This window comes from Schistocerca nitens, chromosome 9 (genome assembly GCF_023898315.1).
Source record: "Schistocerca nitens isolate TAMUIC-IGC-003100 chromosome 9, iqSchNite1.1, whole genome shotgun sequence".
Taxonomy (NCBI): Eukaryota; Metazoa; Arthropoda; class Insecta; order Orthoptera; family Acrididae; genus Schistocerca; species Schistocerca nitens.
Window position 1 is genome coordinate 91,149,806 of NC_064622.1, and position 72,089 is coordinate 91,221,894.

Here is a 72,089-nt window from a genome sequence, read left to right on the forward strand (position 1 = left end):
CGTCTAATACAGATCTAAAAAAAATTCATTGATTTCAAAATAAAATGGGCTCTTGAAGATTCTACCATTTACGAGCCGTAGAAACTTAACATAGCCATTAGTTCTTTGGGGCCCGTATCTGACAGAAGGGAGTGTAGCAGATCCACAGTAGGGAGACAATGGTCTGGTTATATGTAATTTGTGCTTACTCAAAATGTTCCCAAGTCACTGTTAAATGACCGGCAAATAATCTCAAAGCCATGCTTATAGGAGAATGAAATCAATGGCCGAACGCGAACTGCGTTCTGCACATTGCGCCCCTTTACAATGATTTGCTGAGCTCACAATTCTTTAACGGGGAAAAAATTGTAAATCATGTACCACTTAATTACTGCGGAGGCATACTTTCTTTTAAATGAAACATAAACATAACCTGTTTTTTTACACATGTAATTACGGATAAAAACCAGTTGTACTACATAGAGACTTACATAATATACATATGCTCAGTTCGATAGAGACAAGAGAAGATAGTTCAGTTTGCTGAGAGAAACTTTGCTTCTCGCTTACATTTTGCTATAAAACATTTGAAAATACAATTCGTCCGTTTTGTTTCAGCCACAGGCTGATTTTTCTGGTGCCGTTGATCTGAAATCACCGTTCATACACGTTTTATTAGACTTTTCATATGCCGTATGAAACGTTAGCTTAAGGAAAGAGCACAGATTCGCGCAATAGTATTTTTTTATATTCAAAACAGCAAATAATTTGTCTGTTTACGGGAACAAGATGTTTCCATAGAATATGTGAGCGCTGGAAAACTTGTGTAATTACATTGCTGTAGCTGGCACAGTGGTCCTTTTATACGATACTGATTGACTACTGATAGAGAACCCTTGTGTCACATTATTTTTCAATTAATGCACGTATTTAACATAAAATAACTTCATTAAGTTACATTAAGAAACCCATAATCACAAATAAAAGGCTTGCCGAACCATGGACAAGGTTCAAGTAAAAGCTGTACTAATGAACTAAATGAAGAAAAAACTTTGAAATCTATGTTTGATTAGAAGTAGAAGAAAGTAATTAAAGAAGAGTCACATAACTGATTTAACTGCATCGGTCTAGAGATGCAGGGACTAAAATAATTTTGCAAGACTTTGCAGCTACGTGCAGTGCGACTACACAATGCTCAGCCTTCAGTTACCATCGTTGGGACAGGCCCTCCTGGTGCAGCCTCCGGACTTCCCGTCTGCGAGGCAGCGGCAAGTGTTACACCCTTCCTTGTATGTAGTCCCGGGGGTGCACGACACTTCTGGAACACAAGGAACAGACAAGGAACAGTCCTATTTACTGCTACGTCGTATGCACGCATTCTGACACTAAAAAAAAGGAATAAGTTTCGCATAACCTGTAACACACAGTTCAAAATTTCAGCTGAAAAAGTTGCATGAAGCTTTTTTTTCTTAAATACTATGGGACTTAACATCTGAGGTCATCAGTCCCCTAGACTTAGAACTACTTAAACCTAACTAACCTAAGGACATCACACACATCCATGCCCGAGACAGGATTCGAACCTGCGACCGTAGCAGCAGCGCGGTTCCAAATTGAAGCGCCTAGAACCGCTCGGTCACATCGCCCGGTAGTTGCATGAAGAGTACAGTGAGGCTTCTACATCTATATCTACGTGCTTACTCTGTTATTCACAATAAAGTGTCTGGCAGAGGGTTCAATGAACCACCATCAAGCTGTCTCTCTACCGTTCCACTGTGGAACGGCGCGCGGGAAAAACGAGCACTTAAATTTTTCTGTGCGATCCCTCATTTCTCTTACTTTATCCTGATGTCATTTCTCCCTATGTAGGTGGGCGCCAACAGAATGTTTTCGCAAAAATCTGAGGAGAAAACGGGTGTGAAATTTCATGAGAAGATCCCGTCGTAACGAAAAACGCCTTTGTTTTAATAATTGCGACTCCAATTCAAGTATCATGTCTGTTGCACTATCTACGCTATTTCGCTGTAATACAAAGCGAGCTGCCCTTCTTTGTACTTTTTCGATGTCATCCCTAAGTACCACCTCATGCGGATCCCACACAGCACAGCACTACTCCAGAATAGGGCGGACAAGTGTGGTGTAAGCAGTCTCTTTAGTACACCTGTTGCACCTTCTAAGTGTTCTGCCAATGAATCACAGTCTTTAGTTGTCTCTACCCACAACATTATCTAAGTGATCGTTGCAGTTTAGGTTATTTGAAATTGTAATCCCTAAGTATTTAGTTGAATTTACAGCCTTAAGATTCGTGTGATTTATCGCGTAATCGAAATTTTGCGGATTTCTTTTAGTACTCATGTGAATAACTTCACACTTTTCTTTATTCAGAGCCAATTGCCACTTTTAGCACCATGCAGATATCTTATCTAAATCATTTTGCAATTCGTTTTGGTCAGCTGATGACTTTACAAGACGGTAAATGAGAGCATCATCTGCAAACAATCTAAGACGGCTACTCAGATTTTCTCCTTTGTCGTTAATATAGACCAGGAACAATAGAGGGCCTATAACACTTCTTTGGGGAACGGCGGATATTACTTCTGTTTTACTCGATGACTTTCCGTCTATTACTACGAACTGTGACCTTTCTTGTATATCACTTAATTTTTCTGGGTCAAATCCTAGTGAATTGGAATCAGAATTAGTAAAATATCCTGTTGCGAATGTGTGGATAGCACTGCACTTCCAGCATTCGCCACGTGTATTAACACTAATGGAGTCTTTCTTATTTGTCGGTGAGAGTTACATACGTTGTTCCAGTAATCTTATACTTGATCCTTGAACAATGGTAAACAAATACGTATCAGCAGTCATGAATAATTATTTGTCTTCGCCTCCTTATGACCTTCGAACTGGCTGCAAGCATTTATACAGCGTCCAACAGTTGGTCTCATAAATATCATTGCCAGAGATGAGGAAAGTGAAACGTCTCAGACAAAATCCTACATCTGATTTAAAGTGAGCCCAGAAGCTTTGCATTCGTAGTTCTTATCTTAACCAACGACCTGAAGCCAACAATTCCGAATACAGAGTTAAGTAGTAATTCAGGGACCACATATTGCAATGGCTGATGTGTGTGGAACCAGATCAGACGGCAGCATTTAAATTTCACACGACTCTTCAATAAACGGTTACTCGGAAGAATGGAGCAACAGTAGATAATTTTGCTGGAAAAGGGACGTACAGATATCTGTTAGTTACATTTTAAATTTCTTGACGTTTTCAGTAAGCGTATAATTTACTTAAAAAACCTCTGTAAATTGCCACTACGCGAGTTCATTAAATTCCACAATATTAAATCTGCAGGATGATCTCCCCATTGGCAAAAGATTCCGGAACAGTTCCCAATTCGGATTTTCGGGAATTGACTGCCAAGGGGGAGGTGACTCTGAGAAAAAGACTGAATAACCAACGAATCGACAACTTTTTACGAGTCTGCGCATGGAATGTCAGAATCTGAACGTGGTAGATTAGCTAGAAAATCTGGAAAGGGAAACGCTAAGGCTCAGTCTAGAAATTGCGCGGATCAGTGAAGTGAAATGGAAAAGAGACAAGGATGGAGCAACAGTAGACAATTTTGCTGGAAAAGGGACGTACAGATATCTGGTCAGATACGTGCAGGGACATACCAACAGAAGCAGTAAATATTGTAAGGGGATTAGAATTCGTTATGAACAGGAGGGTACGGCAGAGAGTGTGTTGATGTGAACAATTCAGTCACGGCGTTGTTCTCTTCAGAATGGACTGGAAACCAACACCAACAACACTAGTTCAGGTGTACATGCCGACGTCGTAAGATGAAAATGAAAAGGTAGGGAAAGTATATGAGGACGATGAGTGGGTAATTCAGTAGGTAAATGGAGATTTAAATCTAATAGTCATGGGGTACAGGAATGTATTTTTCGGAGAAGGAGTAGAAGAAAGGGTTACAGGAGAATATGAGAGAGAAGAAAGACTGACTGAGTTTTGTAATAAATATCAGTTAGTAATAGTGAATACTCTGTTGAAGAATCACAAGAAGGGGAAGTATACATGAAAAATGTTGGGAGGTACGGGAATATTTAAATCAGATTACATTATAGTCAGGCAGAGACTCCGAAATCAGATACTGGATTGTAAGGCGTAACCAGGAGCAGATATAGACTCAGATCTCAATTTAGTAGAGATGAGGTGAAGTTTAAGAGACCAATCATAAAGAACCACCGCGCAAAGAAGTGGTACACAGCAGTACTAACGAGTGATGAGGCACGCTTGAAGTTCTCTAAGGCTATAGGTACTAAGATAAGGAACTGCTCAGTGCGCAGTTCAGCTGAAAGGAAATGGACATCTCTAATACGGGAAATCACACAAAATAGAAAGGTAAACATAGGTACAAAGAAGGTAACTGCGAAGAAACCATGGGTAACGGAAGAAATACTTCAGTTGCTGGATGAAAGAACGAAGTACAAAACTGTTCATGAATATATGAATATTCACGAATAAAGAAATACAAGTCGCATAGGAATGAAATACATAGGTAGTGCAGAGGAGCCACGGCGAAATGGCTGCACGAAAAAAATGCGAAGAATATCGAAAAAGAACTGTTGTTTGGAGGTCTTACTCAGCGCATAGGAAATACAATAACCTTCGGTGAAAATAATAGCAAGTGTAGTAATATTAAGAGTGCAACTGAAATTCCACTGTTAAATGCCGAGGAAAGAGCGGATAGGTGAAAAGAGTACATTGAAAGCACCTGTCAGGGAGAAGGCTTGATTGGTGTGATTGAAAAAGACACAGAAGTCGACGGGGATCGATGGCGAAGAGATAGGGGATCAGGTAGTAGGATTAGAATTTAAAAGAGCTTTGAAAGAGTTAACACCAAATAAGGCAGCAGGGATAGATAATATGCATCAGAACTACTAAAATCATTGGAGGATGTGGCAACAGGTTGATGTGTAGACTTTATGAGTCTGGCGATGTACCATTTGACTTTCGGGAAAACGTCAACGCAATTCCAAAGACTACAAGAGGTGACAAGTGCGAGAATTATCTCACGATCGGCTTACAGCTCATTCACCAAAGTTACTTACACGAATAATATACAGAAAAATGAAAAAGAAATTTGAGGGTGTGTTAGATGACGATCATTTCCCCTTTGGGAAACGTAAAGACATCAGAGAGGCAGTTCTAACGTTGCGGTTGATAATGGAAGCAAGACTAAAGAAAAAATCAAGACACATTTATAAGATTTGTCGACTTGGAAAAGCGTTCGACAGTGGCAAATGGTACGAGATGTTCGAAATTCTTAGGAAAATAGGGGTAAGCTATAAGGAGAGACGCGTAATATACACAATATACAAGAGCCAAGAGGGTATAATAAGGGTGGAAGATCAAGAACGAAGTTCTCGAATTGAAAATGGTGTAAGACAATGATTTAATCTTTCACCCTTACATTTCAGTCCATACATGGAAAAAGCAATGACGGCAATAAAAGAAAGGTTCAAGAGTGGAATTGAAATTCAAGATGAAAGGATATCAGTGATGCGGTTCGCGTATGACATTGCTATCCTCAGTGATAGCGGAGAAGAATTACAGGGTCTGTTGAATGGAATGAAAAGTCTAATGAGAACAGAATTTAGACTGAAAATAAATCGATGAATAACGAAAGTAATTAAAAGTAGTAGATATGAAAACAGCGAGAAACTTTTCATTACTGGTGATGAAGAAGTACATGAAGTTGAGGAATTCTGCTACCGAGACTGCAAATCCACACATGATGGACATAGCAAGGAGGACATAAAAAGCAAATTAGCACTAGAAAAAAGGGCCTTCCCGGCCAGGAAAAGTCTATGAAACATTTGCCCTAATTTGAGGAAGAAATATCTCGCGCATATGGACTGTTGGAGAACCGGAATTGAAGAGAATCTAAGCATTTGAGATGTGGTGCTACAAACGAATGTTCAGTTAGGTAGGGTGATAAGGTAAAGTATCAGGAAGGAAATATACGTAAAACACTGACAAGAAGAAGGGCTGGATGATAGAACATCCGTTAGAATATAAGGGAATGACTTCTATGTTTTTAGAGGGAGCTGTAGAGCGTGAAAAGTGTAGAGGAAGACAAACATTGGAATACATCCAGCAGGTAATTAAGGACGCAGGTTCCAAGTGCTACCCTGAGACGAAGATCTTGGCGAAGGAGACGAATCCGTCGCGGGCCGCATCAGATCAGTCAAAAGACTGATGAGTCAAAGAAATAGCTGCACTGTGGATTATGGGCAGAGTTTTAGATTGTCTATGACCGAATTCCTGGCCGATATTCTTAGACTCTGAACAAAAATCATCAGTGTTGTTGCGTGTGACTTCCCGATGTACCCTTATACTGCCAACAACTTTGTAAAAGAGGTTGTAGGAGTGAATAGTGATTCAGGGTCTCATGCATTTCGGTTGGGAAGCTGCCTCTGAAGGCGGAAGAAATGGCAGCTGCAAGAAAATACACAAAACAATGGAAACCACTGAATTAAAGACACCTATTAAGATTCCAGGTTAGATCCTTGCTCGTATGTGCAGTAGACGAATGCCGAAGGAGAGGCGATCATAAGAAAATATTTTCATAACAATGAAACGGTATCTACGAGCCGCAGTGTGGAATCTGAGAAGCCTGAATATGGTAAGAAATCTAGAAAACTGAAAATGGGAAGCGCAAAGGCTGTATTTAGATGGGATAGGGGTCAGTAAAGTGAAGTGGGATAATGGAAAGACCAGTTGTTTAACATTAACAGCAGTAGAAAACAGGAACCTATACTGTGTGTAGGATTTTTAATAAATAGGGAAGTAGGAACATTAATCAGGTACTGTGAGTATTTCATCGATTTGATTATCATCAGAATAGAAACAAAACGAACTTCATCACGTTACAGAAAACATTCGTAGCAACATCACAAACAGAAGACAACGAGACGGAAAGAATGTGTAACGAAATAATATTAGTAATTCAATACGTAACATGAGATGAAAATCTAATAATCGTGGGGGACTGAAATTTTATGGTAAGAAGAAGGTCTAAATGGCAGAGTTATGGAAGAATACAGGTTTACCAGTAGAAATGAGACAAAAGATATAACGGAAAAAGGCCTAGATGTAAAAGTAGATACCAGCTTTCCCTTATGATGAGAGAGAGATTCCTAAATCAGATACCTGATTACAGGTCTTTCCCATATAATGTTGTAATTTAGTAGACATAAAGAGTTAGCTTTAGTTTAAGAGCATCGTCAGAAGATTTAACGTACAAGGTAGAGAACTAATGAAGCTTTCAGCAGTGATGGTGGAAGTTTCCAATTTTTGGAAGCTATCGATTAAAATAATGTATATAACTGTAGGCGGTTTCGTTATAGAGGAATGGAAGTCCTCAAAAATGACTTTCACAGAGGCCGCACGGAGCTGGACAGTTACAAGAAAGGAGGCTATGGAGACGTTAACAGAAGAATTGATCGACAAAACAAGGACATATATAAAAATACTAGCTGATACCCGCGGCTACACTCGCTTATCAGTAGTTTCGTTACGACGTGTGATGGTGACTAGATGGTTACACACTGGTGTAGATGTGTATATGTCTGTGTATAAATCTATGTAGTACCACTACATGTAAAGGCACGACACCTCTCTGTCTTCCAACATTTAAATGACGCCATTGTCGTCAGTCTTCAGACGTCTCAGAAGCTAGAAGAGACGCGTGACGCTGAGCGTCTAAAATGTGACGTGATTGTGACTGTTTTAACACCTCCATAGCTGCATCAAAGTTCCGGCGGATCTGACATTGCTCCGAGTTTTCGAGCAACCATCGCGCATCGAGCTCTCTTAGAACTATGCCCTAAATCAGACTTACGTTTACGTGGCATATCGCAAAATAAATAATATTGAAAGATATACATATTAGGAAAAATGGTATATATCGTGAGATATGTCAGTTTTTTTTGGTGTATTTTACAGTTTCTTTGGAATGTTTCCCACTTGGCGGATCTTTGAGTGTAAATGTCCAAAGAGATCACATTTTATGCGAAATGTTTGCTACTACGTGCATCCTTGCATGCCTGAACAAGTGAGTGACGTTTTCTTTGGCTCCCAGAGATTGTGTTATTATTCACTAGAGCTTGGGCGAGCGAGAGAGTCCGCAGTACCTGTCACTTGTCAGCCAGAGAGACAGAGAGAGAGAGAGAGTTGTTATTTGAGATGATCTAACTGCGAATTGAGAATAGAAGATAATTTGATACGATTGTATAGTAAGACGTCTCATTTGAAAGAAAAGGTAACTTGCATTGAGTTTATTTTGTTGCAGGCGCTAGTTTAGTAATTACCGTAGTGTAAAGATTTCATTGTGTTTAACGATATGTGTGTAGTGGTGTCCAGAGAGGATTATTAGTTACGTTTTAAGTATTCTAATTAATTCCCCCCCCCCCCCAAATATTAATAAAAAAGATATTTCGTTACGAATGCAAGACAGTAAATCTTACGCAATGTAAGTTTTGTGTAACCGTATTATCGGTGGTATTTGACAACACTGAGTTAAGGTTATAGTTCATGTTAGTTCAAGTCATTGGTTGTGTTACTGAAAGGTTTCCATCTAATTGCAAGACCTCTTAACCACTTACAAAACATTTCACCGAACTTTATCCCCACAGATTAAGAAAAATATGTTTGGTAAAAAAATACACCGTCATGCCTTGCAGTATTGCGTCAACAGTATTTAGTATTTTTGAATGAGAACCAAAAAACGTAACTTTTCTATTGCGATCTGGTAAATGAGATAAAAAGGCACACTGCCGTGCACTGATTCATTTCATCTCATCGTTTTCCGGCACGCAGAGAGAATAGACGTAATCGTTACCAGGACACGAAACAAATGTAGGGCCTAAATGAACCTTTGAGAGAGAATTAAGATCATTTTTCATTATCAAAATTACGTGTAGATTCAACAGATGAGTTTTTTAACACTGTATATTTTCGTTACGCAACAGTTAGCCAATATTTGTGATTGTTTCATGACAAAGCCGTTCTGAGTATTATTGATAACCATTTTTTATACTCAGTTACATTTACAGAAAATCAGATGCGTTTCGGATTAGTCAAAATCGCATACCTAAAAAGTAATTTGCATAGACATGTTCGTGTATAAAAGTACCACCACATTTCGAAAGCTTCTATTATCTTCTTTTCTAAACTATTCATCGTCCATTTTTCATTTTCATACATGGTTACACTCCATTCAAATACTTTCGTAAAAGACTTCCTGACACTTAAATCTATGCTCGAAGTCAGCAAATTTCTCTTTTTCAGAAACGCTGTCCTTACCATAGCGAGTCTATATTTTATATGTCCTCTCTACTTCGACCATCATCAGTTACATTGCTCCGCAAATAGAAAAACTCATCTACTACTTTAAGCATCTTATTTTCTAATCTAATTCCCTCAGAATCATCTGATTTAATTCGACTACATACCATTATCCTCGTTTTGCTTTTGTTGATGTTCATCTTTAATCCTCCTTTCAAGACACTCTCCATTCCTTTCAACTGATCTTCCAGGTCCTTTGCTATCTCTGACAGAATTACAATGTCGTCGGGAAACCTCAACGTTTCCATTACTTCCCCATCGATTTTAATTCCAATTCCAAATATTTCTTTCGTTTCCTCTATCTACAACCCTGGCTCACTCCCTTTCAACCACTGCTGCGTTTCATGCCCCTCGACTCTCATAACTGCCATCTGGTTTCTGTACAAATTGTAAAGATCCTTTCGCTCCCTGTATTTTACCCCTGCCACCTTCAGAATTTGAAGGAAAGTTTTCCAGTGAACATTATCAAAAGCTTTCTCTAAGCCTATAGATGATAGAAACTTAAGTTTATCTTTCCTTAATCTATCTTCTCAGATAAGTCGTAAGGTCAGTATTAATTTCACGTGTTCCAACATTTCTACGGAATCCAAACTGATCTTCCCCAAAGTCGGCTTTTACCAGTTTTACCATTCGTCTGTAAAGAATTCGTATTAGTATTTTGCAACCCTGACTTATTAAACTGATAGTTCGGTAATTTTTACACCTGTCAGCAACTGATTTCTTTGGGATTTTAATTACTATATTCTTCTTGAAGTCCGAGGGTATTTCGCCTCACCAGATGGTAGAGTTTTGGCATGGCTGGCACTCCGAAGACTATCAGCAGCTCTAATGTATTGTTGTCTTCTCCCGAGGTGTTGTTTTGACGTCTTTCAGTCCTCTGTCAAATTCTTAATGCAGCATCATATCTCCCATTTCATCTTCATGTAAGTCCTCTTTCATTTCCTTAATAGTGGCCTCAATTACATCACCTTTGTGTAGATCCTCTATACACTCCTTCCACCTTTCTGCTTCCCCTTCTTTGCCTAGGACTGGTTTTCCATGTGAGCTATTGGTATTCAAGCATGTGTTTTCTTTCCTCCGAAGATCTCTTTAATTTTCCTGTAGGCAATATCACCTTAAACCTAGTGATATATGCCTCGATATCCTTACATTTGTCCTGTAGCCATCCCTGCTTAACCATTTTGCACTTCCCGTCGATCTCATTTTGAAACGTTTGTGCTCCTTTTCGCCGGCTTTATTTTCTACAGTTTTATATTTTCTCCTTTCATCAATTAAATCCAATATCCCCTCTGTTACCAAAGGATATCTAATAGCCCTCGTCTTTCTACCTACTTGATACTCTGCTGCCTTCACTATTTCATCTCTCAAAACTATCCACTATCCTTCTACTGTATTTCTTTCCCCTTTACTTATAAATAGTTCCCTAATACTCTCTCTAAAACTCTCTACAACCTCTGGTTCTTTCAGATTATCCGTGTTTTATCTCCTTAAATTCCTACCTTTTGCTGTCTTTTCAATTTTAATCTACATTTCACAACCAATAAGTTGTGGTAGGAGTCCACATCTGCCCCTGGAAATGTCTTACAATTTAAAACCTGGTTCCTAAATCTCTGTCTTACCGTTATATAACCAGTCCGAAACATTCCAGTGTCTCCAGACCTCTTCCACGCATACAGTTGCCTTTCATGAATCTTAAACCAAGTGTCAGCTACGATTAAGTTATGGTCTGTGTAAAAATCTACCAGGAGGCTTCCTCTTTCATTCCTTACCCCCAGTCTATATTCATCTACTACTTTTTCTTCTCTTCCTTTTCCTACTATCGAATTTCAGTCCCCAATGAGTGTTAAATTTTCGTCTCCCTTAACTATCTCAATAATTTCATTTATTGCATCAGACATTTCTTCAATCTCTTCATCATCTGCGGGGCTAGTTCGCATAAAAACTGGTACTCGTGCGGTAGGTGTAGGCTTCGTGCCTATCTTGGCTACAATAATGTGTTCACTATGCAGTTCGTAGTAGCTTATTTGCGTTACTATTTTTTTATTCATTATTAAACCTACTCTTGCATTACCCTTATCTGATTTTACATTTATAACCCTGTATTAGCCTGAGCAGAATTCTGATTCCCCCTGCAAGCCGGCGTGGGTGGCCGAGCGGTTCTAGGGGCTACAGTCTGGAACCGCGCGACCGCTACGGTCGCAGGTTCGAATCCTGCCTCGGGCGTGGTTGTGTGTGATGTCCTTAGGATAGTTAGGTTTAAGTAGTTCTAAGTTCTAGGGGACTGATGACCTCAGAAATTAAGTCCCATAGTGCTCAGCTCCATTTGAACCATTTACAGCTCCTGCCACTGAACTTCAGTAATTCCCACTATATCTAGCTTTAACCAATCCATTTCCCTTTTCAAATTTTCTAACCCACCTGCCCTGACATTCCACGCTCCGATCCGTAGAATGCCAGTTTTCTTTCTCCTGATAACGTCCTCCTCCTCATTAGTCCCTGCCCAGAGATCCAAATGGGGGACTACTTTACCTCCGGAATATTTTAACCAAGAGGGTGCCATCATTTAACTATACACCCACGGGAAAAATTACGGCTTTAGTATCCGTTGTATTCAGCCGTTCGCATTTCCAGCAAGGCTGTCTTGGTGAATGTTACAAGGCCAGATCACTCAATCGCCCAGACTGTTGCCCCTGCAACTACTGAAAAGGCTGCTGCTCCTCTTCAGGAACCACACGTTTGTCTGGCCTCTCAACAATTACCCCTCCGCTGTGGTTGCACCTACGGTACGGCTATCTGTAACACTGAGACACACAAGCCTCCCCACCAACAGATACCCACTCACCCACCCACACACACAAGGAAAAAAATTTAGATAAACAGAATATGTGTGTAACATGGTTCATTGTGTAATGGCTGTTAGTGATTTGTGAAAGCTTCACAGTGCCAAAATGGACTGTATTTCCAACGAGTATCCAGCGTAACTTTGGTGTATTATCAGCTATGGCGTTTCTCAGTTTCTTTCCGCTAGTATTCAGCTTAGTGATAGAATGGATTAAAGGAAACACAACACCATGTCCTACCAATCAAAGTCATTAATGTGAAAAACAGACGTCTCCACTCACAGTGGAATCATAGGAAACATATTTATTACGTAAATAGACCACAACAAATAATGACGACCGCTATAATGATAGTTCCTCTGAAAATCGCTTGTAGTAGCTGATACAATGATAGACAGAGCTCATACGGTTTTTCATTCCATGGTAACTGAATATTTCTCCACACTCTTAGTGTACATGTGCTTTTCGTCATTTCTGCTGCAAAGTTCTGGTAGAAGTTCGATGCTTCCTAAGCTCTACCGGCAACTACACTGTGTCTTACCAGCACGGCGCTCATCTTTGGCCGCCTTTGATCACGATAATTTGTACCAGCCAAAGTACGAGGCCAGATGTTCCAGACATAACCAGAAAGTTTTAAAAATGTTTTCCTGCCTTACGTGCATGAACTCTCTTGAAGTGGCCCGAGGTTACAGGCTGCGGTGGGACGCAGAGAGAGTACAGATTGATGGTACCTCACATAATCAACATCATAAGTGAAATTTTTTTATAGAAAATTTTGCGACTATTGTCGTAGCATCACGGTGAGGCAGCCACCCCCACACTCAGCACGTGTTGAGGACGGTACGTGGTACTCGTTCACTTATCGGCTAGCAGGGTGTGATGTCTGCTCCCACGATTGCTGGCGCCAGGGGATCGCTCCACGGTATGTCTCAATTACACGCTGCACAGCTGCTGATGATGGGCGCCAGAGGAGCGGAAGACTTCCCGAATGCTTTGCAGGGGAAGACAGTCGCCGGTGGTGGATCTCGCTCCTGTGGGTGAGAGTATGTGTCAGTACGGCAAAGGATGGTGGATAGCCGTACAACCTGGTCTCGATTTTCTGCCCTCCAGAGCAGGAATCTTGCTGCAACTGGAGTGAGCTGTAGCCAGCCCACCAATGCAGTGATACCAAGTCCATAAAGGAAGACTTGGTGCTTGAAGATGGTGTGTCGGTAGGGGCCCAAACCCACAACTGCAAGCCGTACCTTACTACAGCGCCTGACGTAACTCTCTTGTCACAGTAGGCACTGTCGGAATGCTGATACCTCTGCTAAAGTTGGTGACTATTTATACAAGTTAGGAGCTCGCTTACTGTGCCGATACACTGCTTCTAGCCACATGGCTCGGTGATGTAGAAACTGTTTGGCCCGTGCTGCAAGAGCCTCGTCTTACCGGTCCATTAGCAGGATTTCCGTGATTGGTCTCCCCCAACTCGCAATGCATAAACAGCCGTGATGCTGCAGACGACATGCCGATACTTTTCCGCGCATTGCTTCAGGATTGCTGCTTAAGGACTCTTCAACTGCTGCAGCTGAGGTGCTAGTTTCTGCAGTAATGCCCAGAAAATGGTCGGAGTTCTACAATACTTCCCTCTTTGCGAAACCCGACTCCCAGGATCGGCCTGCAAGAAAACTCATCATACATGAATAACAATGTGCAGTATCTACAATTGATCTTAAGTTCTACATTCGAGTTACAGTAACAATATCCCTGGTAGCTAGCAGCGCTGTTGCCAGCTTTCAAGGGCAAAGCGCAAACGGCTACAGGCGAACACAATAGCAGGCTATAGAAGGCTATAGAGCTGTGGAACAGGGACACGTTGCCACAGAGACATTTACAAAATCGAATTACGTGACTGACTGAGGTAGGCGCGAGAAGCTGCTGGATCAGGTCACTGCAACTGTCAGGGATCAACTAGCAACTCGACTGTAGGCGGCGTGAGACAAGGCCAGACACAGCGAATTTACTCTGTAGCTGATAGTCCTCTGTCTCCAGGTTCACATTTGCTCCACGATTCTCCACGTCTTCTCATACAACTAGTACATTACAGTCAGATGGTTCCTCGTAAAGTCTTACAACACAATTTACAACTACTCTTGTCACCTACACGTGATACTTTGAAATCTCACCATGTGTCACTAAACACCTCACTATAAATCTCATGGGCCCATGCACTGCTCCCTAGTTTCACTACATCATAAATACTAGGAAATGATAATCGACACCCTAGCTGCAAACAGGCGTTTATATACATCATTGGGGACATGCTGAAAATGTGTGCCTCGATCTGGACTCGAACCTGGGATCTCCTGCTTACGTGGCAGACGCTCTATCCATCTGAGACATCGAGGGCACAGAGGATAGAGTTCCTGCAGGGACTTATCCCTTGCACACTCCCCGTGAGATCCACATTGTTGGGAATGTGGGCTCACGGGGAGCGTGCAAGGGATAAGTCCCTGCAGGCGCACTATCCTCTGTGCCCTCGGTGTCTCAGATGGATAGAGCGTCTGCCACGTAAGCAGGAGATCCCAGGTTCGAGTCCAGATCGAGGCACACATTTTTAACATGTCCCCAATTATGTATATCAACGCCTGTTTGCAGCTACGGCGTCGATTTAATTATCATTTCATTCTAGAGAAGTTTCACGGTCATCAATGGTATCTGTTTTTTCGGGAACAGATACTACTTTCAAATACTAGGAAACATGTTTCTTAGCACACAACAAGTATCTCTCTCCATTTCCAATATTTTTGCACCTCAGTCACAACTGGTGATCCAGCCTACTGGGATCATCTGCACTACCGGATTACACTTGGACGGGCACCTCTTTGGCTGAGAGAAGGCTGTACAGAAGAGAGTCAGAGCTAGGATGGTGCTTGATGTGACACCCGGTGTCACGACCGTCCACCCTGATACTGTTACAGACGCTGTAGAATTCGGCTGTGCCGAAATGCGCCCTCAATAGGTTGCTATGAGCTTCTTCAGGGACAAGATTAAATCTGGCTTCAATTTGTTATTCAGATAGATCTGATTTAGAACTGGGGAACTCCTAGCGGTTTTTCTGGTCAGTACAACTGTAGCTGCGTTATATTTAACCTGGTACTCCTGTTAGACTGGCTGGCAGGTAGAATGTAGGCACGTTATGTCACAAAATTGTACATTAATTAATAACCCACTGCCATACAGTTCCAGCCTTTTACCGCTGTGAGTCTACTGCTTATAGCAATTCACTACGACCACTACAGGACTGTACACTGAGTACATTCAGTGTAGCGCTGCTTGTTGGATGTTCAGACTCCAGGATGTCATGCAAACAAACATGGCTGTTTGTTTTGCATAGGAACAACCGAATTTCGCATGTGCCCATGCCAGTCAGGTTTACCCAGATCGGGTACAGTCCATTCCTTTCCCTCTGATAGTGCTAGAGTTCATCTGCCGTCATTACCACGTGCTTATCCCCACCCTCTGATAGCAGCTGTATATTCCCTGTTCTCACCTGTGCAGTTTTTTCTAAAATTCCCTATCTTAATGAGTAAGGGTGAATGGTGAAGCAGCTTATCCGTGTGGGACAATTTGCAATCGGAAATTGAAGAAGCACATATGGTTGTGCTTGGTCTGCCTTAACTCTACTGTTGATAGGTGGAAGTGTATCTGTAAATTGTATTTGCTCGACTGCGCAATGATTCACAGCTCCGTTCTAAAAGTTTTCGGGCTTGCAGCCGGTCGCCGTAAATTTCATTGCACGATATTTTGGCTGGATAACTGTCAGCCATCTTCAGGTGAGCCGAACGAGGACTGACTAAGACTTTTTTTTTAACTTTACTTTATTTCAGTTCCCCATCGGGGTGGGCTGGCAGCAGAATATGCGCTGCTCTTCAGCCAAAAGACATAGAACAAACAATAGAAGACAGTTAAAAATAACACAGGAGAAAGCATGGTGAAAATAGATATAAAAAGGGGGGGGGGTCATCATGGAAGACAATAGACAAAAAAGGGGCGACTGTAAAATGGAGATAAAAAAACCGTAGAAAAGTAGCACACAAAAAACCACTCACTGGGACAAATAAAGAACACACGGCACAGTATGACCAGAGCATAAAAGTATCGACGGATGGTGTAGCACATAATAAACAACGACAGTATCACTAGGTACAAGGCCAGCACAGAATTAAAATCACACCTCTTGATGCACAGGAGAAGCAGCACTAAACACAGCACTGAAGTGGCACACTGACGATGATCAAAATGGAGGAATTTCCAGGTGCAAGGAGACAGGGATGAACAGAAGAGGGGAGGGAGGGGAGGATAGGGAGGGGAGATGGTGGGGGGCGCGCCGAAGAGGGTCAGGTAGGGAGGGATGTGGGAGGGAAGGAGGCTAGGATGGGGTGCAGGGTCTCGGGGGGGGGGGATGGAGGAAATTCCGCTTTGGGAGAAGGAGGGGAGAGGAAAAAGGGGGCTCTGGGGGGGGGGAACAAAGACGTTATCTGCTCCGTCTTATATAGTGCACTGATAGTACTGCCGCACATGCGTTGCAGTCGCAGAGACAGAACAGCCACACTGCCCAGCAACAGCGCCCTCCTTGATGGAACTGCAATACTCAGCTGGCGTCGGTACTGTCGCTGGCTGCAGCTATCGAAGTCTTCTGACGTCTTTGTCTCCAGCAAATTCCGAAGATGACGGGATTCCGTGCGTTATTCAATTGGTCACCACTGTCACGGTTCATTAGTTTTCCCGCAATGCGTATTTCAACGCATTCTTTGACAATGGAGTGCCAAAATGTTGTTGCTGTGGCCAAAATCGAAGTTTCGTCATACTCCATTGAATGTTCGTTAGAAATACAATGTTCTGCAAGTCCAGACTTACTGGGTTGCAGTAGGCAAGTGCAACGCTGATGTTCTGTACAACGCTCTTCCACTGTACGTGTTGTCTGTCCTATATAGGTCAAACCACACTGAGACGGTATTTTGTAAATTCCCGCCTTCCGCAGTAACAGATCATCTTTCGCCGATCCCAGAAAATCCGAAATCTTAGAAGACGGACGAAAAACCACTTTGACATGAAAATTATTAAGAATCCTCGCTGTCTTGAAGGAGATATTTCCAACGAAGGGAAGAAAAGCTAGGGACTTGGCTGGAGGGTTCTCTCTTTATCCACTTCCCGGTTCCTGGCTCTAGTTGAGAAGGCCCTGTTAATTTGCCGGGTCGAGTATCCATTGTCTATGAACACCGTTCTCAAATGTGCAAGTTCCTTAGGCAAATTCTCTGCACCCGACACCATATGTGCCCTGTGTACTAGGGTTTTAAGTACACTCATGGTGTGGCATGGGTGATGGCAACTTGAAGAATGCAAGTACAAGTCAGTGTGAGTGGGATTACGATAGATAGAATGTCCCACCGAGCCGTCGCTCTTCCGTTTAACCAAAACATCCGGGAATGGAAGGCAGCCATCTTACTCTAGTTCCATAGTAAGTCGAATATTTTCATGGATGGAGTTAAGATGATGAAAAAACTCCATTAGCTTTACTTCTCCGTGGGTCTACACTATGAAAGTATCATCGATGTATCTCCAAAAAGCAGTTGGTTTACAAACCGCTGATTCAAGTGCTCTCTCCTCAAAATCCTTCATAAAAAGGTTAGCCATCAGAGGAGACAGAGGGCTTCCCAGGGCGTCAGACTGTTCAAAATATTTCTGGTTAAACATAAACTAAGTTGGGGAAAGAACATGTCCAAACAAAGCAGTGATGTCCGATTCAAACTGTTGACCAATTAGAATCAAGGAATCCGCAAGAAGTACTTCTGTGAAAAGGGAAACTGCATCAGAACTCACTAGAAGATCCGAACTACTTAAATGGAGAGCCCACAGTCTGTTGATAAAATCAGCAGAGTTTATCAACAGACGTATCAGGGGTCCCGTATCACTCCAACTGCATACGCCCCACACCATTACGGAGCCTCCACCGACTTGTACAGTCCCCTGCTGACATGTAAGGTCCACGGATTCTTGAGTTTGTCTCCATATCCGTACACGTACATTCACTAGATTCGGTTTGAAACGAGATTCGTACAACGAGGCAAGATGTTTCCAGTCATCAACAATCCAATTTCGGTGTTGACGAGCCCAGGAGAGGCGTAAAACTTTGTGTCATGCACTCATCAAGTGTACACGAGTGGACCTTCGGCTCCGAAAGCCCATATTGATGATGTTTGGTTCACACGCTTAGACTTGTTGATGGCCCACCATTAAAATCTGCAGCAATTTGCGGAAGGGTTGCACTTCTGTCACGTTGAACAATTTTCTTCAGTCGTCGTTGGTACCGTTCTTGAAGGATCTTTTTTCCGGCAGCTACGATGTCAGAGATTTGATGTTCTACCGGATTCCTGAGAATCACGGTATCCTCGTAAAATGGTCGTAAGGGGAAAAAATCCCACTTGATCACTATCTCGGAGATGCTGTGTCCCACCGCTCGTGTGCCGACTGCAGCACCACGTTCAAACTAACTTAAATCTTTAAAACCTGCCGCTGTAGCAGCAGTAACCGATCAAACAACTGCACCAGCCGTATTCTGCCAGTTTACATATCTCTGTATTTCAATACGCATGCCTATACCAGTTTCTTTGGCGGTTCAGTGTATATGTTTGGTAATATTGTCAAGACATCAGTTACTGGTCTTATATAGTAAAGCATGGCTTTCGTGGTAGCTTTGAACTTGAGCCTTGTGCTAGTATCGTTTCCTGTGTTTTAGATCAAGCTTTTCGTGGTCTAGCTGAGCGGCCTATGGCGTTCGGTCGCGTGGCCAAATTAACTAAGCGACGAACGCTGTTTGTGACCAGACAAGCTCAACAACTGAGTAATCCATTTTGACCGTTTGTAAATTCCCTAACTAAGATATAGCCAGTAAGTATTTGGTATTGCAGTAAACCTGAAGGAGTATTTAAATGTTTTTGGCTAACTTGTTAAAAAATTAAAATCAGATATTTAAATTTAAATTTTCATGCCGTTGAAGTTCCAGTCCTGTCAACTTTTGACGGGTTTTGGTAACCAAATTGAAATTGAAATTGCTGCCATTGGTGAAAGGTTATTTGTTTTGCTGACCTTTGGCTGTGAGGCTAGTGAGGCCGGAACGTTTTAAAGGCATTCCTTTGTAAAACAGCTGTTAGAAATCAGAGCGTGTTTATGCTGTTACTCGTGATGGATTGCTTCACCTTTTTTTATAAACAACTAAGTATTAATTCTGTGTGTCCTCATATTAGACTCAGTGCTTCCACCTCAGCAGCCTTGTACCCTGCAATCCTTCTTTCAGACGTCTCAGTTAGCATTGTACACTGAAGCGCCAAAGAAACTGGTTCAGGTATCCGTATTCAAATAAGGAGATACTTGAACAGGCAGAATACGGCGCTGCGGTCGGTAACGGCTATATAAGACAAGTGTCTGCCGCAGTTGTTAGACCGATTACTGCTTCTACAGTGGCAGGTTATCAATATTTTAAGTGAGTTTGAAAGTGGTGTTATAGTTGGCGCACGAAAGATCAGACAAAGCATCTTCGAGGTAGCGATGAAGTAGGGATTTTCCAGTACGACCATTGCACGATTGTACCGTGAATATCATGAATCCGGCAAAACATCAAATCTCCGACATCGCTGCGGCCGGAAAAAGATCCTGCAAGAACGGACCCAACGACGACTGATGAGAATCGTTCTTTGTGACAGAAGTGCAACCCTTCTGCAAATTGCTTCAGATTCCAATACTGGCTCATCAAAAAGTGTCAACGTGCGAACCATTCAACGAAACATCATCGATATGGGCTTTCGGAGCCGAAGGCCCACTGGCGTACCCTTGATGACTGTACGACACAAAGCTTTACGCCTCGCCTGGGCTCGTCAACTCCGACATTGTACTGTTGATGACTGCAAACATGTTGCCTGGTAGGACGAGTCTCGTTTCAAACTGTATCTAGCGGATGGAGCGTATGGAGACAACGTCATGAATCTATGGATCCTGCATGTCAGCAAGGGACTGTGCATGCTGTTGGAGGCTCTTAAAGGTGTTGGGCGAGTACAGTTGGAGTGATATGGGACCCTTGATACGTCTAGCTACGGCTCTGACAGGTGACACGTAAGCATCCTGTCTGATCACCTGCATCCATTCATGTCCGTTTTTCATTCCGACGGATTTGGGAAATTCCAGCGGGACAATTTGACATCCCACAAGTCCAGAATTGGTACAGAGTGGTTCCAGGAACACTCTTCTGAATTTCAACACTTCTGCTGGCCACCAAACTCACCAGACATGAACATTATAGAGCGTGTCTGGGATGTCTTGCAACGTGCTGTTCAGAAGAGATCTCCACCCCCTCGTACTCTTACGAATTTATGGACAGCCCTGCTGGATTCATTGTGTCAGTTCCCTCCAGCACTACTTCAGACGTTATTGGAGTCCATGCCACATCATGTGGCGGCACTTCTGCGTGCTTCCAAAGGCCCTGTACGATATTAGGCAGATGTACCATTTTCTTTGGCTCTTCAGTGTAAATCGTCTCGAGTTTATTGAATACTTTCTGGTGATGGGCTAGCAACAGACAAGGTGACGGTGAGCGTTGTGTTGCTTGAATCTCCTTGTGCAATCTTTGGTTACTGCCTTTTTCATTGACATTGACGGATCATGGGAGGTGGAATCTGAGCAGGAGGCTGTGGCCTCTACTACGCGAGACGTTTACTCATTTGTAGAATTTGGAAGGCAGTATGTACACTATGATATGAAAACAAGAAAAGAAAGACGAATTTGTAAGGAACGGATAAAAATAGAATGTCTACGATTATATTCTGGAAAAGACTTTCATCATCAGACAAAATAGGAAACATGCTGGTGAAGGCAGTCTTGCGTTAGACTCATCAGACTCCCAAGAGACTTTCACAGTGTACACATAGTGTACAGTGAAAGAGACTCACCCCTTGTGGAGCGCGACAGACAGCCCTTGGCGGTGCAGAGAGCCCCCGTCCCGTCGCTGTTGCAGTAGCATGTGTTGCAGTCCTTCTTGAACGTCGTGTTGGGAGTGCACTGTCCCTCAGACCGCCTCACTCTGGTGGCTGTGTCACTGGTTGTCGAAGCTGGACAAAGATGCATTGTTAGGAGAAGAAAAAGTTCTTAGCCAAGATAGCAGTAAAACAATAAAGCTACATTGGTTCCTCGTTATTGGTTGCATTTGCACTGCATTTACTGTGTAGACGCTCGTTGGATGGATGGAATACAGAACTCGCCAGAGTGAAAACGAAGGAAGAAATAGAAAACTAGGATAATGTATGTGGTAACACTCTGAAAGTCAGGGCTCAATGTGCGATTCCAAGAATGGCACACAGTTTTAGCAGATGGTTCTGTGCATAATATTCATTCAGAAAAGCGGGTTATGCAAAACTGCCTATGTTCAAGGTGCGATCTAAACAAAGGAAGAGTACAGTTAGTGCTCCTTCAATGATGTGGTTTGTACTGTCGGACCAATATTCGGACTGAGAGAAAATGAGGAAAATCAACCGCGTTACTTTCAAAACAAAGGATAGTATTACTTGCCTTCATCAGTATACGGATGTCATTGAAAATTTAAGTGAGAAGAATTGTTTACCTTCCGAATATGATTCTACCGTGCTAACCACCGTGTCACCTAACGTAGATTCAGCAGTTCTGACACAATATGGTGACTGTTTAAGAATCATGAGTTACAACATGCCTTCTTATCGTATTCTAAAATTAGTGACCAAAAATTTTTATTGTTACCAGTCTTCAAAGTGGATCAGAGTTGTTTTCCATCGGCATATGCTATCTCATTAGCCTATTAATACCATAACGTCTTTCATATATTTTAACCTTTACTTTTCTAGTAATATTTCCTCCCTACTGTTAGATTCTGCACCAAAATTAACTTTTTCGAAGTGCTGGACACATCAGTCACAACCTTTCTGTTAATGTTCTCCATATGCTACTGATGTCATCTGTTGCTTTAACTGTCTCTTTATTTCGCATATTCACTGTCAAATTTATGTTCATATTATTTTATACCATCATGATTCAAATGCTACTAGTTGCACCATCTCTGGTTTCCTCACAGTCTACATTTCACATCCAACGACGATATGCTGGACATGAACAGTTTCATAAACACCACTCATCTTTATTGCAAACGTTTTAAAGTAGTGTCCCTTTATGATGCATAACATATTATTTATAACTCCAATAGGTTTTTGTTTCAGTTATTTCCTACAGAACCATATATAGCCTTTCTTCTTAAACACAATTTTATTCTTCGATGTTACACCAGATCTGGTCTTAAACGTGTAAATAGTCTCCTTATACACATCATGTACTCATGGTTTTTACTTTATTTATGCTTCGCCTCCATTTTATTTATAACATGTTCTAAGTATATCTCACTTTCCGCAGAAAGGCCGACTATGAATCATAGCGCCTGTTCTCTTCGCGCTTTTCGTGTGATACTTTCTTTCCACCACTTCTTCACTTCTTTGGCAAGAAAGCATATCATGAAAGTCTTTTAATCATCGTGCTTAGAGACTCTCACATATTTTAAAAGAGCCACCTCGACTCAGACCCAAATTTTGACGTATAAATTTTTACATCGGGTTAGTTTCCAGCTTTTCTCATCCGCTAGTGATCTCTGTGTTAAATGTCAAATCCTGAAAGTAGTTTGACAAAATTACTTGCAGCTTTGGTGAAACGGTGGTTCTCTTCCAAACCGAACATCAGCATTGAAAGTCAGACTTGACTCACATGTTTTGGACATGGTGATGCCTAGCTCTATCTTCCGTATTTGTAAGTGAAAATTGATTTATATAGTTATGGTAAATCAGTCTTTTGCCTATGTCCTTCACCATCTTTTTTCCCAATATTTAGTTTTCTCTTTCTTCACTTTTCCCTTCGAAGACCTTTATGTATCCCATTGTATCATGACACTACTTTTCTATTCACATTACTAAGTGGAATTTCAGAAGCGATTAAATGGTCGTTTTACTTTTCCTGGAACCAAACTGATTCAGCCAGCATCACTTCAAGTTTTATTTGCATTTTAGTGTATACACCATTAACTCAACAAACTGTTAACACACAGGGTGGTCAGAAACAGCTTGGATCTTGCATGGTAGGTTGTGCTGAGTAATGATTGTTAACAAAAACTTCGATACGTTGCATCGTTTCCGAGTCGATTAGCACTAAAGTTAGCCAGTCAGTCTGTAGCGCGTGCAAATACAAGCTGCCCGCCAGAGTCTCAGTCGTTCTGAGAGCGTAGATGGTAATGCACGTGACTGCTCAGCCTTTGTTTCGGATTTGGCCATTATTGCCACCCAACGTCAAATGTTTTTTATCGCTCTCTTGTTCATCTGTACGAAACCAAGTAAAGAGCACCTTCGACGACACCATCTCTGCCAGGCCGCTTGAATCTGCGCAGGCAATAGCCTCATTTGCTAAATTCAATTCTAATTAACTCGTAATCGACGAAAAGTATCGAATGTTTCTTCTTAACACTTATTACTCAGCACAATCTGCCCTGCAACAAGCTCAAAAGCTTTTCAAACTGTTTCAGAGTGTGGCTGACTGTAATGTAAAAGTTTTGCCATTGTCGTTGGAAGTATAACAGTGAAAAGTGCAGCGTGGTGTTGGCTACGTATTTATGATGACTTCTCGTACATCGTTTTGGAAACACTTATCACAACCATCAAATTAACTTGGGGTTCATTAGCGTTTTTCGTTGTCTCGATATAAGACGAGGGTGCAGGTTTTATTTTACATGGAGTTTGAGTAATGTGTAACAATGACAATACAAGTATATTCACGTTGTTTCTTTATCAAACCAAGCGAGTACTTCAAGTAGATTTCTTATCCTGCCAGTTAAATATGGTGAGAACTTGATCAGATGCTTAAACGACTTTATTCGTTACTTGATCGTTAAGCTATTTGTTACTGTGCGTCCGACGAGGTGTCAACTACGTATTCGTATTCCTCGAATTTTGGCAGTCACTATCTGCAACTAGTGAAAGTGCAGTGGCTACTCGCGAATTTACATTCTGGGTGTTCACAAATCTTTAGATTCAGATAAATATGAGAGTGTGAAATTAATAGCATCTGCTGTATAACAATTGAGCTTTTCAACAAGTTGATACAACGACAGCCACTGCCAATAACCATAAAAACATTAATAATAATAATAATAATAATAAAATGCATAACTTACCTGACAAAATAAAGATGGTTTTGTGTAATTTTGTTGTTTTGTACGTAAGTAAAGTGTAGGGCAACAACGAAATAATGTCTAAGCTTTCGCAACTGTCCGCTTCGCATTTTTGTGTAAGTGGGAGTTTTCGTGCTTTTCCATTTCTTCAGACAAAAGTACAAGATCCCTAACAGATGTCTTAGTTGGCGAATTTACTTCCGGGCTGAAATTCAGATATTCTTACGCTGCATCCACACAAAAACTTATGCTAGCTGTGTACATCCTTGTTAAATATTTCGTTGTAGTCACAGTTATTTGATTTCTCGATCAAAGGATGGGTTCTCGGAAGCCCTAGTACATTTAGGGCTAGCTTTTCCTGGTAATTTACGTTCCTCAGAAAGAGATTTTCACTTTGCAGTAGAGTATGCGCTGATATGAAACTTCCTGGCAGATTAAAGCTGTGTGTTGGATCGAATCTCGAATTCGAGACCTTTGCCTTTCGCGGGAAAGTGCTCTACCGACTAATCTACCCAAGCACGACTCATGACCCGTCCTTACAGTTTTACTTTTGTGTTAGGATATAAAACATATTCAACATAGTTCATGTTTACACTGCACATGAAAGCCGATTCCTGCACGGTAAACAACAAATTCCAAACACAAAGTGCCGTTTCTGGAAATTAATAAACTCCAGTAGTAATGTCTACCAACATGGTCAATTGACGAGAATACAAATGAGCTGCCGAAATCCAGTTGAAGTCCGCACTAAGTTTCGAGCTTCTGTAAAAGGTAGCCAATCTTGGGGATTTTGCGTCTGATTAAATTTGGCATGTTTTTTTCGTTGTTTCTGCAATAGTGTTCTGACCAGTTTTGTGTACTAAGGAGGATCAGCTCCGCCGTTTGTTAATTTATTTGGTATAAATATCTCAGTTGCTGCCGATACTATTTCTTTGAATTCAAGCCACATGTGGTGTACACCTATAATAATACAGTTTTCGTTTATTTTTGGAGGATTTGTGGGTTATAATATTGAATCTCGCTACGACACCTCTGAGGTCAGTAATCCCTGTATCTGTTTTGATGCTCGTTATTAACTCAAGATTGCCGGCCGAAGTGGCCGCGTGGTTCTGGCGCTGCAGTCTGGAACCGCGAGACCGCTACGGTCGCAGGTTCGAATCCTGCCTCGGGCATGGATGTGTGTGATGTCCTTAGGTTAGTTAGGTTTAACTAGTTCTAAGTTCTAGGGGCTAATGACCTCAGCAGTTGAGTCCCATAGTGCTCAGAACCATTAACTCAAGATTATTTGTTGCTAAAACGTCAAGTGTGTTTTCAGAACCGTGCACTATTCGCGTGGGCTCATGAACTCTACCGCTCGAAATAATTTTCAGAGAATGCGTTTAGCACAATTTCGGATGATTTTTTCTGCGTACCTCCGGAATTAAAGATGTATTTTCGAAAACATATCGAGGGTAAATTAAAGTCGCCACCAAATGTAATCGTATGAGTCGGGTACGTGTTTGGAATCAAACTCAAGTTTTCTTTGAACCTTTCAGCCATTGTATCATCGGAATTGGGATCGGTCAAAGAATCCAATTATTATTTTATTCCGGTTGCCAAGAATCAAACATGCGACCGACAACCGTGTTTAGTCTATGCTTTCGGAACACCGTTAGGTTCTTCGCAAAACTTTGGCTGAATTTACATCTAGCTTTAGCCAGTTTTCAGTGCCTTTAGCGACCTGAGCATCAGTGGTTTCTATTAGCGCTAGGAGCTCTATTACTTTCCAAACACAGCTACGACGATTTACAACTCGTATACCGATGGTTCCCGTATCTAAGTTCTTCTGAATTCGGCGTGCATCCTTTGTGTCATTTTGTGTTTTCCCGAGATCCTCTAACAAAAAAAAAAAAAAAAAAGACCACGCAGTTAATGGACTCCTGATCTATTCAGAGGAACCATTATATTGCGCAACCACCAATATCGCAAGTCGAGGAATCTGTAGCCTACATGGTCGCAGAACCGTCTGAGCCTGATTCTGACCCTTCACTAGGCTCTGTACCAGAGGTCCGCAATCGGTCCTGTCGACTATGCTGCAAATCTTCAGCTTTGCTTCTAAGTCCGCCAAGCGGTTCTAGGCGCTTTAGTCCGGAACCACGCGGCTGCTATTGTCGCAGGTTCGAATCCTGCCTCGGGCATGGATGTGTGTTATGTCCTTAGGTTAGTCAGGTTTAAGTAGTTCTAAATCAAGGGGACTGATGACCTCAGATGTTAAGTCGCATAGTGCTTAGAGAGACTTGAACCATTTGAACTACCTGCAGTTGGCTGGACTCTGTGCTCTTGATGGCATCCGGAAGGAACCGTTCCACGTCTGGATTGTCTCCACCCGGTATGCACACGCAGTGGACATCGGCTTTCTTCCCGTTCTTGACAGCCATGTCCCTGTTGTTTTTGTGGTCTTCAGTCCTGAGACTGGTTTGATGCAGCTCTCCATCTCCCAGTACCTACTGCAACCTACATCCTTCTGAATCTGCTTAGTGTATTGATCTCTTGGTCTCCCTCAACGATTTTTACCCTCCACGCTGCCCTCCAATGCTAAATTTGTGATCCCTTGATGCCTCAAAACATGTCCTACCAACCGATCCCTTCTTCTAGTCAAGTTGTGCCACAAACTTCTCCCCAATCCTATTCAATACCTCCTCATTAGTTACGTGATCTACCCACCTTATCTTCAGCATTCTTCTGTAGCACCACATTTCGAAAGCTTCTATTCTCTTCCTGTCCAAACTGGTTATCGTCCATGTTTCACTTCCATACATGGCTACACTCCATACAAATACTTTCAGAAACGACTTCCTGACACTTAAATCTATACTCGAAGGGGCCCCATAATGCACCTAACGTTGGAGCTCCCAACTCCCAATAATTGATTGGCTCTGAGCACTATGGGACTTAAATTCTCAGGTCATCAGTCCCATAGGACTTAGAACTACTTAAACCTAACTAACCGAAAGACATCACACACATCCATGCCCGAGGCAGGATTCGAACCTGCGACCGTAGCGGCCACGCGGTTCCAGACTGTAGCGCCTCGAACCTCTCGTCCACTCTGGCCGGCACTCTCAATAATCCCACCCTTTGTGATTGCCCGGATCTTGCAGGTTGAGAGGTTTTCTCTGAATCAGGACAGGCGACGGCATCTGGCTGAGCGACAGAGACAGCCACAGACAGCACCTATTTTTCAAATGGTTCAAATGGCTCTGAGCACTATGGGACGTAACATCTATGGCCATAAGTCCTCTAGAACTTAGAACTACGTAAATCTAACTAACCTAAGGACATCACATAACACCCAGTCATGACGAGGCTGAATAAATCTCTGACCCCGCCGGGAATCGATCCCGGGAACCCGGACCTATTTTTCAGACTAACTGGGGAGGCCATACGTGCGGCCCCCTGGGTTAAAGTAACTAAAGTGGCTAAAAGTAAGATTACTGTTTTCAGTGCTAAGGAATAGGATGGGAGTATAGAGCTCTCGTGGGGTTTTGCTCAATAATCTTTGAGTGTACATCCACAGTTCATGTAGATTTTTTTGCTTTTAATTTTATTTATTTATTTTCTTTTTGAGGTTCTTTTGAACTTTATGAAATGAAACATAAAACTTCCGATCATCTGTTGTGCTCTTGTCCACAGTGATAATTTGGTAGCACAGAGGTTTCCGAGCTTGGGGACCTTTGTTCGATACCTTCCCCTTTACATATGTTTAAGCCGGACATAACTTCAACATTGCGTTTGCTTTTTGAAATATTAAATCAGTAACATTTTTTCAAGGAAAAAGGATAATATTAAAAATCCATTTTCAGTGTGTTAAACACTGTCTGACACCTTCACGAGTTTCTTGAGGGTTCTTGTCCAAGCATCTTTGAGAAACAGTTATGAAGTAAATGCAGCTGTTCTGCGCCTGTCTGTTATTCAAATAACGACAGCTGACAACTACCGCCAGTGAGAATTGCGCGCACAGTTCGCGTCAACGATATCATCTCCTGTGATGGTTTGTTAGTGCTCACCAGTCACCATGTGTGTCATATCTACATTTAGGCTCACGTTAGCTTTCTCTTTCCAGGCAAGGATGGTGTGAGACAGCCTCTTTTAATAACTTAATCATGTCAGCTGTCCAAGAAATCTGGAAGTACTGACCTGTCTGCCACGATAGACACGCCATGCGGGTACAGCCCCAAATGCCAGCGGCACTGCAAAAACACGAGTTGCAGTCCTCTTTCTTCGTCTCTCCTGGTGTGCACTCTGGAAAGGAATCAAATCAATTTGTTTACTTTGACCAGAAAAACATGTCCTAATGCTAAACACTGCAAAAACCAGTAAATCGCCTGTGATCAAATGCAGCATTGAAAAACCAACAATGGGCGCCAAAAATACGGTACCTTTAAAAATTAATAATAACATGCAAATAGTGTGGAAATGAATTAAATTCAAATCAATAAAGCATGGGTATTTTACATTTGCTAAAATAATTCAAAAATCACCAGTTCAAAGAATCGATTTGACTAAGCACAGGCACACTCAGTAATAGGGTATGAATAACGAGGTTTACCACTGAGTCTCACCACATAGTGGAACTGAAGACACTTGCACATGTGGGCAGCTGGTATTATGTTAAAACCACACGTCGACCTCTCAGCGAGTCTCTTGTGTTGTTTCATGGCAACTGATTGACAGCCAGCAGCTTCCGTCTTCATGTGTAGTGGATCTGGGGCATTTAGTTTCTCATTACACGGTTTCTGCCCAATGGCTCTCCAGGTAAATATGTCACCCACTGGCTAATTAATGCAGGGCTATTGTCCTTGATGTAACAGCCACAGGTTGATTTGCAACGTTCACGTGGCGTACGTTGTTTGCAGTAATGAAATGCAGCAGCTGTGCCTTGTTACATTTGTAAGCTGACGTCAGAGTACGAGGTGAACATAACCGAATGCTTAAACATTCCAGCATGAGACCAGAAGAAAGACCACCCAACGGGTTTGGGAAATGAGAACCTTATAAATTGATGACAGACATCAGAATGAGCGCAGGGATCCAGCACAAAGTCTGATAACTTAGCATAAAATAGACTGACGTGCCTCCAGAAGGCGGAGTCACAACCCCCACTAAAAATGGAAATGAGAATCATCGAACAGTCTTCGAAAATAATTACCAATGTGACTCTCAAATTACCTCCTAACGAAGTTGAATAGGTCTCAGAAAGCTCTTCCAATAACTTCTGAATCAGAATCCCACAGCGTAGATTCCAAATGATCTCTGAAGGAACCAACATGACTCCCGAATGATGGAATCCCCAGATCGTGTTCTCCCAATGCTCTCATCGCACTAAGTTCCGCTGACTGCCCCTGATCGGCAGTTTTGTTTGCTTTCACCCACTGCGTGGCTCAGAGACCTGAATTTTTTGTAGTAATGTCTTCGTCATTGATGGACCCAATAATCAAGCAACTCTATGGTGGTGGTGTTGGATTCTCGTTTAGGTAACCCTGGGCAGTTCAAGTCACATACAGCTTGGAGACAGTAAATGTATTTATTTATAACAGTTTACTGAAAGTAGTTTCGTATTTATAACAGTTTACTGAAACTAGTCTCGTGCTCACGTCCAGTAGGCGGTGAGTGTGTGTCCAACCAATGGTCCTCATTGAACACTGCTTCACCTTGAAGAGACACCCCCCCCCCCCCCCGCCCCTCAGTGCAAACCAGTTGGGTGGCGACCATAAACGTTCAGAAAACCTGGGCGACAGTGGTAGCGTTATGACAGCAGCTGACAGTGTATGCTGGTGATGCTATGCCACTAGAAAGACACTTGGTGAGATGTGTCCTTTAGCACTTACAACAGCTCCAGACATCGACTCCCTGCATCACCCATGGAAACATTATTGGTCTGAAGATGGGCCATCTATGAATGAAAATGGTTACCATACGAAGGTCACTTGCGACCTGGACTGATTGCTTCTTTTTCTTATGTCACAATGTAATCAGAGAATAAAGAGGCACATTTTTGTTCTACAGAGGTGAGGAAAACAGTTGGCATAATTTTGGCGCATCAAGATCAGCAGACAGCAATATTATTATTTGTGTGTAAAAGTAACGTTTGATTCTGTGTAGTATAGGAATTAATTTGGGATAACTTTAATTTATTTAATGTATTATTTTGGAAGGGTTTTACTATGTTATTATATGCAAGTCCTTGCTGGGATGTAAGTCGTTTGTAAAGTTCATAAAAGAAAATTAAGAAGTTTCTTGAAGTGTCCATTTTCCCAGCAGCTGTATTACATTGTAGTAGTTTACAAGAAAAAGACCTTTTTCATGCCGCACATTAAGTTTTTATTTTGCTTGTGCATCCTGATGCGTTTCCACTTTTACAGAGTATTCTCAGCGATTCTCGTGAAACATTACACAATTTTTCTCATTTTCACATATAGGTTACAGCTTTCAAACAGTTCATGGAAGTTTTTGTTATAAAAGGGAATAGTACTTACAGATAAGCAATTAATTCATTATTTTTACATCAAGAACCTCGCTCTCGCGACGAAAACTGGCTGAAAAAAAAACCTTGCGGGCATTAGCAATACTTACGAAAACAAATGACAGTTTAAACACGGAAAATGGCAATTAGAGTGCTATATTACGAAAATAGATTGTCCTCAAGAAAAACTGCAAGTTTTTAATTAGTTTTGCACATGAGAAAAAGACACTGATTTAAAAACAGTGAGTTAGAGTCTGATCTCTAAGTACCTTCCCATTTTAATATAAAAATGTGCATGAACTGTTTCAAATCTACGAGGCCTGTTCAGAAAGTAAGCTCCGATTGATTGCCAAATTGAAACCACAGTGAACATCAGAAATGTTTTACTTGTAACAATTAGCTACACCTTTCAGCTACTTCTCTACGTAGTCGCCGTTCTGACTTAGACTTTTGTCATAGCGTTGTACCAACTTTTCAATAGCCTCATCATAGAAGGCAGCCGCCAGTGCTTTCCGCCAATTCTCCACACTGGCCTACACCTCGTTGTCTGTGTTAAAATGTTGTCTTCAAAGACAGCGGTTCGTGTGACCAGAGATGAAACTCAGGGGGAGACAATTGCGGACTGTATTGTGGGTAATCTCACATTTCCATTTGAAAACGATGCAGGAGCATCTTCATTGCCCCTGCAGAATGCGGCTGAGAATTGTCTTGAAGAAGAAACAGCACGACAGTTATGTAATGTTAGCTGCATAGCTTCAGGCGAAATTTCTCACCAGGCCCTCGTACTTGGCGGCAGACACTATTTTCTAGACATCTTTACGCACTCACTGCGAGCTCAGAAATGAGAAGAGCGACGTGATGCTAACTGGGGTTATACTAGAGACACTACCCAACACATCTGTGCAAAGCTTTATCGGATTTTCATAGTCGTTTCCATTTCGCGACCGATCGGAGCTTACTTTCTGAACGCCCCTCGTATAACCTGTATGTGGAAACGAAAGAAAATCTATATCTCAGGAAACTTAATGTAAATGCCTTGTAAAAGCGACGAAACGCGTCCGGCTTCATACGAGAAATAAGAAATTGGTGTGCAGCATGCAAAACGTGTTTTTCTAATAAATGGAAATTATATTTTGGGGGTGAAAATTAATTGCATTGGTTGGAGTGCCTTAAGAATTGTGTGGTGTAGCCTATCTATTGATGTAAGGAAGTTTACTGAAGAGATTTCTGCAGATAGTTACTTGAAGTTTTGGGTTCGCATGGATTTAATAGTAATTGTTGGAATATTGCTTGCTTACTGTGCTTAACGGATCTTAACACTACAGCCACGTTGTCTTCATTCTGTCTCGACAAACGAGGTATTGGGTGAGAGCTTAGGTCTTTGGCTACCATCCATGAAAACCACAGATGTGTACATGTTTCATTTATTGAATTATTTCGTCTTTTATACCTTTTTAATTTTGTAAATGTGTCAGCTCATCGTATTCTCCGTAGTAACATAGGAAATGACTATAGCTAGACATTTCCCACGCCTCTTCCTGCTGAACCATGTATCATATATCAAGATTATTGCTTGATTTCTTGTTTATTTAATTAAGTATTAATTCGGCATATACTAAAGGAACACTTCATTTTAAAGTAGCGATTTACACGCGAAATTTGTCACCACCGCTGAATGCTGCATAAAAAGACGTATTTGTTTATCAGTCCTAGCTTGTTGTTTCACTAACAAATTTTTGTCTGTCATAAGCACACATGTACAAAATTTGTATTTTAATGCATTGCCAATAAAATCCCGATACTTTAAAGAATCGACTTCCCGTTTGTATTGCAGCATCAAACGTCAGATTACTTCAGAAATGAATAAATGTGCTAGATACTTACCTTTAGGCATCTAAGTGAGAAAATGTTTAGGAAAGGTGACAACTATAATTGAAGTTTGTTGCAAGTCGATGAGGCCTCTCATTATGAAACAATGAATGAAAACCAACTTGGTGATTTGCGCTCCATTTTAAGCAAAAGCCAGTTTTTCACACATTTAAATGTTTATGACGTTATATCTCCTGAACTACACGTCGCACAGTGACATAATTTTGCAGGGGTATTCAATGGCAAACTGTGTTGCAAATAGCGTTAGTAGTAAAGAAGTAATAAGTTAAAAGCTCGTTAAAAGGTCATGTCTGATGCTGAAATCTGCATCAACAGCGAATGCACAGCACACGGTAATTTTTTCCCCTTTTATCATTTTTCGAGGGGCGTTAGCGAGAAAAGGTTTAATAACAGTTTTCAAATTATGTGTAAACTTTGTTGAAAGTCGCTAAGTGCTATCGTTCCCATACAGTGGAAGAAAGAAGACCGTTTATTAGCGCACCGTTAGTTACACCGTCACAAGACAAACACACAAGTTTCCAGCTGCAACAATAGGTCTTATTGTGTTAAACTCACAACATATGATTATACATTTTAATGGGTGTATTACAACAGCACTTTAAATTTTTAAATACGGTCAACAACAATGCAACAGACTGAATGTGAATTTATGTATCACCTATGCTACAACTGGGTCCAAGACAGCGTTTCAATAATACAGATATTAAACTTGGAGATCAGAATAATGTGAATGGTCTGAATAGGGAAAAAAGACTTTAATTTCACGTGACATATACATCTATACGATCCTCATGATGTCGTTCATGATGAGGGACACTACCGACAAAAGAGCAGGCATTTAAGCTGACTGCCGAACGATTCTACTACCACCATCATACATTTCGAGTAAGGACCATGAAGGTAAGATACGAGAAATTAGGACTCCTACAGAGGCATATAGAGAGTCGTTTTTACCTCTGCTTGTGAGTGGAAAAGGAAAGAAAATGGCTAGTATTGGTACAGAGTACACTCCTCCAAGAGCCGTACGGTGGTTGGCAGGTATTTATGTAGATACAGAAGATGGCAGGCAGAGACATGAGAACAGCGCCAAGTTCGGCTAGATCGTGATCGACTTCGACGCTACATCTACATCTACATAAATACTCCGTAATCCACCATACGGTGCGTGGCGGAACGTCACTTTCATATGAAGATTCAAAAGAATCTCAAGAAATAGTTGTGGGCCATGCCAGACTTCCGTCGGTCGATAAAGAAAAAAGGACATTTACATATCATCTTATGACCGACTACAACAAATTTCCTTCCATTGAAGGAATGGTCGTGAATTGTGAGGCCCTGAAATGGCAAAAAGACATGGCTGGAATGCATTGCACAAGTGGAAAAGTGCATACTGAAGTATTTCAGGACCCTCTAAGATCCAAACTCTCTGCTCTTTCCGAATTAACAATGTATGTGTAGACCAGATGTGGCTTGAATTTAAAGAAATAGTATCGGTAGCAGTTGACAGATTTAGATACAATAAATTAGAAAAGGGCGTATCTGATCCTCCTTGGTAACAAAACGGATCAGAAGACTGCTGCAGAACAACGAGAAAAGCATGCCAAATTTCAACGAACGCAAAATCTCTAAGATTGGCGGTCTCTTACAGAAGACTGAAATTTAGCGCGGTCTTCAATGCAAGATGTTTATGATAGTTTCCACAACGAAACTTTGTCACGAAACCTGATAGAAAATCCAAAGAGATTCTGTTCGCATGCAAAGTAAGCTAGCGGCAAAGACACAGTCAATGCCTTCTCTGCGCGTGGTAATGGAAATACTACCGATGACGGTGCTGCTAAAGCAGAGTTACTAATCGCAGCCTTCCATTATTCCTTCACCACAGCAGACGAAGTAAATATTCTAAAATTCGAATCAAGAGCAGCTGCCAACATGAATAACGTAGAAGTATAGAAGTATACAGGGTGTTACAAAAAGGTACGGCCAAAATTTCAGGAAACATTCCTCACACACAATGAAAGAAAATATGTTATGTGGACATGTGTCCGGAAACGCTTACTTTTCATGTTAGAGCTCATTTTATTACTTATCTTCAAATCACACTAATCATGGAATGGAAACACACAGCAACAGAACGTACCAGCGTGACTTCAAACACTTTGTTACAGGAAATGTTCACAATATTCTCCGTTAGCTAGGATACATGCATCCACCCTCCGTCGCGTGGAATTCCTGATGCGCTGATGCAGCCCTGGAGAATGGCGTATTGTATCACAGCCGTCACAATACGAGCACGAGGAGTCTCTACATTTGGTACCGGGGTTGCGTAGACAAGAGCTTTCAAATGCCCCCATAAATGAAAGTCAAGAGGTTTGAGGTCAGGAGAGCGTTGTAACGTCTATTAGCAAAAGACATATTGTGTAGTAAAGAGAAAATATTGTGTATCATGTTTTGTTATTGTATGGAATTATGTATTTTTTATTATTTATTTTAGATAATATCTGTGTCGGCGAGTACTGAAACCGCACAGACGATAAATATCGTACGAAGAGTTTTACGAAAAGCGAAACTGTCGCCCAAAAACGCGGGGCCCGGATTTGCAGTGGCCACGAAAATAAATGTTTATGTAATTTCTTTCAGTGTCTATTGTTATATATATGTATGTATTTAGTGATAAATGTATGTATGTGTATCATGATTAATGCCATGTATTAATGAATGTACAAAAAATTTTTTAATGAAAAAACGCACCACTGCAAGTGAGTCGGAGGAAACGATCCTGATAGTACTGAGAAACTGTAACGACTACATAATCCGGGGGCAGCCGAACCCCGAGATCAGATAAATTAAAGGTAAGACTACAGTGTAGTTGTCCTGTTTGTAGAAGCTTAACTCCAGTGAAGTGATCTCATATCGCTAGTGGTGTGTAGTTTGGTGTTAGTGTTTATGACAGGACAAAGTTGATTGTAGATAGTAATTTTCAGTGTGCAGTGTATTGTAGATTAATTAACATATTTTGTATGCAAGTGAAAAAACTGTCAGATCTTGTGTTCGAGTAGGTAATTTATGAATATGGTTAAATTGCGTAGTCAACGTCCGAGCAATATGGATACTGAGGAACAGCCATTAGTTAGTGCAGGAAATGTAGAAACGGGTGCATTAAGCAGTACAAGTACTCTCTTTGAGGATATACCATGCGAAAATGTGGGGGCAGAGGCACAGGAAGTGATGCCACCGCCTACCAGTGCTCAAGGAGAGGTAAATAAAGAAATTGCACCACCCCCAGAAAAGCAGGAACCAGAGAGTGGTAATCTGCCTGGTGGGTATTCACTTCAGGCGATATTAGAGCGCGTGCTGGATTACCAGGCAAAATTTGCGCAACAGCAAGCCGAGCGAGATCACCAGCAAGCTGAGCGAGATCGCCAGTTAGCAGAAAAGTTACTTGCCCAGCAAGCTGAGAGGGACCAACAACTTGTGCAATCGTTAGAAAATATGAAAAAAGAGATTGCCTGTATGAAACAGAATTATGAGTCGATACCTAAGGCCGTGCAGGAGTTGACTGTACAGGTCAACAACCTGCAAGTAGCAAACACTAACAGGGTAGACGAGATAGGTGTCTTAGCCAACCGATTAGAAAAGCTAGAAATAGATTCCACACAGCTTGTAGAGCATAAGTGGAACGAACAAGCGAATAAAATTGAAACCGAATTCAACTCATGGCTAGAAGTGAAGGAGAGTGAGATCGACAAAAATATTAATTCTAAGGTACAAGCAGCCATAGCAGATAGAGATTCCGAATCGTTCAGTACCGCAGTAAATAGTCAGGTACAGAACGACGTGCAAACCATCAAACAAATACTCAGTGAGGATATTCCGCAGTGGCAAGTGAATATTAACAAACGGATATCCGACTTGGAAAAGGGTTTAGCACAAAGTAGCAAACAGCTTGAACATGAAACTATGTCGCCAACAGCCAATGTTTTTGGCAACGCACAAACTTATACGCGACGCAACAATGGTGAATCGTTAGGCGATAATGCGAAGAGCTGTAGCTTCGGTTCGGAGCACACAGACTATGTCCCAGGAGCAAACCAGTATAGTCCAAAAATATTAATTGAAGAAAGTTTGATAAAAAAATAGGCACTTTCAAACGTTTACTACTGAATGGAAGTCAGTACACCCAGTAGTATTCATAAAAAGCTTTAAAAATATCTTGCCTAGTGTGTGGAATGAAGCACAGAAAATTCAATACGTAATGTCATACATTCAGGGTGATGCACCATTGTGGGCTACGGAAGTAGCAAAAATGGTTCAAATGGCTCTGAGCACTATGGGACTCAACGTCTGAGGTCATTAGTCCCCTAGAACTTAGAACTAGTTAAACCTAACTAACCTAAGGACATCACATACACCCATGCCCGAGGCAGGATTCGAACCTGCGACCGTAGCAGTCGCGCTGTTCCGGACTGAGCACCTAGAACCGCTAGACCACCGCGGCCGGCACGGAAGTAGCAGACAGCTGCATGACATACGAACAGTTCGAGAGGGCATTTTTGTCGAAATACTGGTCGCCTTGTATACAAGAGCGGCTAAGAAAAGAAGTATACAATCCCGAACCGTACTCACCCCGTCTTGGGAATCTGAGACGGTAGTTCGAGAAGTACATAAACAAAACGCGTTACTGGGACGAGCCTATCTCACCAAGAGACATAATAAGACTCCTAAAATCACATTTACCCCTTCATATCAAAGAGAAATTAATACACGTACCAGAAAGCGACATGGAACATTTCCTGTCTGTTCTAGATTCAATAGACTTAATCCAGGAAGACGCAAAAGCAGCGTGTGATCACTCGCGGAATAATGGATCAGGGTGTAAATATGACAGAAATAATAGTGCACAAAATCTCAACCATGGAAATGGTGCCGGCCGAAGTGGCCGTGCGGTTAAAGGCGCTGCAGCCTGGAACCGCAAGACCGCTACGGTCGCAGGTTCGAATCCTGCCTCGGGCATGGATGTTTGTGATGTCCTTAGGTTAGTTAGGTTTAACTAGTTCTAAGTTCTAGGGGACTAATGACCTCAGCTGTTGAGTCCCATAGTGCTCAGAGCCATGGAAATGGTGGGAGTGGTAACAAGCGGCAAGAGCATTCGCAAAATTGTAATAATGGTACAAATCAAAACGGGTCAGCCGTCTCATAATAAAAAGCGTCGATTTGACGACCGGTATTTTTCCTGACTGCCAGGGACCAACCGCTGGAAAAATGCGCGAGGTCAGTGGCATAGCAATTACAATGACGGTAATCGTAATTGGAATCAGAATCAGCGACCAAGCCCAGAACGGCAGGGTAATGACCGGTACGATAACAACAGACCACCACTACAAAACGCGCCTATTGCGCAGTCGTGGCGGCCCACAAACCAAAACGTAAACATTGTAGAGGTCGCGGACAATAGCCGTCCAAGTACCTCGCAAGTAAGCCATCCAACAAACTAGAATCGGCCTCGATATGCTCTCCATCGCTGGCCGAGGGGTGGAGTGAGAGCAACACGAATGACAATAATATCCCTGGAATACATATGCTGCGATACAACGACGGTATCAGTATGGAGAAAGATCTACTGATCGAACCGCATGAATGTAAGAAAGATAGCCACGAAAATGTGCAAGCCATAATAGAAGCGAAAATCAATGATGTTGCAATGAATATAATCATTGACACAGGTGCCTCAGTGAGTGTAATGAGTACAGAGTTGTTTAAAGCGCTGGGGAAGGAACGTAGCATACCGACTTTCCCGGTTAATAATTGCAAGGTGTCTGGAGCTATAAGTGCACAGAGCCAATTAGTTAAGTACCAGGTGCAGGTGGAGATTTGTAAGGAGGGCGAAGCCATAGTGAGCTCGTTCCTCATTGTTAAAGGGTTAAGGTGGCCTGCATTCTGGGAGTAGATTTTCTCCGTGAGAGGGACGCAGTGATCGACCTCTCCTCGGGAAAACTAAGCATAGTTAACAAAGGTAGGAGGGTTGAGTTGTCTATGATGAAATCGAAGGAGGTACTTGTGCCTTGTTGCAATCGAATTAATATCAAATGTAGGAACCCCTGGGTACTACACCTCAATGATTATTCACCTGTGACGGATCTCTATTATCCGAATATAGAAGATAGAAATTTTGAACCAAATGTTGATGAATTTCAAACCAAAGTACAGGAATGGGAAAGTTTAAGCAACATACAAAAGCAACAGTTGACGCAGCTGCTATCAGAATATAACATGGTATTTACCGACCGACCAGGAATAGTCAAAGGGTACCACTATCACATAGAGGTGATGCCCCACAAAACGTACTGTCGCGCATCTTACTGCATCCCTTGGTCGAGGAGGGAAGTAGTGGCTAAAGAGATTTGAAGGATGTTGGAATGGAATAGTAAAATTATTTATTCAGTGACATGTCTGATGTAAATAGTAGTAGTAAGAAGATTTCAATTGTGTTTTAGAGTATAAGTATGTTAGTTTTAAGAAAGAATTTGTGTATAGTTACAATTTTGAGGAAGTAGAATCAGTAAACTGAGCAATAACATGCGAATGGAAGACTTTGTTGACAGACAGTTAGTGTCATTAAAATACGATATGCTCATCAAGCAATGAACAACCTTTTTGTTGACAAAATAATGATTAATTTCTTGAATCATTTTGTAGTAAGTAAGTACAATTAATGATGCAATCTCATATAATTATGTAACAGATGTAATTGTGTTAGAATTAAGGAACCCTGAGAGAGAGTCTCTACTAGCCAAAAATTGACTTTGTAGTACGAAATAATTATGTGATCTGAGAACGACACTGGAGCAGAATTCAATCAAAAACAAACCCGTTCCGTGTAACGTACGCTTTGTATGTATCAATGCTTCAATTGAAGCCTGTGTACTTGGTACACGTCCTTGAACATTAATTACGCGGTACGCGAATCAAGTTACGCGGAAACTGCACTGTAGTCCTGTAGGACAGACCATTAAAAATAATACTAGTACTAAATGAAGTATTTATTGAGCAATATGCCCAAGTCAAGCTGACATGCACATGGTAAAATCTGTTTGCTAGATGGGTGATAACCTGGCAAGCTACACTGAAAAAGGAAAAGAAAGCTATGTACCAAAAATCACACACCTTTAAATAATCACAAAAAAAGCCATATATGCCTAGTAATAGTATTAAAAGTGTGTAATGAGAAGGTAACACAATGGACTCAATGTAGATGAGAGTGATTATGCTAAGAACAGTTGTTATGCATTAAAAATAAACTGTGTGCATAAACAATCTAGGAAAGGACGGAATATTGTGTGTAGTAGGGACAGAAAATGACTGTTGTATCTGCACCAATATATACGTCGGTATAAGTTAAGTGTTGAGTGACTAACTGTCATAGTGCAGTGCTCAACGAACAATACACTGTGAGTGAAAACGGTAGTTAGTGATCCGTTCGGAGTCGATACAAACAAACATCGCTCAACGGAAACATTTAGTGTGTGTGTGAACCGAAACATTTTCGCGTGTTGAGAGACGCTCTGGCAGCGAATCGACCGTGAAAACAAATGAAAGTGTGTAGTACAATGTGTGTGTGACGAACCCTAAATATCAGTGTCACAAGAGACCCGTTATCACGCCAAAACAGACTGTGCATACCAGCGAAGCGACGGCGTAATGAACAATAAACGCTTTTAACCAAAGTGCATTTTCTTCCACAGCTAATAATTTGTATCCTTAAAGACAGTACACCGTTGTGGAATATTTGTTTCATGCGTTACGACGGGGAGCCATGCGGAGAAGCAGAGACGGGTGCCGTGCCGCCAGCCAGCCGGTCGCGAGAAACCACTACCACACGCCGACATTGGTGAATGGTTCGGCGCGGTTCGCGGCTGCTCGGGCGCCACCTCAGCACGCCGTCGCTGTTACTGCGAGTAGGTCGTCGACCTCAGCGGACGTTAGCACGCCGCGTTCCAGACGACGCTACGCAAAAATTGCTTCCCGCCGCCCGCTCCGTACGACATTGTTGACATTCAACCGAACATTACCAACTACGTTGTTAATGTACTAATATGAAAATGATTTATTGGACACGAAATTACGTGACAAACATTTTTTTTCTTTCTTTCTTTAATTTACTGTGTATAAACTCAAACCATTTACTTGTTCGATGATATATGTGATATATTTTCGTCATATTAGTGAACCAAACGGACACCAATGCCATACCATGGTAGAACATTTGTCGTGAGTAAGTGTAGAGACAATCCATTACATTACTATAAAACTGTTTAATGATTGACTTTCATTGTGACACAAAACACAAATGTGAAAGAGTGTAGAAGGTACATTTTTAACAAGGAGATTAAAAGTTTAACATTTTGACATAAATAACCTTTGTTATCTGTGAACATTGGATAAAGTCCAACCTTTTTTTGATGAACAATCAAATCGTGTGTTAAGACAAACCAGGCGAGATGACCACGGCTCCGGCGCAGTTTTCCCAGGTTTTCTGACCGCACGTAGCCCAAATGGGGGAGCCAGAAAACTGCAATGACCCTGGGACTAGGTTTACGGTCACCTCGCAAAGTGTGCAAAAACTATAAAGAGTGTAATTAAAACTATAATGTAAAAGAGCAAAGAAGTGAACAGTGAATATTCCAAACAAGGTGATAGACAATGACAAAACGGACATTAGTGGCAGCATATTGCCGAACATTCTTAACGTTAGTCAATTGCTGCCAGGGGGCATTGTAACGTCTATTAGCAAAAGACATATTGTGTAGTAAAGAGAAAATATTGTGTATCATGTTTTGTTATTGTATGGAATTATGTATTTTTTTATTATTTATTTTAGATAATATCTGTGTCGGCGAGTACTGAAACCGCACAGACGATAAATATCATACAAAGATAAGAATATACCACTAGTATAAATAATGCAGAACGAACATTAATTTCTCTGTCTTCTTCTTGGAGTTGTACGAGTAAGATAGCCTGTGACGTTACCGTAAATGCTAACGTAGTCTTCTTTTGTCATGGTCAACAGATGTACGCCATTACGTACTCATTGTAAAAGGTGTGTATTAGTTGACATATTTGAATGTTTTGAATAGAGTTATTTAATGAAACCTTGCATTATTATTTGTAGTAGTTTGCTTGGAATATTGTCCCATCCTTTTGAGACATTTTGAGTTATTTAAATATTATCGGTGGTGCAGAGCTGCGCTACGAACAAACGAGCCGCTGCCGCGGCGTATTCAAGCTGCATTAAAAGAAATCGATCATACCACAAAGAAGCGGGAAGGTAATAGTGAAATAAAATCATCCTTTTCAGCTTCCGGACTTGCAGAGCAGAGCAGCAGATTTTATGATGTGTTTTGCAGGTTGAGGCGGGCTGCTAATAATATATTGCTAACAGTACAAAAAGAATAATTTACCTACGTAACATAATAGGGATTTTGCTGTGCTTAGTTCTTGTCTGGCAAACCTTATAGTAAAAACGTATTTTTCTCCGACAATAGTCTCATGTTCTTGTGCTAGTCGTGGTAATTATTGGTGTTTTGCTCTTAACAAAAATCCACTGCAAAATTTTGATGTTGAACAATCTTCGTGAACTGTAACATCAGTATTCATAACAAAGTAATTTTCATTTTCAATAAAGATAAAGTGGGGAAGATATGTTGACTTTTATCGTGAGTTACAGTAACGAAAAATGTTCCTTTAATAAAAAGCCAGATACAGAACAATAAGAACCCAATATATTCTGTTTTGTTGAAAATTAATGATTATAAAGAAATTCAAGGCACAGCATTACTAAAATGTATTTCGCGGCTCTTTTCGTATATGCGTTATTACGCAAATAATAATCACAATAATAAAACAAAACCAAATAATAGAAAAATTTTTACGAAAAGCGAAACTGTCGCGAAAGCGTGGAGGCCATGGAATTGGTCCGCCTCTACCAATCCATCGGTCACTGAATCTGTTGTTGAGAAGCGTACGAACACTTCGACTGAAATGTGCAGGAGCTCCATCGTGCATGAACCACATGTTGTGTCGTACTTGTAAAGGCACATGTTCTAGCAGCAAAGGTAGAGTATCCCGTATGAAATCATGATAACGTGCTCCACTGAGCGTAGGTGGAAGAACATGGGGCCCAATCAAGACATCACCAACAATGCCTGCCCAAAAGTTCACAGAAAATCTGTGTCGATGACTTGATTGCACAATTGCGTGCGGATTCTCGTCAGCCCACACATGTCGATTGTGAAAATTTATAATTTGATCACGTTGGAACGAAGCCTCATCCGTAAAGAGAACATTTGCAATGAAATGAGGATTGACACATTGTTGGATGAACCATTCGCAGAAGTGTACCCGTGGAGGCCAATCAGCTGCTGATAGTGTCTGCACACGCTGTACGTGGTACGGAAACAACTGGTTCTCCCGTGGCACTCTCCATACAGTGACGTGGTCAACGTTACCTTGTATAGCAGCAACTTCTCTGACGCTGACATTAGGGTTATCGTCAACTGCACGAAGAATTGCCTCGTCCATTGCACGTGTCCTCGTCGTTCTAGGTCTTCCCCAGTCGCGAGTCATAGGCTGGAATGTTCCGTGCTCCCTAAGACGCCGATCAATTGCTTCGAACGTCTTCCCGTCGGGACACCTTCCTTCTTGAAATCTGTCTCTATACAAACGTACCGCGCCACGGCTATTGCCCCGCGTTAATCCATACATCAAATGGGCATCTGCCAACTCCGCATTTGTAAACATTGCACTGACCCCAAAACCACGTTCGTGATGAACACTAACCTGTTGATGCTACGTACTGATGTGCTTGATGCTAGTACTGTAGAGCAATGAGTCGCATGTCAACACAAGCACCGAAGTCAACAATACCTTCCTTCAATTGGGCCAACTGGTGGTGAATCGAGGAAGTACAGTACATACTGACAAAACTAAAATGGGCTCTAACATGGAAATTAAGCGTTTCCGGACACATGTCCACATAACATCTTTTCTTTATTTGTGTGTGAGGAATGTTTCCAGAAAGTTTGGCCGTACCTTTTTGTAACACCCTGTATATCCTCGGACTAGTAAATCAACTTAGATTATTTAATAAAAACAATTCTTCCGGTTCACACGGTATACCAGTTAGGTTCCCTTCAGAGTATGCTGGTGCGATAGGTCCACTCTTAACTTTCATATACAACCGATCGCTCGATGAGAGATCGAGAGATCCGTACCCACAGACTGGAAACTTACACAGGTCTACCAACATTCAAGAAAGGCAATGGGAGTAATTCACTAAATTGCAGGCCCAATTCATTAACCTCGATATGCAGCAGGATTCCGGAACATATATCCAGTTTCAAAATTACAAATTACTTCGAAGAGAACGGTCTGGTGAGACACAGTCAACACGGATTTAGAAAACATCGTTCTTATGAAACACAGCTAGTTCTTTACTCACGTGAAGTGTTGAGTGCTATTGACAATGGATCGCAAATTGATTGCGTATTCCTGAGGTTGAAAATACCGCTTAAGTTGTACAGTTCTTTTATTATCACACGACCGGTTTCGGGCTCTTATGCGCTCATCTTCAGGTGTCGTAATTTGGTGCTGTCTCCGAACGTCGCAGTGGACATGTAATAGGCGCGGTGTGGTACCTACGAGCGCAGAACTGGGAGGGCTTATTAGAACCCGAAACCGGTCGTATGACAATAAAAGAACTTTACAACTGAAGCGGTATTTTCAACCTCTGGTATAATGCTCAGATGCGGATGTTCCACCAACAGGATTGTTTGTGATTGCGTATTTCTAGATTTGCAGAAAACTTTTGACACTGCATGTCAAATGCCGTACGTAATCAAATAACCTGCTTATGGAATATCGTCTCAATTATGTGACTGGATTCGTGATTTCCTGTCAGAGAGGTCACAGTTCGCAGTAATTGACGGGAAGTCATCAAGTAAAACAGAAGCGATTTCTGGCGTTCCGCAGATAGTATTATACGACCTATGCTGTTCTTATATATATATAAATCATTTAGGAGACGATTTGAGCAGCCGATTTAGGTTGTTTACGGATGATGTTCTCGTTTATCGTATAGTAAACTCATCAGAACATTAAAACAAATTGCAAAACGATTTACAAACGATATCTGTATGGCATGAAAACTGGAAATTGACCCTAAATAATGAAAAGTGTGAGGTCATCCACTTGAGTGGTAATAGGAATCTGTTACACGATAAATTAATCAAATCTAAAGGACGCAAATTCATGTAAATATCTAGGAATTACAATTTCGAAGAACTGAAACTGGAAAGAACACAAAGAAAACGTTGTGGGGAAGGAGAACCAAAGACTCCGATTTATTGGCAGAACACTTAGTAGAGGCAACAGATCCACTAAAGAGACTGCCTAGACTATGCTCGTCCATACTGTTTTGTAGTATTACTGCGCGGTGTGGGATCCTTACCACACAGAATTAACGGAATACATCGAGGGAGTTCAAAGAAGAGCACCACGTCTTGTATTATCGAGAAATAGAGGAGGACGTGTCAATGACATAACACAGGATTTGGGGCCGACGTCATTAAAACAAAGGCTTTTCTTGTTCCAGCGTCATCTTCTCGCGAAATTCCCGTCACCAACTTTCTCCTCGATATGCGAAAATATTTTGTTGACGCCGACCTACGTAGAGAGAAACGATCGTTATCATAAAATATTGGTAATTAGAGCTCACACGAATAGGTGTTAGTTTTTTTTCGCTCGCTGTTCGAGAGTGGAATAATAGAGAATTATTGTGAGGGTGGTTCGATGAACCTTCTGCCAAACACTTAAGTGTGATTCGCTGAGTACCCATGTAGATGCATATGTAGATATTAGGGAGTGTTTTCCAACAGGATAATGCTCACCCACAAACCGCTGTTGTAACCCAACTCACTGTATAGGGTGTCGACATGTTGCCTTGGCCTGTTCGATCACCAGATCTGTCTCCAACCGAGCACATATGGGACATCATCGGATGACAACTCCAGCGTCATTCATAACCAGCATTAACCGCCCATGTATTGACCGATCAAGTGCAACAAGCGTGGAACTCCATCCCACAAACTGACATCCGGCACCTCTACAACACAATGACCACACGTTTGCGTGCTAGCATTCAACATTCTGGAGGTTACACCGATTATTCACGTAGCAGCATTTCACATTTGCAATGGCTCATATCGCGCTTACATTGAACTGTGATCTTGCAATGTTAGTCACATATGTTACCAAGCCGATGTATTCTCGGAATTTCAATACTCTACACTAATTGTTTAGTGGTGTTTTGATTTTTTTGCGTCGTTGTAACTACACTTGCCAGTCGGGGTTTCTAGTACGACATATACCCGACGCATGTATACGTTCAATGGCGGTCCATGTTCTATATTTTAAGTACGTTGTGAATTTTGGAGGGGGAAGCAAATCCTTAAACGTGAGCGGCCTTTCTGGTCATTCTGAGTCGAGCAGTCGCTCTGTACGCAGCAGTCTCGAGGTAACGTGCTTGCTGAGCTGACAGTGTAGCTTCAGAAATGAATTTCACGCCTCAAACGGCCGCGCGATAAATTTAGTATTGGTTCATACTTAGAAATAATCCGTGTCAAGTGGGAATATGCGTCTGAGAGTTGGCTGAACCTTAACAGTTCACGGGTGCTAAACGGTGTGCATCATCGAACCGTTATTTATTCTGCATTTTGGAACCAAGACTGGATAGAGGGCGAGAATCTATTAATGATTTTACGTATTTCACATGCTGATGTCCATTGTGGATTTTATATACGAAGGTTATTCAGAAAGTAAGGAACGATAGGTCGCGAAAATAGAAACCACAGTGAAAATCAAAACTGTTTTATTTGCAACAGTTAGCTACAACTTCCAGCTACTTATCTCCATAGTCGCCGATCCGACTTAGACGTTTGTCGTAGCATTGTACCAACTTTCCAATACCCTCGTTATAGAAGGCAGCCACCAGCTCTTTCCGCCAATTTTCTACGCTGGCCTACAGCTCGTTGTCTGTGCCAAAATGTTGTCTTCTTAGCCAGCGGTTCATGTGGGCAGAGATGAAACTCAGAGGGAGACAATTACGGGCTGTATTGTGCGTAATCAAACATTTCCAGTAGAAAACGATGGAAGTATGCGGCTGAGAATTGTCTTGAAGAAGAAAGCGCACGACACTTACGTAATGTTGACTGCATAGCATCAGGCGAGATTTCTGACCAGGCCACCGTACTTGGCGGGAGACATTATTGTTCTAGGTATCTTTAACTGCTCCCTGTGTGCTCAGAACTAAAAAGAACCGGGTAATGCGATCGACGTGCATACTAGAGACAATGCCCAACACACCTGTGCAAAACTTTATCGGATTTTCACTGTGGTTTCCATTTCGCGACCAGTCGTTCCTTACTTTCCGAATAACCCTCGTATTTATGAGCTGAAGAATATTTTGTGTATAGTTTTCTTGGTATGGGACTCTATTTCCCATTGACGAGTAACTTACGAATAGTATTTGGGGTATCCACTATCATTCTAATTACATTTCACCTGAGGTGATCTTCAGTTGATTGTTATTATTTTTATTGCACCTTTACATGAAATATTGTAGGATCACCATTCTTAACCGTTTATACGTTTGATTGACTGAATAAATCAGTTCATTCATCTGAGGCCCTTTGGAGTCTTTTTCATGAGTTACTGAGGACAATATAACATTTTCCCATTTTTATTACTATTATGGTTTTATTTGAACTTGCTTTTTTCTAAATTTTGCACCATATGCATGTTGTTGTGGTCTTCAGTCAGAGACTGGTGTAATGCAGCCCGCTATGCTACTCTATCCTGTGCAAGATTCTTCATCTCTGAACAACTATTGCATCCTACATCCTTCTGTGTCTGCTTACTGCATTTATCTCTTGGTCTTCCTCTACGATTTTTAACCTCTACGCTTCCCTCCAATACTAAATTGGTGATCCCTTAATAACTCAGAATGCGTCCTACCAACCGATCCCTTCTTCTAGTCAAGTTGTGCCACAAATTCCTCTTCTCCCCAATTCTATTCAGTACCTTCTCATTAGTTACGTGATCTACCCATCTAACCTTCCGCATTCTTCTGTAGCACTACATTTCGAAAGCTACTATTCTCTCCTTGTCTAAACTATTTATCGTCCATTTTTCACTTACATACATGGCTACACTCCATACAAATACTTTTAGAAAGGACTCCCTGACAAATGTATACTCGATGTTAACAAATTTCTGTTCTTCAGAAATGCTTTCCTTGCCGTAGCCAGTCTCTATTTGATATCCTCTCTACTTCGCCCAACATCAGTTATTTTGTAGCCCAAATAGCAAAACTCATCTTATACTTTAAGTGTCTCGTTTCCTACTCTAATTCCCTCAGCATCATCTCACATAATTCGACTACATTCCATTATTCTCGTTTTGCTTTCGTGGATGTTCACCTTTCCTCCTTTCAAGGCATTGTCTATTCTGTTCAGCTGCTCTCCCTAGTCCTTTGCCATCTTTAACAGAATTACAATGTCACCGGTAAAACTCTTAAGTTTTTATTTCTTCTCCTTGAACTTTGAGACCTATTGCAAATTTGTCTTCCCTTTCCTTTACTGCTCGTTCAGTGTACAGATTTCATAACATTAGTAATAGCGTACAGCACTCTCTCACTTCCTTCACAACCACTGCTTCCATTTCATATCCCTCGAGTTTTATAACTGTCGTCCGGTTTCTGTACAAGTTGTAGATAGCCTTTCGCCCCAGCCTTTTTACTCCTGCTACCCACAGAATTTCGAAAACAGTGTATTCCAGTCAACATTGTAAAAGCTTTCTCTAAGTCTACTATAAATTTAGGTTTGTCTTTCCTTAACCTATCTTGTAAGATAACTCTTAGGGTCAGTGTAACATCACGCGTTTCTACTTAGTAACAAATATTCTATTGAAATAAAAAGCTTTTTAATGAAGAAAATATTTTGAATACTGTATTTAATCATCTATCTGTTACGTTATTACTATACAACACACCAATAATCAGTAACCTAAATCAAATTAAGCGAGAGTATGTTCAAATATCAGTTCAAAGTTAAATACCTTTTGAAATAGAAGTTGTTTGAAACTAAGATAAATGTCCATTTTTAAGACACATAAATTGTTTGTGACATTAAAGCAACTCATTTCATTTGCAAGTATCACGTGTTTTACGGCAATACACCTTCTTTATCAAGGTACGAGGTGTAACACAGTCGACGAATTTCTAGTATGGTTTAACTGTCCACATGTTATATAAATAATTTTAAGAAATGTATCATCTTACACGCCATAAAGTTGCGTACCTGAAGAATTAACAACATATTCAAAATACCTAAATAGATTATAGAGTACTTAAATGTGTAGGACGTGAACTTTCTACAAATGCTACACAAAACCAGTCTTCATGTATAATAACAATAAAAATCTTATAAAAAGGCGGAAACTGATTATAGCGGTCTCTAGTGGACATTCCTTCACTTGATTCGACAGTCAGTCGCTAAACTGAAGTAGCGAGCAAAAAATCATCATATGTACCTAGGGTACAGTATCCTCTAGGTACAAATCTTTTGCGACTAATAAGCAACCGATTTGGGGAACCAATGACTTTACAACGTCGTGCAGGGGTAAACAAGACATGTAACATCACATGGAGGACTGTCAGAGAGGATCCTGTATTCCCGTGCTACAGCAAATGACCGTTTCAGATAACAACAAGAGAATCACAGCGGTAACTAATAGGAGAAGAAACTCTCAGGCATTGGTACGATAGGTACATGTACTCTGCAGCCACGAGCTCAACTCCCGTTCGCCACCAGCAATGAAGAGTGAACCTTTGACAGTGGCAACTTTCGTTACACAAGCGTCGACCAAAGAACCTGAGGCAGAAGCTAGCATGTAATTCGTCAAAGACTCTGCACGAAAGCCACGGTAGCTTCGTATCACTTAAAATCTGGAAAGTAGGAAGCACAATGTTCTTGTCGAGTGTCAACAGTTACTGAAGAGACTTGGATCAGACAGGGGTCTTGTGAAATGGCGAAAGTGTTGTCACAAGAGCCAGTTTTGGGTCGGCTGCTTTTCTTGATATATACCAGTGAACACAACAGTTGTCTAAAAGAACTTTATCTTTCCACATGACATGATGTGTCACTGTGAAAGCTTGGAACCATATATATATATATATATATATATATATATATATATATATATATATATATATGATACAGCTAATAGTGTAATAAATAATACCTTTCAATCAGTTACATATGTTTGGGGTAGCCGAAGGTAATGCTAGTGGACGCACTCAGTATTTATGGCTGGAGACGACTTTCATGGCCGAAGACCCCCAGTGAGTGGCGCTGTATTACGTATATCGCCACAACAATGAAAACAGCTGAGAGCCGAGAAAAACACTCCACGGTAGCCGCCAAACTTTCTACAGCGACAACACTCGAAGGAGAAATGTTTCAAAAGACAGTTCCACTCGTGGTTTTGCCTGTACGAAAGGAGGTCGGCAGGTCGTGAGTCAGTGGTGAAACCCAAGGAAAGATTGGAGACGTTTGGTGTGTTACAGACAATCTTACATTATGCTTGATAATGAAAGTAAGACTTGAAAAAACTAAAGACACATTCATAGAATTTGTCAATCTAGGAAGACGTCCGACAATGTAAAATGTTGCAAGACGTTCTACATTCTCAGGAAACTAGGTGTAAACTATAAGGAAAGACCGTTAATTTATAAACATGCATTGGGAGGACGACGGTTCAAATCCACGTCCGGCCATCCTGATTCTGATTTTCCGTGATTTCCTTAAATCGCTCCAGCCAAATGCCGGGAAGGTTCTTTTGAAAGGACACGGTCGACACCCATCACCATCCTTCCTTAATCCGATGGGCCCAATGTCCTTGCTGTCTGGTCCCCTCCCGCACATCCACCAGCCAACCGACGGACCGGAAATTTACAATATGTACAAGAACTAAAAGTGGACAATGAATGGACACCCGAGAACGAAGTACTCGCATTAAAATGGGTCTAAGACAGAGAAGTTGGTCTTCGCCTCTACTATTCGGTCTGTACATCTAAGATGTAATCATAAAAAAATGAAAGAATAAAGTGGGGGAACTGTAATTGAAAATGAATATCAATGATAGGATTCGCTGAGGACATTGTTACCCTGAGTGAAAGTGAGTAAGTATTGCAGGACCAATTAAACTGTTGTTGTTGTGGTATTCAGTCCTCAGACTGGTTTGATGCAGCTCTCCATGCTACTCTATCCTGTGCAAGCTTCTTCATCTCCCAGTACCTACTGCATCCTACATCCTTCTGAATCTGCTTAGTGTATTCATCTCTTGCTCTCCCTCTACGACTTTTACCCTCCACGCTGCCGTCCAATATTAAACTGGTGAGCCCTCGATGTCTCAGAACATGTCCTACCAATCGATACCTTCTTCTAGTCAAGCTGTGCCACAAACTTCTCTTCTCCCCAATCCTATTCAACACCTTCTCATTATTTATGTGATGTACCCATCTAATCTTCAGCATTCTTCTGTAGCACCACATTTCGAAACCTTCTATTCTCTTATAGTCCAAACTATTTATCATCCATGTTTCACTTCCATACATGGCTACACTCCATACAAATACTTTCAGAAACGACTTCCTGACACTTAAATCTATACTCGATGTCAACAAATTTCTCTTCTTCAGAAACGCTTTCCTTCCCATTGCCAGTCTACATTTTATATCCTCTCTACTTCGACCATCATCAGTTATTTCGATCCCCAAATAGCAAAACGCATTTTCTACTTTAAGTGCCTCATTTCCTAATTTAATACCCTCAGCATCACCCCACTTAATTCGACTACATTCCATTATCCTCGTCTTGCTTTTGTTGATGTTCATCTTATATCCTCCTTTCAAGACTCTATCCATTCCGTTCAACTGCTCTTCCAAGTCCTTTGCTGTCTCTGACAGAATTACAATGTCATCGGCGAACCTCAAAGCTTTTACTTCTTCTCCATGAATTTTAATACCTACTCCGAATTTTTCTTTTGTTTCCTTCACTGCTTGCTCAATATACAGATTGAATAACATCGGGGAGAGGCTACAACCCTGCCTCACTCCCTTCTCAAGGTTTCTATACAAATTATAAATAGCCTTTCGCTCCCTGTATTTTACCCCTGCCACCTTCAGAATTTGAAAGAGAGTATTCCAGTCAACAATGTCAAAAGCTTAAATGGTATGATTAGTTTAATGAGCACATGCTATGGGTTAACAGTAAGCTGAAGGAAGATGAAAGTAATGAGTAGTAGAAATGAACTTAACAATAAACTTAACATTAAAATTAGGGAACACGAACTAGACTAAGTGAAGGAATTCCGTTACCGTGGGAGCAAATAACACGTGATGGAGGACATAAAATGCAAAGTAGTACAAGGAGAGACGGCATTTCTGGTTAAGAGAAGTCTACTAGTATGAAATATAGATCTAAATTTGACAAAGAAATTTCTGAGAATGTACGTTAGGAATACAAAACATTATATGGATGTGAACAACGGAGGATGAGAAAACCAGAAAATAAGAGAATCGATGAGTTTGCTGTTTGATGCTACAGAGAAATGTCAAAAACGCGATAGAATGACAAGGAATGAATCGGTGAGGAGAGAAATATTTGGAAAATTTTGACAAGAAGAAGGGATAGGTTGATAGGGTCATGTGTTCAGACATCAGGGAATAACCTACAAGCTAGTAGAGAATGTGGCAGAGGGTTAAAACTGTAGAGTCTGGAATAAGTCTAACAAATAATGGAGAATATTGGGTGTAAGTGTTACTCTGAGATGAAGAGAAGTTTGTGGCGGGCTGCACTAAAGCAGTATGAAGCCTGTTGAAATAAAAATGGAAAACGAGGAACTGGATCGCTGACTGACAGAAAGTTGGCTGCCTGCCAGAAACACTGTACCTTTCTCATTTTGCGCAGTCGTCCCCACGGCCAGTAAAACCAGGGCGAGTGCAACGACGATGAACCTCATGGCTGCCTTGGTGACTGAAAGTGAACCACACGGCTGGCTGTGGCTCTTCACCTTATCTGGTGGAGCTGCACTCCGTCCGACTTTTCTGACCTCGGAGGTCGAGGTTACCAAGAGACTCGATAATTCATCTGACGCCAAGGAGTGATTCACTGTATAAAACAAAACTGCGACGTAGTTTGTCATTGAAAGTGTTACTGGCATTCGATGTACGGAAAGATCTATTACAGTCACTCTGTAAACTGAAGGGCGGGCGGCGCTTTTGAGGTTCTTAACCTGTTTAGTGCCTCGTAAACCTTGAAGATTATCTTGTTCACCTTACATCTTCCAATAATTATAACGCTCTTTGAACGATAGTTAAATGAATCTATAGGTCAGAGTTAAGTTTCCCACTGCATTCATTTTTATTTCCAGTAAATACATTTACGAAGGGGAGGTTCCATAATTATATTGAATTATACGTCTCTTGTAATACAAGCTAGGCACCCAAAACGAAATCTAGCACGTTCGTAGTTAAACATGTGGTTGTGACCTTTCCTTAACTGATCGACCCTCGAGTTTGTACATTGTTTTTAGTCAGTGCAACATAGTAGCTGCGCTCTTTGAATGCTAGCTGCCAACTCACTGTCGTAGAGACTTGAGTACTGAGTTTCGGACAACGACTGACTGACTCTGTACAAACCTTTGTAACGACAAGTGTAGGACGGAAATCACAAAATGTTTAAGTACAAAACTATTACGTTTTAGATATTCACATAAAAGACAAAAAAAGTAAATATGCACGAAAACATTAGGTGATGAGGTAAATTTATTTATTCATAAGCTGTGTGCTCTTAAATTGGCACAAATAAAGAATTTATGTTGCGGAGATTTTGGCGTGCGCTTGGCTCTACAAAATACCGACAAGGATTTTCCGGAAAATTAAACTTCCTAATTTGAAGTTATCGCCTAGTAACATTTTGTTTTAGCAGCTGTATACAAACCTGGAAACCAGAAAAATAGGGGCTACACAATTAGGTCACTGGATTATGGAAACTATTACATTTTAAGATTTTGATCTTAAAGAATACGAGAATTTTGATGAAGAAGAACTTCTGAAATACCAAGTTTTAGAAAAAATAAAATGTTTGTGGGAAAGAGGAAAATGAGATCTTTGAAATAAAGTTTGGCAGTCCTAAATGAAACAATTATTACCAAGGTGGAGTTTTGATATCCTGGTAGTTTACATGACTTTTAAATCGTGAATATTTCTTTAAAGGAATGTCTCTTCAAAACTAACTATACTGTTATGACAAATAGTCTAAGCGATATATTGAATAATAAAGTTCTGGAAAATTCTGCTTGATTAAGTAGTTAGCAATGGTATCCAATGATGAAAACTTCCTGGAAGATTAAAACTGTGCCAGACTCTAACTCGGTACTGGCTGAAGTAGAGCAAGGAGGAGGTGGTGTTAGTCGTGCTTGGGTAGCTCAGATGGTAGTGAACTTGCCGGCGAAAGGCAAAAGTCCCGAGTTCGAGTCTCAGTCTCGCATACAGTTTTAATATGCCAGGAAGTTTCATATCAGCGCACTCTCCGTTGCAGAGTGAAAATCTCGTTCTGGTATCCAATGATGGTACGTGCTTTATGTGTAGCATGGAGAATACAAAGCAAAAAAAAAAAAAAGAATTTTTCAGACCTGTATTACAGCAAGTGCAGCTCTTCACCCTTGTTATGGGGGAACTGGAGTTTCTCAAAAGAGCGCCACTACTTCTGTAGAGGAATACCAAACATCAGTCTCCCATCTAGCACTTCAGTGCAGGATGCATTCTTTTATGTAGATGCTGTATGTACGGTTCCCTTATGTTAATTATGTTCGATATTAACATCCGTATTCCACACAGTCTTAACGTGTTTCGTGAGAAATAAACACATTATAAGCATGGTTGCACACTGTGCACTATTTAAAATCTCCTTGATCCGTCGTATGAGGTTCATTCAAATGAAACCTGGTCAGTGCGTCTGCCTTTTGCCTTACACGCCAGGTGACATCATGTACCTGCGGGTGTGGTGGCGCCATCTATTGGTAGAGAGACTGACGCTTGCGCACCGTTTGATCTCGCAGAACGCCAGTGTGCTTTCACGCCGACGAAGGTGGTCACACAAGTTATCGTCAATTGCCGAACATGCAGGCGAGTAAGCAGGAACAACGAGGAGTGATTCGATTTTTGGCGGCGCAGGGAGTTTGAGGCCATGAAATGTATCGTCGGATGAAGGCTGTGTATGGTAAGTGCAGTCTGAATCTTTGAGTGGCGCGAGTCACTAGAAGACGATGCTCGTCACTTGAAAACGGTATTGCAGCAGTTTCGGTGGGAAACGCAGGAACGTCCACCGTCCAGTCCCGACCTTTCAACGTGTGACTCTCACGTGTTTGGACCTCTAAGACAAGCTATTCGCGTACATCGACTCGCAACGAACGACCTGGTGTGTGACTGTGTCCAGACCTGGATCCGATAGCAGCTTCTTCAAGGATGGAATCGACCAGCTAGTGTCGCAGTGGGATAGATGTGCCAACAGTTTTGGCGACTGTTTTTCACCATGTTTACTTTTTGAGTATGTTTACTGCGTACAGATACATTTTTGAGCTAGTAAAATCGTTACCGTTACTTTATACCAGTGACCGGGATTCATTTGAATGCCTGTTGTAGATACGGAACAGCGACCGGTCGGATATTTACTTCAGATAAACGACAGAACAGCCGTATATTCCTAGAAGTTCTTATTTTATCTACACGACCAGTTTCTGCGTCTCATTAGTGTCATCTTCAGGTCCCTATGTACTCCATGTATAGAGAATCAGATGCGACGACGCACGTATAACTGGAATCAACAATACCTGGATTCCGTGAATTTTTTGTGAACTGTGCAATTCGAAGACTTGACAACTTGCTGTATGCAAAAAAATACGGCTTTCTGATGATTTTTTTTCTTTTGCCAAAGCCTATGTAAAAGGCGCGCTGCACTAAGAACGATCTCAGTCTGTGGTACAGCCTATATGTAGATACTCCAAGTGACATAGTGTGCAGACGGACAATAGGAATGAAATTCTAGCTAGATTCCCGTACCATTTTTAAGGAAGCATTCTGGCATTTCGCGCTGATTGTAGGATACACAGCAGTCTGGCACCACAACCAACATTCCACAAAATAATGTGTACGCAAAACCAACAATATCGCTGTTCTTTATATTCTTTTTGTTTGAACACGTCTGACGTCACATCCCCCAACATCTTTTAAGTGACGCGTCAAAGCTGACGTACGAACCGAATTTTGTTAATAATATCAAATAACTTAAGTAGCACATAATATATAACTTCTGCACGCCATCAGTGCAGTAATGTGGTAAATGTAAGTAAGTGATGCAAAATGATCTTGTGTTTGATGATGCGTAGCTACAGTAGCCTATGAATAATCATATGCACCTCAGTGCGTTCTACAATTTCACGTTTTCTGGTAAGTTTATTACTTCTCAAATGAAAAGATTTTCTTTTCATCTTATTTCACACCCACTTAGAATCAGTGGAAGAAACATCAGCATATCATTTACCTTGGAAGTACATGTCTTTTTTAAAACAATTTCCACACCCTTTGGAGCTATGGAACAAACGTTATATCAAAATTAATTTAAATGGAATAAAAACCGTGTAATATAATTAGTTTTAGTTCTTACAAACATAAATTACAAGGAACTAATTGTTAGGAACGTCTGCGAAGTGTCAAGAGTGGGGAAAGAGTAAAACTTCAATACCCCGAAAGTATGTATTTTGCGGTCGCTATACAGATACGAAAACACTTGAAAAAATTATATCGGCATGGATAGGTACACCAAACAGGTCTCTGCACTGATAACTACAAAAACACAACACACAAAATCACAGAACACGATTTTAAATGCTGCCAGTTTCGGTTGTGCAGTTAAGATATTCAGAAAACTGAAAGCACATGGTTTCTGAAGATCGTCAATTACTGCTCAAACTGGTCACTATTAAAACTTTTTCTCTAAGTGTTTGTAAGAAGTAAATTGAACTCCACAACCTATGTTAATATCCTTATTTAACTCACACTACGTTGTAAGACACACAGAATTTCAAAATGTGTGTTAGTCTGAGACTACGGAACTTCAATTTAAACAAATCAAGCGAACACTCACAGTGAATAGTACAGAGCAGTATTCTGAAACTTGTTGCAAACTAAAAAGAAATGACTCTAAACTCTGTGGAACGCACATACAACTATAAGACTACAGGTAGCGAAATGTATTAGACTTTCACTTCTGGACAACTCGCAAAAGCAAGGTAAAAGGGACAAAATGTTCAGCACAGATGCATATAAGATGCATAGCCAAGTGCATTAAATATGTGCTGCTCAGAAGATCGACTGTGCAACTACCTGAGCTAAACACATTCTTCAGAGGGCACTGGTCAGCATCAGACTAAAACCGAGAAGCGAATCCTCTCTCTCCATAAAACTTCTCCCCAGAACCCACAATTTCCAAACTGCGCTTAGAGGAGCGACTGCATGCTGCTACCAATCTGAATGACGAATATACTCCCCTTTATACGTAAAAATTGGGTAAAACAACAGCCATTTGTTTTTATATTACAAGAGCCACTTACAGTACTTAGTTCACCCAGCCGAGTGGTAGATCTCAGCACATCAGCCGCTTGTCAGAGCACTGTGAGTTGACATAGCTTCTCATAACAAGTGACCCGTTTCAAATTTCGTCAGTGGTCTTTAGCATTAACTCTTATATCGTGTTCACGTTTCTTTATTTATCAGCTACACTTCCGTGCTTTGTTAACTGTATAGTGCGTAGAACCGCTGTTTGCATCGCGCCAGGTATCTGTTTTTGTGTTTCAAGGACCACCTGTGGTAGTCAGATTCTTCAGTCGAGTGATAGATTTCCTAGCAGCTGCAGTAGCGCATCAGAGAACTGTAATTTGACACAGATTTACATTTCCTCAGTGTTCTTTAGGTTCATCTCCTATATTTTGGGCATATCTAAGTATTTTTCAGGCCGCCTTTAGTTTGGACAAGAGCTGTGATTGCTGCGTTCAGAAGTGAGTCAGTTTTTTGTACTGGGCTGTCCGTAGTTTTTGGAGGGAAGCAACGAACTTTTTCGCGCCAGGGAAATGCTGGGACACGGCTTCCTCTTCGAGAAGCAGATAGGCAGGCCAGTTTCACTCTTGTGTATCCTCAGGGGAATCTGTGAAACTTCAGTCTGGAACCGCGCGACCGCTACGGTCGTAGGTTCGAATCCTGCCTCGGGCATGGATGTGTGTGATGTCCTTAGGTTAGTTAGGTTTAAGTAGTTCTAAGTTCTAGGGGACTGATGACATCAGATGTGAAGGCCCATAGTGCTCAGAGCCATTTGAACCTTTGTGAATCTGTGACGTCCGGCAGCATCCATGCTTGTAGCGAGCAGATTATCACCAGAAACAATTCACAATAACAATTTCAGGAAACAGGATCAATTTCTGCAAAAACTGGCAACCACTTAGAAGGCGACACCGTGAAAAGCATTCTGCCGACTTTGCAGGACTGTCGAGAGTTCCAGGTCAGCTATGTTCCAGCGGGGACTCGAATACTTGCCACTCCAGCAAAATTGTACCGAGCTCACAGAATTAATTATTGTGTAATCGTGACAGGGCTGGTACAAAACTGCAAACCAGTGTGTGACAGTCGCATCATAGAAATTAGGAAAATACTTTTGCTTAGAAAGAATTATGATACAAATTACAGATTATTGAATCTCAATGTAGATAAGTGTAATGTGCTGCGAAAACATAGAAAGAAAGATTCCTTATCATTTAGCTACAATATAGCAGGTCAGCAACTGGAAGCAGTTAATTCCATAAATTATGTCGGAGTACGTATTAGGAGTGATTTAAAATGGAATGATCATATAAAGTTGATCGTCGGTAAAGCAGATGCCACACTGAGATTCATTTGAAGAATCCTAAGGAAATGCAATACGAAAACAAAGGAAGTAGGTTACAGTACGCATGTTCGCCCACTGCTTCAATACTGCTCAGCAGTGTGGGATCCGTACCAGATAGGGTTGGTAGAAGAGATAGAGAAGATCCAACGGAGAGTAGCGCGCTTCGTTACAGGATCATTTAGTAATCGCCAAAGCGCTACGGAGATGACAGATAAACTCCAGTGGACGACTCTGCAGGAGAGACGCTCAGTAGCTCGGTACTTGCTTTTGTTGAAGTTTCGAGAACATACCTTCACCGAGGAGTCAAGCAGTATATTGCTCCCTCCTACGTATATCTCGCGAACAGACCATCAGGATAAAATCAGAGAGATTAGAGCCAACAAAGAGGCCTACCGACATTCCTTCTTTCCACGAACAATTGTTGTTGTTGTCGTCTTCAGTCCTGAGACTGGTTTGATGCAGCTCTCCATGCTACTATATCCTGTGCTAGATTCTTCATCTCCCAGTACCTACTGCAACCTACATCCTTCTAAATCTGCTTAGTGTATTCATCTCTTGGTCTCCCTCTACGATTTTTACCCTCCACGCGGCCCTCCAATGCTAAATTGGTGATCCCTTGATGCCTCAAAACATGTCCTAACAAACGATCCCTTCTTCTAGTCAAATTTTGCCACAAACTACTCTTCTCCCCAATCCTATTCAATACCTCCTCATTAGTTATGTGATCTACCCACCTTACCTTCAGCATTCTTCTGTAGCACCACATTTCGAAAGCTTCCATTCTCTTCTGGTCCAAACTAGTTATCGTCCATGTTTCACTTCCATACATGGCTACACTCCATACAAATACTTTCAGAAACGACTTCCTGACACTTAAATCTATACTCAATGTTAACAAAGTTCTCTTCTTCAGAAACGATTTCCTTGCCATTGCCAGTCTACATTTTATATCCTCTCTACTTCGACCATCATCAGTTATTTTACTCCCTAAATAGTAAAACTCCTTTACTACTTTAAGTGTCTCATTTCCTAATCTAATTCCCTCAGCATCACACGATTTAATTTGAGTACATTCCATTATCCTCGTTTTGCTTTTGTTGATGTTCATCTTATACCCTCCTTTCAAGACACTGTCCATTCTGTTCAACTGCTCTTCCAAGTCCTTTGCTGTCTCTGACAGAATTACAATGTCATCGGCGAACCTCACAGTTTTTACTTCTTCTCCATGAAATTTTTCTTTTGTTTCCTTTACTGCTTGCTCAATAAACAGATTGAATAACATCGGGGAGAGGCTACAACCCTGTCTCACTCCTTTCCCAACCACTGCTTCCCTTTCATGCCCCTCGACTCTTATAACTGCCATCTGGTTTCTGTATAAATTGTAAATAGCCTTTCGCTCCCTGTATTTTACCCTTGCCACCTTCAGAATATGAAAGAGAGTATTCCAGTTTACATTGTCAAAAGCTTTCTCTAAGTCTACAAATGCTAGAAACGTACGTTTGCCTTTTGTTAATCCTTCTTCTAAGATAAGTCGTAAGGTTAGTATTGCCTCACGTGTTCCAACATTTCTACGGAATAGAAACTGATCTTTCCCGAGGTCCGCTTCTACCAGTTTTTCCATTCGTCTGTAAAGAATTCGCGTTAGTATTATGCAGCTGTGACTTATTAAACTGATAGTTCAGTAATTTTCACATCTGTCAACACCTACTTTCTTTGGGATTGGAATTTTTACATTCTTCTTGAAGTCTGAGGATATTTCGCCTGTCTCATACATCTTGCTCACCAGATGGTAGAGTTTTGTCAGGACTGGCTCTCCCAAGGCCATCAGCAGATCTAATGGAATGTTGTCTACTCCTGGGGCCTTGTTTCGACTCAGGTCTTTCAGTGCTCTGTCAAACTCTTCACGCAGTATCTTATCTCCCATTTCGTCTTCATCTACATCCTCTTCCATTTCCATAATATTGTCCTCAAGTACATCGCCCTTGTATAAACCCTCTATATACTCCTTCCACTTTTCTGCCTTCCCTTCTTTGCTTAGAACTGGGTTGCCATCTGAGCTCTTGATATTCATACAAGTGGTTCTCTTCTCTCCAAAGGTCTCTTTAATTTTCCTGTAGGCAGTATCTATCTTACCCCTAGTGAGACAAGCCTCTACATCCTTACCTTTGTCCTCTAGCCAACCCTGCTTAGCCATTTTGCACTTCCTGTCGATCTAATTTTTGAGACGTTTGTATTCCTTTTTGCCTGCTTCATTTACTGCATTTTTATATTTTCTCCCTTCATCAATTAAATTCGATATTTCTTCTGTTACCCAAGGATTTCAATACGAGACTGGAATAGAAGGGAGAACCGATAGAGGTACTCAAGGTACCCCCCGCCACACACTGTCAGGTAGCTTGCGGAGTATGGATGTAGATGTAGATGTAGATTATCTGATCAGTGAACGTAAAATATTATGTAGAGCACGAATGGAAATAATTCAAAAGCAATGTTGAATACGCCTTAGACCAGTACGTGCTGAGCAAGGTGGTTACCTGTGGGAAGCACCCATTGTGGTTTAATAGCCTTGTTAGAAGATTTCTACGAAAGCAACGAGAGGTTTATGACAGATGTGTGTGTAGTCAAAGCCTAGTGGCCAGAGAGTAGCGTGCCATGAATTCAGAATTAAAGTTTTGGCAATCGAGCTAGCTTAAAACGCTAAGAAGTGTTACGCAAAGTCAGTAAGCACATCAGAGTCACGTATACAGTAGTTCAGTGACCATACTAGTACCGAAACGGAAGATGACAGAGTGAAGATCAAAATATTGAATTCGGTTTCCCGAAACTGTTTCTCCACGGAAGACACTAATACGTTTCCTCATTTCAATAACAGAATTAACGCCAAAATGTCGGGTATTGATGTAAATGAGGTAGAAATGGAGAGTCAAATAAAATACTTCATTAACGGAATGTATTCAGTACCAGATCAGATACCTGTGAGATTGTAAAAAGATAATGTGAATGAATTTGCTCCTCTTCTAGACGTGGTGTTTTATATGTCGCTGGTGTAACGAACGGTACGTAGCGACTGGAAAACCCGAAGGCTATTCCAGCTTTCATAAAGGATCTTACGACAGATGCGCATAATTATACTTCTTCATCACTGCCGTCAATCTACCCGCCAGGGTAGCCGAGAGCGCTAACGCGGTGCGTTCTGGACTCGGGTAGGCGTACCAGCCCCAGATCGAATCCGCCCGGCGGATTAACGAAGAGGGCCGATGTGCCGGCCAGCCTGGATGTGGTTTTTAGCCGGTTTTCCACATCCCGCTATGTGAACACCGGGCTGGTACCCATGCTCCGCCACAGTTACACTGCTCGCAGACATATGCACACATTCGTACTATTCCATGGATTACACTCGATGCAGACAGTTGGAATACACTAATACTGTCCCGGGGGGTATGGGGTGGCGGCAGGAAGGGCATCCGGCCACCTCTTAAACATTAACATGCCGAATCCGACTAATGATGGCTGACCCTGCGTAACTGCAGGACAAGGTTCAAGCGATAGATACACTCCTGGAAATTGAAATAAGAACACCATGAATTCATTGTCCCAGGAAGGGGAAACTTTATTGACACATTCCTGGGGTCAGATACATCACATGATCACACTGACAGAACCACAGGCACATAGACACAGGCAACAGAGCATGCACAACGTCGGCACTAGTACAGTGTATATCCACCTTTCGCAGCAATGCAGGCTGCTATTCTCCCATGGAGACGATCGTAGAGATGCTGGATGTACTCCTGTGGAACGGCTTGCCATGCCATTTCCACCTGGCGCCTCAGTTGGACCAGCGTTCGTGCTGGACGTGCAGACCGCGTGAGACGACGCTTCATCCAGTCCCAAACATGCTCAATGGGGGACAGATCCGGAGATCTTGCTGGCCAGGGTAGTTGACTTACACCTTCTAGAGCACGTTGGGTGGCATGGGATACATGCGGACGTGCATTGTCCTGTTGGAACAGCAAGTTCCCTTGCCGGTCTAGGAATGGTAGAACGATGGGTTCGATGACGGTTTGGATGTACCGTGCACTATTCAGTGTCCCCTCGACGATCACCAGTGGTGTACGGCCAGTGTAGGAGATCGCTCCCCACACAATGAGGCCGGGTGTTGGCCCTGTGTGCCTTGGTCGTATGCAGTCCTGATTGTGGCGCTCACCTGCACGGCGCCAAACACGCATACGACCATCATTGGCACCAAGGCAGAAGCGACTCTCACCGCTGAAGACGACACGTCTCCATTCGTCCCTCCATTCACGCCTGTCGCGACACCACTGGAGGCGGGCTGCACGATGTTGGGGCGTGAGCGGAAGACGGCCTAACGGTGTGCGGGACCGTAGCCCAGCTTCATGGAGACGGTTGCGAATGGTCCTCGCCGATACCCCAGGAGCAACAGTGTCCCTAATTTGGTGGGAAGTGGCGGTGCGGTCCCCTACGGCACTGCGTAGGATCCTACGGTCTTGGCGTGCATCCGTGCGTCGCTGCGGTCCGGTCCCAGGTCGACGGGCACGTGAACCTTCCGCCGACCACTGGCGACAACATCGATGTACTGTGGAGACCTCACGCCCCACGTGTTGAGCAATTCGGCGGTACGTCCACCCGGCCTCCCGCATGCCCGCTATACGCCCTCGCTCAAAGTCCGTCAACTGCACATACGGTTCACGTCCACGCTGTCGCGGCATACTACCAGTGTTAAAGACTGCGATGGAGCTCCGTATGCCACGGCAAACTGGCTGACACTGACGGCGGCGGTGCACAAATGCTGCGCAGCTAGCGCCATTCGACGGCCAACACCGCGGTTCCTGGTGTGTCCGCTGTGCCGTGCGTGTGATCATTGCTTGTACAGCCGTCTCGCAGTGTCCGGAGCAAGTATGGTGGGTCTGACACACCGGTGTCAATGTGTTCTTTTTTCATTTCCAGGAGTGTAGATCACTGATGTCAATCTGGTCTACAGTTGCGGAACATTTTCATTCTCATGTGTTATGACGTCTGGAGCAACGAAAATCCCGAGATTTTGCCAAAACGCAATTCGCTTTGATGTCCATGAGATGCAGAACACCGTGGAAATAGGCGTCATAGGTCAGTTTCTTAAAGAAGGGGAGAATTTAATACTATCCGTCCTGGCAGAGGTTCGAGTCCTCCCTCGACATGGGTGTGTGTGTTTGTCCTTAGGATAATTTAGGTTAAGTAGTGTGTAAGCTTAGGGACTGATGACCTTAGCAGTTAAGCCCCATAAGATTTCACACACATTTTTTAATTCTACCCCCCCCCCCCCCTTTGTCGTTGGCTGAAAAAAATACGAAATTTGTGACTGTTTTCAGGGCTTCCTTGCCGATAGATCTCAAAGCGCCGCTCTTAATGGAACAAAATTGACAGATGTTAAAGTTATCGACCGAGTCAAGACGTCGTTCCGCGACAATATTTCGGCAAGTTTCCTACTCGTTATCTTAAGACGAAGACTTCACGTGAAGGTAACGAGGATGAAACTTGTCAAAACGTTGCTGCAGAACGATGCCGGGACTCGGCCGATAACCCGAGCAGAATTCATCCAAAAAATTAGCCGAGGAAGCCTGCATTCCCATATAGACGTAAAAGTAATTTCAGGATTACCCCAAGGAGTGTTGATAGGACTGTAGAGGCTTTCTGTTGTTGGTTTCAGTGGTGCAGCTTGGAACTGGTTGATGCCAGCTGGGCACCCCGAAAGCGCTAATGAACCATCAGTAACACAGTGAACATTTGTTGCTGAAAGATACATAGATGTCTTGATTCTAAGGCCGCCTTCAACGTGAGGGCATGAATGGCGAGCGCGCTGCCAGAAAAACGCCGCCACCGACTCTCGGCGTGCAGCCTCAGCCTGCGACAGAGACGGAACGGTGACATCAACGCCATCGAAGTCACAGGGCTGGTGGCCCTTTCGGTGAAAGCATCGTCACTCGCTCTGGCCATAGCTGCTAACTGCTCCAGAAAACAGGCGATCAGGGCACGCCCGATCTACCTTGCACTGCGGGCTGGAGAAGTACGATCAGCTCAACACAGCGTGCATCTAGTTGTGTCGGGTCATACTGTAGCAAGCCGACTAGGGAGCGGCCGGCAACATCCACGGCAGCTCAAGGAAAGGAAGGCTCGCAGCTGCAGCAGCATGCCCCCTGATGAGCATATGGACTATCAGACCAATTGTGTGATTGGATTGAAGAGTTCCTAGATAACAGAACGCAGCATGTCATTCTCAAAGGAGAGAAGTCTTCCGAAGTAAGAGTGATTTCAGGTGTGCCGCAGGGGAGTGTCGTAGGACCGTTGCTATTCACAATATACATAAATGACCTTGTGGATGACATCGGAAGTTCACTGAGGCTTTTTGCGGATGATGCTGTGGTATATCGAGAGGTTGTAACAATGGAAAATTGTACTGAAATGCAGGAGGATCTGCAGCGAATTGACGCATGGTGCAGGGAATGGCAATTGAATCTCAATGTAGACAACTGTAATGTACTGCGAATACATAGAAAGATAGATCCCTTATCATTTAGCAACAATATAGCAGGTCAGCAACTGGAAACTGTTAATTCCATAAATTATCTGGGATTACGCATTAGCAGTGATTTAAAATGGAATGATCATATAAAGTTGATCGTTGGTAAAGCAGATACCAGACTCAGATTCATTGGAAGAATCCTAAGGAAATGCAATCCGAAAACAAAGCAAGTAGTTTACAGTACACTTGTTCGCCCACTGCTTGAATACTGCTCAGCAGTGTGGGATCCGTACCAGATAGGGTTGATAGAAAAGATAGAGAAGATCCAACGGAGAGCAGCGCGCTTCGTTACAGGATCATTTAGTAATTGCGAAAGCGTTACGGAGATGATAGATAAACTCCAGTGGAAGACTCTGCAGGAGAGACGATCAGTAGCTCGGTACGGGCTTTTGTTGACGTCTCAAGAACATACCTTCCCCGAAGGGTGAAGCAGTATATTGCTCCCTCCTACGTATATCTCGCGAAGAGACCACGAGGATAAAATCAGAGAGATTAGAGCCCACACAGAAGCATACCGACAATCCTTCTTTCCACGAACAATACGAGACTGTAATAGAAGGGAGAACCGATAGAGGTACTCAAGGTACCCTCTGTCGCACACCGTCAGGTGGCTTGCGGAGTATGGATGTAGATGTAGATGTAGATGAAAGATAATGGTCTGCTCCACTGGTTGGCCATGTACTAGCACCCACATTTCCCCCACCAGTCTTGGCTCGGCTGGCGGCGCTGCAGCTCACAGTGGCTATGTCCCTGAGGTGGCACTCACTGATACATCAATTTCTGTAGGCAGCTAGCCAGATAGGGGACGGACCATCAGAGATCCAAATTCAGGGATGGATTTCCTGTAAACTGAGTAGATCCCCCTCATGAAAGGGAGCAATAATTATACAGGACTGTCGCATGCACCTTGCTACTGAGGTGGCCAAAACATCAAAAGACATCAATTGGTCTGCTTTTCTCATCGAGTCTGCTCCTCTTTTCAACATAATTGCAGCTGAAATGTGTCTTAGCTTCGCCTATCATGGGTGGTGGCACAGTCAGCATTCTCAATGCTTTTTCTTGCGTCTGACTTACACCTTCTTACTTCCCTCTGCATGGTCACCGCACGATAGCAACCTTGTGCCCCTATGACGTCGCTCTGATGCTATGACAAGTTGGGATCGCTCTTGTGGCGAGTAACAATTAAATGTGTCTGGTAGGTGTATTACACGCAACATCAGGGACCATTCCGTGTTGCCATTATGCTTGACTGTTGCATACTGCCCGTCTTTATTCGCATCTTCATTACCTGGAGAAGACTTTAAACGATCGCCTGGATAGTGTCATAAGTTGTGTTAGGTCATTTGAAGACAGTTAATTTGTCTCTAGGAAGACTGTAGGGGATTGTAAAGAGACCTGTTGTGGAACCAGGATTTGTACTGCGACTGACAGATGGCAATTGACATAACTAAAGTTAACATACTGCACATAAACAGGCGAAGAAATCCACTACTGTTGATTTTGTGTTAGCAGAAGAGCCAACACCGTGTTACGAGTGGAGACCGAAATGCACGTGTTTTAGTTCACGCTGGCTGGCGTAAGGAGGGAAGAACTATACTGACGTGAGGTCTGGAACCTGACAAGGAAAGAGAATTCAGAAAGCGGACGTAATTAGTTTGATAATTAACTTTAATCCATTAATGATGAACGTCGCTCTTGGCGGTACATGGTTCACCATATTATCTGTTCAGAATACAATCTTGAAGATAGCAATTATAGTAACTGAATATGGCGCCTTGCTAGGTCGTAGCAAATGACGTAGCTGAAGGCTATGCTAAACTGTCGTCTCTGCAAATTAGAGCGTATTTAGACAGTGAACCATCGCTAGCAAAGTGGGCTGTACAACTGGGACGAGTGCTAGGGAGTCTATCTAGACTAGATCTGCCGTGTGGCGGGGCTCGGTCTGCAATGACTGATAGTGGCGACACGCGGGTCCGACGTATACTAACGGACCGCGGCCGATTTAAAGGCTACCACCTAGCAAGTGTGGTGTCTGGCGGTGACACCACAGTTGAACTATACTATTGGCGACAATTACTGGAAACAGTAAGTGCCGTAATATACCTAGGACTAACGATATGAAGTAACCTTAAGTCGGAAGACTGCACAAAGTTAACTCTAGGAAATCCAGATGCCAGGCTGAAGTTCACTGGTAGAGCATTAAGAAAATTTTATTTTTCTAAGAAAGAGGTGGTTTACAAGACACATTGGATCCTTGGGAGATTCGAATAATAGATGAGATAGGTAAGATCTGAAGAAGAACGACATGTTTCCTCGCAAGTCATCTAGTGAATGTGAAGGCTTCAGGCGAATGCTCGACCAACTCAGGCAACAGACGTTACAGGAGACAAGTTGTACATCACGAAGAGATTTACAATTAAAATTTCGGGACTGTGGTGCAAGGAAGAACCGGGAAACGTATTCATCTTTCCCATACATGTCTCACAAAATGTCCACAACAAGAGGAAACAGAGAAATTGGAGATAATATGGGTTTACAGAAAATTTTTCTTCTCACATGGTACTCGCGAATGGAACAGGGAAGAGGGATGACGGAAAAAACCACAAGTACCCTCCGGCACACACCGTCAAGGGCCTTTGTGGAGCGTAGCTTTAGATGTAGTTGTATAAGTCGCTGTGGTATTCATTCCGAAAAGTGGTTTGACGCTGTTCTAAGCGGCTCTCTATCCTGTGTAAGGCTCTTTATTTCGTTATAAGTACTGCCACATACATCAATTTGTACCTCCTTACCGCAGCCATGCTCTGACCCATCTCAATAATTCTTACCCTACTCACTTCCCTTTATTCCACGATTGCTCGACTCCTCGTGCTGTGTCCTACGAAATAATCTCTATTTTAGTTGTGTCGTGCCTTGAATTTTGTTCTCCACATGTCGGTTTAGTGTCTCCTCATTAGTTATTCGATCTGTCCACCCAATTTTAATATTATTCTATGGTACCATACTTAAAGCCCTTCTGTTCTCTTCCTGCTTGGAACTGCTTATCGTCCACGTTTCACTTCTGTACAAGCTTACGCTCAAACAAATACTAATTTATTTACTCATGTAAGAAGCATCACCATGTTTCATATAGTATCTAGAAGATTCATAGATGAAACACATACAAGGTGACAGTTATTGAACTATATGAAATAAAATCGTCATAACTTCTGAACGGATTGCGTCAGAACGTTCAAACTGCACGGCTGGCCGCAGGGTATGATGGGAATTAGTATGAGCATGCGCACGCGCCTTGTTATCGGCCGTTTGCACGTGATAATGTCACGGTACATCTCACCTGAGCGTATAGCCCTTGTGAAGGCCTACTATGAGAACAATAACAGCCCATCTGCTGCTCAAGCGAAGTTTCCGACAGAGTTGAAGTTGAAGATAGCCTGTCCAAGCGTGCTGACAAACAAGAATTGGATTCGCAAGTTTGAGTGAACGGGTAGTGTTAGTGATGACAGTGTTGGCAATTTCAATCGTCCAAAAAGGGTGAAAACGTCTGTAAACATCGATAAGACACGCGCTGCGTTTCAAACTAGCCCAAAGAGATAAATAAGATGAGCTGCACGACAGGTGGGAATCATCCAGGAGACACTGCGAAAAACTGTTGTTGCAGACCAGCATCTCTTCCTGTACAAAATTCAAACCCATCAGCCATTAATCTCCAGGGCCATGGAACAGCAGTTGTGTTTCGCTAACACCAGTGTCCATAGAACTGACGAACAGTACTTTAGCGTGATTATGGTTTGGTTTAGCGACGAAGCCCACTTTCATTTGGATAGGTTGGTCAATAAGCAAAATTGACGCATTCGGGGGCTGAGAATCCGCATTTCGCAATCGAGAAGTCTCTTCACCCTCAACAGGTGACTGTGTGGTGTACAATGTCCAGTCTAGGAAAAATCGGTGCGATATTCCTTGATGGCAAGGTAATTACCGGACGGTCCGTGAATCTTTTGGAATGTAATTTCATCGCCATCATCCAAAGTGACCCTGATTTCGACAAGATGCGGTTCATGCAAGACGGAGCTCCACCCTATCGAGGCAAGAGTGTTTGATGTCCAGGAGGAGCACTTCTGGCTCGGGGGTGCCCAGAGACTGCTGGCATGAGCCTCGCTTAGCTGCCGCATTCTCTGGACATAGACACATGCGACTCCTGTTTGAGAGCCTATAGAAAGTGTACATAAATAACGACAAAACCATTGCTGAGGTGGAAACAGCCATTCAGGAGGACTACGACAGTATCGATGTTCCGACACTTCAGCGGGTTATGCAGAATTTCGCTATTTGTCTCCGTCACATCATCGCCGATGATGGCAGGTACATCGAACATTTCATAATCTAAATTCGAATATATGTAGTGACGTTTTCATGTTGAATAAAGTGTGTGCGTGCAGTAGTTTCTAATTAACTTACTTTTTTTCACGTAGTTCATAAATGACACCCTGTACAAAGAAGCACAAGACAGAATTGTATATGTGAAACAATGTAAAGATTACGATGCACCAAACATAAAAATATGAAATTGTGTCGCAAATTTAGGCTAGAGCTAAACATACCTTGACCTGAAACTGACGGCGTCAACTGCATTTCTCTTCACTCTCATAAGGTCCTCTGTAGTACATTTGGGTGATTTCCCTAAATCACTCCAGGCAAATGCCGGGATGGTTCCTCTGAAAGGGCACGGCCGACTTCCTTCCCCATCCTTCCCTAATCCGATGAGACCGATGACCACGCTGTCTGGTCTCCTTCCCCACAACCAACCAACCAGTACATTTGGCGGGACACAGTGGATGGGTGTACATATGAAGCGTAGCTTGCAGTACTCCACAGTCGCAGAGGTTAGAATCTACGGCGTAGCTTCAAATATTAAGAGTACCTCTCAATCTTCTGGTGCCGAACATAGCCTGTTTAGTGCCTTCCAGGTTTTCCTGGTTTCATAGCATCCTGGTGCTATTTCCTCTTTCGACTCCATCCAATGTTGATGGTCTTTCTCCGTAAGTCCACTCTGCTTTTAGATTCTTCATAATCTTCCGTCGATTTAATCACACTTGAGACGGTTTGAAATCGTAGAGGAGGTGGCGTTCCTATTCTGCTGATTGAAATGGCTCTTTTAATGCTGCTGCCCCACCACACACGCCTGGAGGGGCAATGACCGCTAAATGCTGTATCGTGTCCAGGGGTATGACTTAAATATCCATTGATGATTCTTGTTGTCCCGTTGAGAGCAAAATCAACCTACTTTACTTGTGCTGATGTATACCAAACCGGGCCCCTATTCTCTACAGCAGTGTGACGGCGGGCGAATTTGAGATTTTTGAGGACCCTTGATTTTGCTCCTAATTTAGAGCTTAGGAGCTTGCGAATGATATTGTTAGTTCCGCTTTTAGTCTGGTGTTAAGGTTATGCTGTTTGTATGTTAAGGCCCTATCTATTGTTACGCCCAGGTACTGGGGGTTGGGGCAATACTCTAATAGTACCCCTTTCTATTCGGTCTGTAGTTTTCTGTTGGACTGCCTGTTCCAAGAGTGGAAGGCACACATTTGTGTTTTCCTTGGATTTGTCTTCAACTGGTTATTTCGCCAATACAGATCTAACTCTGCTATTACCTTAATCAAATATTGTTTCACCCCCTCGAACGTTTTCGCTTGTGCTGTAACTGCCCTGAAATATGTGTGTAATCTATAGATATTTGCACCTGCAGGAAGCGGTTGATCATCGGTATAGACGTTGAAGAATAGTGGTGCCGACAAAATTTCCTCTGGCAAGTCATTCCTCTGATTTCTCCATCTGCCTCGTTTTACGTGAAACTCTACTAGGAAACTCCGATTGTGAAGTAGGTCCCTGATGTTGTTTGTTCGGTTATTGCCTTAAATTAGAGGCCTAGGGATAGCGTCTTTGATCAGCAATGAAAATGGTCAAGGTCCATGTTTCGAAACCCAGCACCTATTAAATTTTGATTAACAGGAAATCATTGCATTAAAGACACATAACATGTGTCCACAGGACATGTGGCCTGTAATTGAAGAAGTGTGATGATCTCTCCATTGGCAAAAGGTTCCGCAATAGTCCTCCATACGGATCTCCGGGAGTGGACTGCCAAGGTGGAGGTGACCATGAGAAACAGATTGAATAACCTACGGAAGCATAATCTTCTATGAGTCGGGGCGTGCAATGTCAGAAGCTTGACCGTGGTAGGACAGCTAGAAATCTAAAAAAGGAAATACAAAGGCTCAATCTAGATATAGTACGAGTCAGTGAGATTAAATGGAAAGAAGACAAGGATTTCTGGCCTGGTGAGTGCAGGGTAACACCAACAGCAGCAAAACATGGTGTAACGTAAGTACGATTAGTTATGAACAGGAGGGTAGGACAGAGAGTGCGTCACTGTGAACAGTTCAGTGATAAGTCTGTTCTTATCAGACTCGACAGGAAATCAATGCCGACAACGATAGTT

The 72,089-nt window shown here is 42.1% G+C and overlaps 1 protein-coding gene across 1 annotated transcript; it reads right to left on the reverse strand.

Annotated features, from left to right (window-relative positions):
• Positions 1-413: 413 nt before the first annotated feature.
• Positions 414-53,122, reverse strand: LOC126203485 (protease inhibitors-like). Its single transcript, XM_049937808.1, has 4 exons — positions 52,969-53,122; positions 28,687-28,791; positions 21,230-21,388; positions 414-1,297 (listed from the first exon to the last, which is right to left on the reverse strand). The coding sequence occupies exons 1-4, from the start codon at positions 53,036-53,038 to the stop codon at positions 1,182-1,184; spliced, it is 450 nt and encodes a 149-aa protein (XP_049793765.1). The 5' UTR covers positions 53,039-53,122; the 3' UTR covers positions 414-1,181.
• Between the last annotated feature and the right edge of the window lie 18,967 nt (positions 53,123-72,089).

Excerpts from the sequence above, each read along its gene's own strand:
- LOC126203485 (XM_049937808.1), bottom strand. The coding sequence starts at position 53,038 with ATGAGGTTCATCGTCGTTGCACTCGCCCTGGTTTTACTGGCCGTGGGG. Across the intron at positions 21,389-28,686 it reads GTGTCTATCGTGGCAGACAG|CTTCGACAACCAGTGACACA; the intron begins GTCAGTACTTCC and ends ATCTTTGTCCAG. Across the intron at positions 1,298-21,229 it reads TCTGTCGCGCTCCACAAGGG|AAGTGTCGTGCACCCCCGGG; the intron begins GTGAGTCTCTTT and ends CTTGTGTTCCAG.